Below are 72,089 nucleotides of genomic sequence, written 5' to 3' on the forward strand. Positions count from 1 at the left end.
CTTCAGGAGTTTCATTAAGACAGGCCTGGTGGTGACCAAATCTCTCAGCATTTGCTTGTCTGTAAAGGATTTTATTTCTCCTTCACTTATGAAGCTTAGTTTGGCTACATATGAAATTCTGGGTTGGAAATTCTTTTTATTAAGAATTTTAAATATTGGCCCCCTCTCTTTTCTGGCTTGCAGGGTTTCTTCAGAGAGATCCACTGTTAGTGTGATGAGCTTTCCTCTTTGAGTAAAAGGTTAGACAGTTGTCTAACCTTTTTTTCAAGGTTCTGAACTTCCTTGCATTGGGTAGTTCCAGGTGCTACAAGAGTATGAAAAAAAAAATCTGCAGCTAGTTTGATGTCTGCACAAATAGCAGCCCAGTTTTGTGTTTGAAACCCAGGGGCCTGGTGGCATCAGCACCAGAGGGAATCTCCTGGTCAGCCAGTTGTGAAGACCATGGGAAAAGCACAGTATCTCAGCCGAAATGCACCATCCCTCACAGTACAGTCTCTCATGGCTACCCTTGGCTAGGGGATGAAATCCTCTACCCCTTGTGCTTCCCGGATGAGGAATCACCCTACCCTGCTTCAGCTCACCCTCTGTGGGCTAAACCCAGTGTCCAACCAGTCCCAAAGAGAGGAACTGGGTACCTCAGCTGGAAATGCAGAAATCACCTTCTGCATCAGTCTTGCTGGGAGTTGTAGACCAGAGAATCCTCAGGTATTTTTTTTTAAGCAATGCAAGAACAGGCTAAAGCACCTGGATTATTCCACTGCACAATCATTTATAGATCATCTGCCTATGGATTTCCCATGTTGTAGAATCTCCACAGGAAAATTAAAACATTAGCCCAAATTGGATTCTCTCCATCTTTCAGAAGTTACTGCACTCCTTGCACTCAATCCAAATAGTTATACTTTGATGAAACAAGTTTATTATAATATTAGGCTGAGGGAAACACAATTAGAAAGCTAAATATGCAAGAATTAAATCATGGTGTCCACCAAAGTAGAGAAAAATTTTAAATTGAAATTTTTACTTCTCCTAGTTCTAGGGTATCTATATTTACCTTCCCAGATCAGCAACTCCCATTTGTTCAGACAATACAGGGTCACTATTACTCTGATGTGAGCCTTGCAGCATTGCTCCTCAGCAATTTTTTTAAGAATAGGCTGGCCTCTCTAAAGAATGATTCTCTATAAAAAGCCAGAAGTTTGTCATGAGTGTTAGGGTCGTTTCTTCCAACAGCCCCATTATATATCCTGAGTGAGTTTCTCACTTTACAGACAATTTTCATCTCCATAATTCAGCTAGGTGAATGGCAGCCTCCCAGGAAGGTATTAATATGCTGTTAGTCTGTTGCACGGTGCACAGCTTGAAACACAACTGATAAATTTTCTGTAAATTGTTCTCATCCCCTTTAAGCCTTAACTTTCTCAGGATGTGTGTGGTGCTGCTGAGCTGTCAAAGAAGCTGTCCCTGGAAAGCGTCTCATTTTTCTTTTGGTGTAAGTTCTTAAAAAGTCACAAAGCAAAACAAATTACCTCTATAAAAATTATAATGGCCAACAGGAAAATTCATGACAGCCCTCCTCCAGGACCACAACTGCCACAATTCATGCTCACCCACATCCTTTAACCACCCATCTCCCCTGCACCTAGTGAGGTGCAGGCCTGGGAGAGTGGGCTGGGACCTTGAGGAGCAGCATGCCCACTCTGCCTACTCCAGACCACTTCTGACTTCACCATGCCACCGAAACTGCTCTCACCAGGGTCATCAATGATCACCCAGAGGTTGTATAATTCAATGGGAAACTTTCTACCATTTTTTTTTCTGACCTCTCAGGAGAATTTAGTACTCTTAATGACTCCCTTCTATGAGAAAAAGACTCCTGTTTTTGGGTTCTATAATGTCTCCCCCTGTATCTGGTTTTTATTTGTTTCCTCCTTTACTATTTCTACTCCCCTAGTCTTTTAAAATGTTGGCCCTTCTTTTCCTTAAGCCCTTTACTCTCCTTATTTAATACTTCCTCTAGGAAGACTCACCCTACCTCATAGATTCAATTGCTATCCATATATCAACAACTCCCAAGTATTTTTCTTCACCCAGATACCTCTGTTTAAAACCTATATATCCAGTGGCCTCATGGACATTCTATTTGCAAGTCCTTTTGGCAGGTCAAACCTTAAATGTCCAAGATTGAATTCCTAATCATCTCTCTAAACCATCTCTTCTTTCCCATCCCAGTAAATGACCCCAGAGGTACTCAGTTGCTCTGAGGCTGGAGCCAGGGATGGACCTCTTTTTCCCCATACTCCTTTTTCCAAGCAATCATTAAATACAGTCTAGTTCATATCACACCTCAACCCATTCAATCTTTCCCTCTTCCCTGCTATGACCCAGGCCTCCAGCACACTTCTTCTGGGCTAATACAACAATCTCTTGCTTACTGGGTCCCCTTTAATCAATTTGCTATGCTGTAGTAAAGCAAAGAAAACTTTCTATACATATCTAAACACATCATACCCACGTCGCATGTATGTGAAATATTTTACATGTGCAAGTCATAGGGTTAGAGCTAAGGACATAGGTAGAATAGTAAACAAGACAGCATGGTTCCAAGGCCTTATGGAGCTCTATTCCAGTATCTGTAAAGTAATGTGATGTACTAATTAATGAAAGTAATATGCTGAACAAGTTATTTGCATATAGTCCCATAAATGGTAGCATCTCGGTTACATGAAAAGTATATGAAGAAATAAATGAGTGGAAGAAAATCCAACAAAAATTAATAACAAACTGTAGGATTATGAGGGATTCCTATGTACTTTATTGTATTTAAATGATATTTATCAAAAACGTGTACTAATTTTTTTAGCTATAAACCAATTACATGATTCCATGAATCTGCCTTTTTAAGGGGGAGCCTAGACAGGAATTCTAAATTCTCTATTTGGAATAAGCTTTCCCTCCTGTTTTGTCTTCCTTAGTTTTCATAATCAGTAGGAGGCAAATCAGAGAGGAATGATCTCAGCTTCCTGCTGTGTCTCTACCTCCCTCCCTTGCCTAGAGTGCAAAGAAAAAGATGTCAGACAACCAGGTCAAAGACCGTTATTTTCTCCTCTCTTTTCTGACCCAGGCCTGTCTTTGCTGTCTCCCTTGCCTGCATACGTAACGTCTTCCTCTCTAGCCCATCATCCTACCCAGCCCTCTCCCATTCTTAACTCCCCTGGGCCCTGTGGGCTACCTCCAACTCCTACCCTCTCTCCATTTCACTCACCAGCAAACATTTTTTAGAATGGTCTGGACACTTCCTTCCGCATTCTCACATCTCATTCACTCTTCAACATCATTAAATTTCCTTCCACCCACCACACTCCACTGAAACTGCTGCTGCAAATATCACCAGGAATTTGCATATTGTCACATACAATGGACATTTTGCATCCTTATTTTTAAAAGCTTCTTTGCTAACTTTTTCCCATGTGAATCCTTTTGCCTGGAATGCTCTTCCTCAGCCCATTTGCCTCACTAACTCCTCTTCTCTGTTTTGCTGCACAAACTTCTCTCTTTTGGGTCTCAATTTACAGGATGATAGGCCAAAAAAGTCTTCCATAATTCTTCTCTCTGTACCCACATAAAGATAATCTCCCCTTCAGGGTTCTCATAGACGGGTGGTGGAAACAAGTAGTTTCTTATAAGCATATATTTAATATATGACTCACCAATCTCACTCCTAGGTATTCATCCAACAGAAATGAAAGCATATGCCACACAAAGACCTAGATATAAATGTTTATAGCAGCTTTATTTACAATTCCTCAGAACTGGAAACAACCCAAATGGCCTCCAACTAATGAATGAAAAAACTAACTGTGGTAGATGCATTTAATGAAATACTATTCAGCAATAAAAAGGATACATGCAATAACCTGGATGAATCTCAAAAGCATTACGCTGAATAAAAGAGGCTCAATGCAAAAGCATTTAGTGATTCCCTTTATAGGACACTCTGGGAAAGGCAAAAATACAGGGATATCAGAATGTATGGGGAAAGGATACAAGAATATTTAAAATAAACAAAAAAAACCTAAAAAATTAAAAATCTGGCCAGGCACGGTGGCTTACGCCTATAATCCTAACATTTTGGGAAGCCAAGGCAGGTAGATCACTTGTTAGGAGTTTGAGACCAGCCTAGCCATCATAGTGAAACTTCATCTCTACTAAAAATACAAAAATTAGCTGGGTGTGGTGGCTCATGCCTGTAATCCCAGCTACTTGGGAGGCTGAGGCAAGACAATTGCTTGAACCCAAAAGGTGGAGTTTGCCATGCACCGAGATCATACCACTGCACTCCAGCCTGGGTGAGAAAGCATGACTCTGTCTAAAAAAAAAAAAAAAGAAGAAGAAGAAAGAAAGAAAGAAAGAAAAAGAGAAAAGAAAGAAAAAAGAAAAAAATTAAAAAGAAAAAATATTATAGGAATACAAATCAGATCAGGGGTTCCCAGGGACTGAGTGTGAAGGAAAGTAATTGACTACAAAGGGGCTCAAGAAAACATTTTAGGGTAATGGAAATATTCTATATCTTGATGGTGGTTATATAACTCTATACATTTGTTAAAATTTATAAAATTGTACATCTAAAAGGAATAAATCTTACTATATGTAAATTCTACCTCAATAAACCTGGCTTTAAAAAAAAAAAAAAGACAAAAACTCAGGTCAGGCTCATCTCTACAACAAACCTTCCATCACTTCATCCAACTCCAGACTGGATTTAGTAATCTCCTTAGTTCCCATAGCACCTGGTACCTATGTGATTCTCTCTTCATGTATTATATTACATTAAAATTATCTACTTTAAACAAAATTTTTAATATTTTTTAAATGTCTAGCTCCCCTACCAGATGGTGAGCTCATTAGAGTAAGAAACCACATCATATTTGTCTCCGTATGCATATACCTCACTCTCACACCCTCAACCTTCCACTCAATCCACCATTATCAGCATATTGATCAACCAGTGATCAAAGACCTTTCTCCTCTGATCTGCTTAGCAGGAGATTCAATGAAATCTCCTAAGTCAGAACCTGTCCTCATGAGTTGGCCTCATAAAAATTCTCTGTTTGTATTTCCCTCCAAGCCAATATGACAAAACAATTCTTAATAAAGTATTAACAAATAATGGTAGGTTACATTTATATAAGACACATAAAATTTTAGCATAGGTTTTCAATATTCTATTTTAAAGATAAGATCCCAATGATAGAGATATTTGGGGTGAATGAACAACCCTGTAGAGAAGATATTTTTGGCAGAAGCAAATCAATGTCTCTTGAATCTATGCAAGATTGCTAACAATTACATGGGAACACATTAATTTTTTAAAGTAAGGAGTGATGATGTATTTGAAATTCTTTTTTATTCCTAATCACTTATGTCCACAAAGCCATTATTCTTCCACAGGGAGGAGTTGAAGAATTTGGAAAGGGTGGGCATAACACAGTAGCAACTATGTGTTCTATGGCTCCTCTGGTATCATTAGGATCCCTTGTGCACTTCAATTATAAACCTAAAACCTACCCTTTACCTTTGCTTCTTTCTACTGAGCATCCTTCATATAAAAGTAGTGGGGAAATAGTTCAAGGAAGATGTTGTGAAAGAATGACATACTGCCATTATTTGTATTCAGTTCATTAAGACCTCCTTCCACATATACATATCCTTCTTAAAGAGCTACCAAATTATTCCAGACTGCATGATTTGTTATAGTGGTACCCACCTGGCAGTCAGGCCTTTCACAAGGAAGCAGGGGTTTCACAATTACTACTGAGAATTCATTTGTCTTCCATTTTACTCTTCTCCTGTAAGGGTGATATGCTGGATCCAACCACACCCTGTCTGCTCTAGATTGTCCACCCCTTGGTCTGCTTGTTGTATATCACACTCATGGCAGCCAGGCAGAAATGAGACCAGATGGGATTCTGCCAAGGAGGCCACTTGCCTAGCTTGCCCAATCAGAGCATCAGAATTTTGGATGTAACAAGGAAGTTTGAAATAACCTATCCAGGTATTTTCCTGAGAAAAGGGCCAGCAGTTACTATCCAATTCTCAAAGAAATTCATATAATTTGAAAGTGATGTTTTTAGAACTTTATAGATAATATTAGTAAAGTGAATATGAATAAGAAAAATTATACATATTAGAAGGCAGCCTATGATTGTAACTACAGAGTAGTCAATAAGCACCTTTTGGGATTTGCTAGGGGAAGAGCCCTTCCTTGAATCAATAAAGTGTATGCCTCTCATCCCTGCCTAATAATTTTGATCATCTAGTGATCAAAGACCTTTCTCTTCTGGTCCACTTAGCAAGAGAGCCAATGAAATCTCCTGGTAAGTTCAGAACCATCTTTCCTTATAGTTTACAAAATACTTTTACCTATGTGATCTCATTTGATTTTCATTCCCATTGTGAGACATAGGAATTTTTATTACTATTTCACACATAAACAATTGAGGCTGAAAGAAGAAAAGAAGTTGGACCCCACAACTACTTTCCGCTTCCCTTCCATGGAAATTAACTCATTCTTTCTATAATTCAACCTTAAAATGACCTCGTCTTTTCCTTCTCAAGCTTCTCTTTCCGTTCTTTCAGACAACACTTGTAGAGATCTCTCAACGTTGATTTGTTTGTAGCTTCGTTTCTTGCTTTCTAATCAGAAATCTAACTGCCTTGTACTTCACAGGGACCATGCGAGGGTCATTCCAGCCTCTACCACAGGAATTTTTGGCTCATAAATTCTTAGTGGTCAGTACCTGGTTCTTTTTATGTGTTTACACCTGAATCCAAGTTCCTTGTTTTTCTTTAGTACCTTGCCAGCCATCCGACAACTCCCTACTGTCTGTACTTTTTTCCTACTCTGACATGGAGAGTCACCTGACCTCTTTAACCTCAGCCTCAGAACATACAATGATCACAGAAGTCCCAGGGTAGCCCTGAAAAGAAGTGGAATGATTTGTAGAGAGACACATTAGGCTATGGAACCTCATTCTTCAAATCCCAACTCTTTACACACAATAGCCTCTTACCATGCAATACCACCAGTACACTCTTTCACTTCAGTCTTTGGAGTAAATTTGTTCAACTCAAAATTAGTTATTACCTGCTATAAATACAGATTAATTACTGGACCACCAGTGACCCCTTCTATTCCTTTATCACTTACAAAACTGATATTCTACAGTATAAGACAAGATGACTTCTGAATTATCTTCCATTAGCACCCAGTTTAAATTCACTTAATACTGTGAAAGCTAGAAAAGGGAAAGAAAGCTGGCTAAGAATAAGACTTGCCTAGAATTAATGTTTGCAGATTTGATGCTATCTTTGTCACAGAATTAGCATGTATTCTGCCTCACCCAAATTGCTTTCTCTTTCTCCTCTCTGTCCTCTTCCAAAACTCCCAGCATTGGCTGGAATGTAGGACAGAATTTCCCACAACATGCAGACATCACCCATCTGTCTCTAATTTCACAAAATGACAAGCTGAAATGGCTCTGAGAGCCAAAAATTCTATTTTATTCTTCTCTCTGATATTCCAGTAAGGCCGGTTAATTTTCTTTTATTTCAGTATAAATTGGGAATTTAAGGAAGAATTGAGAAAGGAGAGAGTAGGCCCTGAGAATCTCATTGCTATGCTACTGATGAGAATTCGCAAGGAGCTGAACCACTCACAACCATCAAATTGCAATCAGCCCAGGAATTAGTTCAGCATATTTTCAACATCATAGAAACTACTGCATTTCCCCTGGAAAATATAAACCAAAAGACTCTTTTGAAAGCTAGAACATCTCTCTGAACTGGGGCAGGGTGGGATAAATGTTTTACCCTATTGCTGAGTCTTATTCTGCAACTGCAGTCAATGACTTTGAGTCTCAGACATGGACTTGGTTATGCAAGCCAGCATTTCTGAAAGAAGATGACTTCTGAATTCTTATTCAGAGGTTCCTAAAATATACTGAGGTGTGCCTGTATGTGTGTGCATAGATAACTCCAAAACATGATGAATAGGACCAAATAGTATTTTCAAATGCTTCACATTTGACTGGATTATTTCTTTGCAGAAACTAATTCTAACAAAATATTTACACCAAAGCTCAGGGAATGGGGCCAAGTGTTGTGGCATGTACCTGTAGCCGCAGCCACTTGGGAGGCTGAGGTAGGAGGATCGCTTGAGCCCAGGATTTGAGTTCAGCCCAGGCAACAGAGCAAAATCCCCATCTCCAAAACAAACAAACAAACAAACAAAAAACCCTCAGGGAATTGGCACACAGTATTAGTCAATTCCCTTGAGAAGAAATAGACATGCCCCAAAATAGAACAGTCTAGAAGGTATTTAATTTGAAATCAGAAATCCTGAACTTTCATCCTGTCTTAGTTTGAGGTGGGTTGAGCCTTAGCTTCACCTACCTGCAAAAATGGAGTGATCAGCAGAGCATTCTTTAGAGCAGGTGGCATCACAAGTACTTGAGGAACACTGTTAAGATACAGCACTTGACAAAAGGAGGATCAAAATAACAGTTACAGAAAGTTGTACTTGACCTTAGGTGGCCAACTGTCTAAGTTTGAGCTTTCCCAAGGCACAGCAAGTTGGACTTGGGTACAGGTGGCTTATAGGGAGTTGATCCCAGGAAACAGGAATGAGGGACTGGGAGAGTCATAAAGGAGGGAACGTCAATGCCAAGGGTCATCATCGAGGATACTGTGGTGCACACTGGGGCTCAATTCCACTGCAGTTCCTGAGAAGGATATAGAATGCCTCCCAAAATAGGGCCCCTGAAAGACAGTGGAGCATCTATCCACCTGTTCCAATCCCCACGGTCTAAAGTTTGGCCCTGGGGCGCTAACTCTCTTGCCTTGGGCTCAGTAAGCGCCTGGTGCAGCTGAAGAAGGATCTCAGGTAGAATAAGTAAAAACACAAGTTGAGACCTTGAGGTGGGATTCCGGTAGCCTACAGTGAATATGAGTTCACGTAGAGTTGCCTCCCAGGGCTGAGGCTAAAATCACTGGTGGTCTGGGGCTTTGATGTAGGCACCACAGCATTTCCTACACCGAGCTAAGGTTCTCTCACAGTGTTCCCATATTTATTCCATCCCCAGAAATAATCAATAGGACCTGGCTATCACTTTCCTTATCAACTATTCTGCCTTGGATGATTTCTCCTCAAAAAGTCATATCCCTTTGCTTTCAAGCCTTTGCACACACTGCTGCTAACTTTCAGAACACTTTCCCTGCCCACTCTTCCCCATTCTATCTATACTTTACTATCTGGTCTCAGCTTATAAATTATTTGCTTCAGGAAGCTTTCCCTGATCCCAAGGTAGGGTATTTACCCAAGCTATGTATGCCCAATGAACATGGCGCAGCTTGTTTGTGCTGTTTATTTCATTTTATATTGCCATTTTTTATAATATCTGTTCCTCTAAGCATGTAGGCATACAACCATTCAGTGTATCACTTCAGTGAGGTCAAGAAACTTGCTCTTATGTCGGGCGCGGTGGCTCAAGCCTGTAATCCCAGCACTTTGGGAGACCGAGGCGGGTGGATCACGAGGTCAAGAGATCGAGACCATCCTGGTCAACAAGGTGAAACCCCGTCTCTACTAAAAATACAAAAAGTTAGCTGGGCATGGTGGTGCGTGCCTGTAATCCCAGCTACTCAGGAGGCTGAGACAGGAGAATTGCCTGAACCCAGGAGGCGGAGGTTGCGGTGAGCCGAGATCACGCCATTGCACTCCAGCCTGGGTAACAAGAGCGAAACTCCGTCTCAAAAAAAAAAAAAAAAAGAAAGAAACTTGCTCTTTTGTTAACAGAAATACTCGCAAAACCTACTGTAGTGCCTGGCACAAAAGTGAACCTATATCTTTTTGAGTGGATGGGTGAGTGAAGAAATGAATTTACAAGAAAGGCAAAAACATCAATTGTCACTCAAATCTGTCTGCAGGTCTGCTTTGCTCAGGAGGTCCTAGTCCCTTCTTACTGCTGTATTGTCTTCAGAGTGATTATTCTGGAGCTTTCTTTCCAGGACCTCTTACCCAATTCGGCCTTTCTGGGAAGGAAAAAGTGCAAGTCAATTGCTGTGGAGTTGTGCTTGGGATTTCTCTGTCTCCGCATCTCTGCACTATGCTCAGCTAACTGTGCCCCAGAGGTCATCTTGTTGGTTTGTTTTGTGGGTAGCACACACAGGAATAAGCTATACTGTTAGTTTTAGTCCTGGCCTTTCAAACCCAGTGTCCTTTCTTAAGCAGAGATAATCTCTGTCCCTGTCAAACTGCCCTTGTCCTCCTTGCCTCTCACTTTTCTTGACTTGGTCCCTCTCAAAGGATGCAAGCCCTGTACAAGAGCAGAGAAGGGAGGATGGCAATGGAAACCCTCCTCCAACAAGCTGCATTCTTCCCACCACAAAGAGCCAAGGAAAATGTTCCTCTGGGGTGCAATCAGGGCCAGGGCTCCTCTGACTCAACCCCTAGATGACCTAATAAATAGCAAGAAAGAGGACAGAACATTCCTGGAGTCAGAAAGTCTCCCCATAAGTCCAGGAGGAAGTGCAGGACGGTATCACAAGAGACCACGAGGGATCACAGAGCCACTCAAATTGGCATACAGCCACAGTGCCCTGATAAATGATCAGAATATTACAGTGGGAGATCTCAGAGCAGGCTCAGAAGGCCGGCAAGTCTGTATGAGGGAGACTGGCACAGGAAAGAAGTCCCAAGTTCAGGTGCATTGCTGCTGCCTGGGATGAGCAATCTCAGTCCAAATCCTGGAGTGACAGAGATGTAACCAGGGTCCAGTTGCTGCCTAGAGTTCTTCACTCAGGCCATGCTACTTCTTGCCTCCTCAGTTCCTGCTGTCTGTTTTGCCTGAAGGCACTCTTCCCCACTCCCCATCCTACTACTCCGGTAGTGCTACCTGTATTTGGCTAAGTTTGCTTACCCTTGCCTCTCTTTTAGGAAGCTTCCCCTCAAGCCCACAGGGGAGGTGCACCTTCCCTAATCTCCCTGTCCCTACATTGTCCTGTAATGTCTGCCTCCCCTATTACCCCTGTGAGGACCCAGAGGAGGGAGCCATCTTATTCATCTGTGTATCTACAGGGCTTTGGATGATGCCTTGCCTAGAGTGGGTCCCTCAACCAAACTGAATGAATAAATGAATGAATGAATGAATGAATGAAGAATTTGCAAATTATTTGAAACGAGATGTTCAAGAGAAGGTAGAAGCTATTTATCAGAACAAGCACAAAATCAGAGCTAGCCACTAATGAATATAATACAAGACAGAGTCTCAAAATCCCAGGCAATTTCTCCTTAAAACTCCTCTACCAGAAGTCAAGATTAGTGTACATTTTTTAGATGAAACTGAGTTTATAGATAAAAGTTTCACAGCCTCAACTCTGCTTGGCAGACACTAAAGTCAGGCAGACTGACAGTACTTGCAGTGGACTGATTCTTTCATTCCCCTGACTTGCCAAGAGTTAGGACAATTTGGAAGTGACAGATGGGTAGGAGGAAATAAAGTGGTATTTGTTTTAAAGGGTAAAACCAGTACAAATATAATTGACCTGCTGAAATCTTTCCAACCTTTTTCCTCAAACCTCAGTGTGCTCCAGCCCCCACAGTCTTCTCTCAGTTTGTTGAATATACCAAGCTCTTCCCTGCCTCAGGGCCCTTGGACATGCTATTTTCTCTGTCCCAAATTTACTTCTACCTACATTTTAAAGTAAAAATTTCTTCTCTTCTGCAAGTTTTAGCTTAAGTGATAATCTTCAGGGAAGCTCTTCACAGGTACTCTATTAAAAGCATGTGTCACACATTACAGCCAATTAAATCTCAACCTCTTCTCTTTTTTTGCATTTATCATGTTTATACAATCTTTAATTATCTCATTTATTTATCTACTTATTAGTGGTCATGAAGGGGATAGTCCCCCATACTGGGACATAATTTCATAATGACAGTGATCTAGCCTAGCTTGTTCATTATTTTATCTTCAGCACTTAAAATATCACTAGGCACCCAGTAAGAGGTCATCGTTATCAGTCCTATTGTTGTTGCAGTCACTATTATTTTCAAAAGAATTTCTGCAGCATATAAACTGAACTGATTTATCAAATCATGTACTCAGGCTTGAGTTTCTTCATTTTCCACATATTTTGTGTATCTTGTATCAGAAGCATTTGTAAATGCTTGCAGGACCATCTCAGCATTCAGCAATACGTATTAAAGAATGCATGTAGGTCTGAGTCCACCTTGTGACTAATTCTCTTCTAATAAAAGAAAATGAGATTTCATGATTAAGGGGTTTAGAAATAATCAAGAGAGGGTTAAAAATAAAACTAGCGGAGGCTGAGTAGACCAAAGAATAGCTACTGGCATGCCTTCCAAAATAATGTCCCAGATTATGATTTCACATGAAAAAAATAAAATAATTGCTTGCCAAGCCATATAAAAAGCACAAATTCTGGGAGAACTTAAACAGAAACTAAACCTTGATAGGCCTATTGAGTCTAGAACTTTCCCAGAACTGACTTTTCCTGGCCATTCTGAATGTTCCCTAGTGTAGCTTTTCATCATCCTGGTGGCGTGGTACCATCCATAGACTGGTTCTAATTACCCAAAGCTGGCCTGCTGTGTTAATTTTTTAATTGCCCTAAGGAAAGTTTTTAAATGAACTCTACCAGTTTGCAAATACTGGAAGAAGTCCCTGCTCAGGCCCTGGGTATTTTAAACATTAGCCTTTTTTTCCCCATGTTTGTCTCATCACAACAGTCAAGCCATGTCCCATCGCCTTTAAACTACATTTCAAAACTAATGAGTTATAAACAAAATGTTCCTTCATACATGGAATACTAGTAGCTTTGTCTTCAAAAGGCTTAACAATAAACATTAGACAGGAGACACTGGCAAGATGGATGAATAAGAACAGCTCTGGTCTGTAGCTCCCAGCAAGACCAATGCAGGAGGCAGGTGATTTCTGCATTTTCAACTGAGATACCCGGTTCATCTCACTGGGACTGGTTAGACAGTGGGTGCAGCCCACAAAGGGCCAGCAGAAGCAGGGCGGAGTGTTACCTCACCTGGGAAGCTCAAGGGATCAGGGAACTCCTTCCACGTGCCAGGGGAAGCTGTGAGGGACTATGCCATGAAGGACGGTGCTATCTGGCCCAGATACTACACTTTCCCATAGTCTTTGCAACTGGCAAACCAGGAGATTCCCTCAGGTGCCTACACCAGCAGGGCTCTGGGTTTCAAGCACAAAATTGAGCACTCATTTGGGCAGACATCGAGCAAGCTGTAGGAGTATTTTCTCAAACCACAGTGGTGTCTGGAAGGCCAGAGAAACAGAACTGTTCACTTTCCTGGAAAGGAGGCTGAAGCCAGGGCACCGAGTGGTCTTGCTCAGCAGATCCCACCCCCATGGTGCCCAGCAAACTAAGATCCACTAGCTGGAAATCTCGCTGCCAGCACAAAGTCGATCCAGAATGCTCAAGCTTGGTGGGGGGAGGGGTGTCCACCATTACAGAGGCTTGAGTAGGCAGTTTTCCCCTCACAGTGTAAACAAAGCCACTGGGCAGTTTCAACTGGGTATGGAACACACCCCAGTGCAGCAAAGCCACAGTAGCCACACTGCCTCTCTAGATTCCTCCTCTCTGGGCAGGGCATCTCTGAAAGAAAGGCAGCAGCCCCAGGCAGAGACTTATAGATAAAACTCCCATCTCCCTGGCATAGAGCACCTGGGAGAAGGGGTGGCTGTGAGCTCAGCTTCAGCAAACTTAAACATTCCTGCCTGCTGGCTCTGAGGAGAGCAGTGGATCTCCCAGCACAGCACTTGAGCTCTGCTAAGGGACAAAATGCCTCCTCAAATGGGTCCCAGACACCCATGTCTCCTGACTGGGAGATACCTCCAAGCAGGGGTTGACAGACACCTCAAATAGGAGAGCTTCAGTTGGCATCTTGCAGATGCCCCTCTGGAACAAAGCTTCTAGAGGAAGAAACAGGCAGCAATCTTTGTGGTTCTGCAGCTTCCACTGGTGATACCCAGGCAAACAGGGTTTGGAGTAGACCCCCACCAAACTCAAGCAGACCTGTAAAAGACCAGCAACACTAAGAAGAAACTGCATCAACTAATGGGCAAAACAGGGCCTCTTAGAAGGAAAACTAACAAACAGAAAGGAATAGTATCAACATCAACAAAAAGGATGTTCCCTCAGAGACCCCATCCGAAGGTCACCAACATCAAAGACCAAAGATTAATAAATCCATGAAGATGAGGAAAAACCAGTGCAAAAAGGTTGAAAATTCCAAAAACTAGAATGCCTCTTCTCCTCCAAAGGATTACAACTTGTCACCAGCAAGAAAACTAAACTGGATGGAGAATGAGTTTGACAAGTGACAGAAGCAGGCTTCACAAGGTGGGCAAAAACAAATTCCTCTGAACTAAAGGAGCATGTTCTAACCCAATGCAAGGAAGCTAAGAACCTTCAAAAAAAGGTTAGACAAATTGTTAACTAGAATAACCAGTTTAGAGAAGAACATAAATGACCTGATGAAGGTAAAAACACAGCACGAGAACTTCGTGAAGCATACACAATTATCAATAGCCAAAACAACAAGAGGGAAAAAGATATCAGAGATTGAAGATCAACTTAATGAAATAAAGCATGAAGACAAGACTAGAGAAAAAAGAGTGAAAAGGAATAAGCCCATCAAACTAACCACAGGTATCTGCAGAAACTCTACAAGCCAGGAAGGAGTGGGGCCAATATTCAATATTCTTTAAAAAAAAAAAAATGTCAATGAGAATTTCAGATCCACCAAACTAAGCTTCATAAGTGAAGGAGAAATAAAATCCTTTACATACAATCAAATGCTGAGAGATTTTGTCACCACCAGGTCTGCATTACAAGAGTTCCTGAAGAAAGCACTAAATATGGAAAGGAACAACTGGTATCAGCCACTGAAAAAGCATACCAAATTATAAAGACCATCAACATTCTGAAGGAACTGCATCAACTAATGGGCAAAATAACTAGCTGGCATTATAATGACAGGATCAAGTACACACATAACAATATCAACCTTAAATGTAAATGGCTTAAATGCCCCCATTGAAAGATACAGACTGGCAAATTAGATAAAGAGTCAAGACCCATCGGTGGGCTGTATTCAGGAGACCCATCTCATATGCAAAGACACACATAGGCTCAAAATGAAAGGATGGAGAAATATTTATTAAGAAAATGGAAAGCAAAAAAAACAAAAGCAGGGTTGCAATCTTAGTCTCTGATAAAACAGGCTTTAAACCAACAAAGATCAAAAGAGACAAAGTAGGGAATGGTAAAGGATAAATGCAACAAAAAGAGCTAACTATCCTAAATATATATGCCCCCAATACGGGAGCACCCATATTCATAAAGTAAGTTCTTAGAGACCTACAAAGAGAATTAGATTCCCATGCAATAATAGTGGGAAATTTTAACACCCCACTGTCAATATTAGACAGATCAATGAGACAGAAAATTAATAAGGATATTCAGGACTTAAACTCAGCTCTGAACCAAATGGACCTAATAGACATCTTCAGAACTCTCCACCCCAAATCAACAGAATTTAAACTCTTCTCAGCAACACGTAGCACTTATTCTAAAATTGACCACATAATTGGAAGTAAAACACTCCTCAGCAAATGCAAAAGGATGGAAATCATAACAAACTGAATTTAAGACTACACTGCAATCAATCAGAACTCAAGATTAAGAAACTCACTCAAAACCACACAACTACATGGAAACTGAACAACCTGCTCCTGAATGACTACTGGGTAACTAACAAAATTAAGACCGAAATAAGTACGTTTTTTTGAAACCAATTAGAACAAAGACACAATGTACCAGAATCTCTGGGACACAGCTAAGAGGAAAATTTTAGCACTAAATGCCCACATGAGAAAGCGGAAAGCTCTAAAATTTACACCTTAACATCACAATTAAAAGAACTAGAGAAGTAAGAGCAAACAAACTCAAAAAAGCTAGCAGAAGACAAGAAATAACTAAGATCAGAGAAGAACTGAAGAAGATAGAGACACAAAAAAACCCTTTGAAAAATCAATGAATCCAGAAGCTGGTTTTTTGAAAACACTAACAAATAGACCACTAGGCGGACTAACAAAGAAAAAAATAAAAGAATCAAATAGACACAATAAGAAATGATAAAGAGGATATCACCACTGATCTCACCGAAATACAAACTAACATCATAGGATACTATAAACACCTCTATGAAAACTAGAAAATCTAGAAGAAATGCATAAATTCCTGGACACATACACCCTTTCCAGACTCAACCAGGAAGTTGAATCCCTGAATTGACCAACAACAAGTTCTGAAATTGAGGCAGTAATTAATAACCTACCAACCAAAAAAGGTCCAGGACCAGATGGATTCACAGTCCAATTCTACCAGAGGTACAATGAATAGCTGGTACCATTCCTTCTGAAACTATTCCAAACAATAGAAAAAGGACTCCTTTCTAGCTCATTTTATGAGGTCAGCATCATCCTGATACCAAAACCTGACAGAGACATAACAAAAAAAAATAAAAATTTCAGGCCAATATCCCTGAGGAAGATTGATGCAAAAATCCTCAATAAAATACTAACAAGCTGAATCCAGCAGCACATCAAAAAGCTTATCCACAAGTATCAACTAGGCTTCATCCCTGGGATGCAAGGCTGATTCAACATACATAAATCAGTCAATGAAATCCATCACATAAACAGATTCAAAGACAAAAACCACATGAATATCTCAATAGATGCAGAAAGGGCATTCGATAAAATTCAACAGCCTTCATGCTAAAAACTCTCAATAAACTAGGTACTGATGAAATGTATCTCAAAATGAAAAGAGCTATTTATGACAAACCCACAACCAATATCATACTGAATGGGCAAAAGCTGGAAGCATTCCCTTTGAAAACTGGCACAAGACAAGGATGCCCATTTTCACCACTCCTATTAAACACAGTATTGAAATTTCTGGCCAGGGAAATCATGCAAGAGAAAAAAATAAAGGGCATTTAAATAGGAAGACGGGAAGTCAAATTGTCTCTGTTTGCAGGTGACATGATTGTATATTTAGAAAACTCCATTGTCTCAGCCCAAAATCTCCTTAAGCTGATAAGCAACTTAAGCAAAGTCTCAGGATACAAATCAATGTGCAAAAATCACAAGCATTCCTACATACCTATAACAGAAAAACAGAGAGCAAAATCATGAGTGAATTCTCATTCACAATTGCTACAAAGAGAATAAAATACCTATGAATACAACTTACAAGGGATGTGAAGGACCACTTAAAGGAGAACTACACACCACTGCTCAAATAAAGAAGAGAGAGCACAAACAAATGGAAAAACACTTCATGCTCATGGATTGGAAGAATCAATATTGTGAAAATGACCATACTGCCCATAGTAATTTATGGATTCAGTTTTATACCCATTAAGCTACCACTGAACTTCCTTCACAGAATCTGAAAAAAACTACTTTAAATTTCATATGGAACCAAAAAAGTACCTGTATATCCAAGCCAATCCTAAGCAAAAAGAATGAAGCTGGAGACATCACGCTACCTGACTTTAAACTATACTATAAGGCTACAGTAACCAAAACAGCATGCTAATGGCACTAAAAAAAGAGATACAGACCAATGGAACAGAACTGAGGCCTCGGAAATAACACCACATATCTACAACCATCCAATCTTTGACAAATCTGACAAAATAAGCAATGGAGAAAGGATTCCATATTTAATAAATAGTGTTGGGAAAACTGGCTAGCCATTGTGCAGAAAGCTGACTGGACCCCTTCCTTACAACTTAATAGAAAAATTAACTCAAAATGGATTAAAGACTTAAACATAAGACCTAAAACCATAAAAAGCCTAGAAGAAAACCTAGGCAATACCATTCAGGACATAGACATGGGCAAAGATTTCATAACTAAAACACCGAGAGCAATAGCAACAAAAACCAAAATTGACAAATGGAAACTAATTAAACTAAAGAGCTTCTGCACAGCAAAAGAAACTATCATCAGAGTGAACAGGCAACCTACAGAATGAGGGGAAAATTTTCCCAACCTATCCATCTGACAAAGGGCTAATATCCAAATTCTACAAATAACTTAAATTTACAAAAAAAAAAAAAGTAATCCCAAAGTGAACAAATGATATGAACAGACACTTCTCAAAAGAAGACATTTATGTAGGCAACAAACATATGAAAAAAAATCTCATCATCACTGGTCATTAGAGAAATGCAAATCAAAACGACAATGAGATACCATCTCACACCAGTTAGAATGGTGATCATTAAAAAGTCAGGAAACAACACATTCTGGAGAGGATGTGGAGAAATAGGAACACTTTTACACTGTTAGTGGGAGTGTAAATTAGTTCAACCATTATGGAAGACAGTGTGGCGATTCCTCAAGGATCTAGAACCAGAAATATTATTTTACCCAGCATGTTCATTGCTGGGTATATACCCAAAATTTTATAAATCATTCTACTATAAGGACACATGCACATGTATGTTTATTGTAGCACTATTCACAATCACAAAGACTTGGAACCAACCCAAATGCCATCAATGATAGACTGGATAAAGAAAACATGGCACATATAAACCATGGAATACTATGCAGCCATAAAAAATGAGTTCATGTCTTTTGAGGGACATGAACTCATGAGGGACATGGATGAAGCTGGAAACCATCATTCTCAGCAAACTAACACAGGAACAGAAAATCAAACACCACATGTTCTCACTCATAAGTGGAAGTTAAACAATGAGAATATATGGACACAAGGAGGGGAACATCACACACTGAGGCTGTTGGGTGGTGGGGGTTAGGGGTGGGATAGCATTAGGAGAAATACCTAAGGTAGATGATGGGTTGATGGGTGCAGCAAACCACCATGGCGTGTGTATACCTATGTAACAAACCTGCACATTCTGCACATGTATCCCAGAACTTAAAGTATAATTCTAAAGAAAGGAATACAGAAAAATAAATGAACATAACTTTCAAAGTCAGAGCACAAAACTTTGCTAGTCATCCCCGCTATTCAATTCTCTCCCGCCCAACCTTTAAGGTTCAGTTCAAGCTCTGCAACCTTATACAAATCTGCTATTCCTCCAGACCACAATGGCCAACCTGAGCACTCTGAGATTGAGCCTACACTTCAAGATTTTATTGTTCTCTAGTCACATAGGATAAAGGAGGAACAAAGTAAGATGTGTTGGAAGAAGCAGGAGAAAAAAAAATACTACATTTTGCCAAGAACTAAGTTTTGCATATTACATAGGCAACCTCATTTAATTCTCACCATAATCCTATAAATAAGAATTATTCTTCACCATTTCCCAGATGAGGATACTGAGGTCCATGCTATACTAAGAAACTTGCCTGCAGTCCAGAGCTAGTAAACAATAAAGTCAGAATTTGAAACCCAGTCTTTACCACAAAACATTCTCTGTCCTCTATCTTGCAGAATTCGTTTTATCTTCTCTCCAACTTCACTCCCAGGAACAGACATTACAAGGAAACAGACAAGAAAGATGAAGGATATGAAAACCATAGCATGTTTCAAGAGTAAATATTTATATCAGGCATCTATTAGGTGCAAAGCAGAATCCTCGGAGCTTTGGAGAAGGGAAATGGAAGTTTACATCATGGAGGGAAAGAGAGCTGTTTAAACAGCATTAGGCACTGTGGCAGAGATGCTCTTGACAAAGTGAATACAACACACAGGTGGTTATACCTCATCTGCAGTGTTTGGTGCAGTTTTAGTCACTAGGGCACATGTGCTGTGGAATTCACAAGAAGGCATGAGGGTATTCATGTCACAGGATCACGGTTAAATCTTCAAACAGCTAAAAAGTTGTCTTTTATAAACAAGATACTTGGAAATTTTCTGTACAACTCTAAAAAACAAAACTGGAACTAAAGAAGAAATGCCACAGGGAGGTCCATTGCTGCCGCCTGTAGGACAGAACTCTGACAGTCCAATAGAATGAATCACCTCTATACATTGGCAACTGCCATTGTTGACATGATTATACAGCTTGGAAAGCCATTTATCAAGTATATGGTAAAGAAGATTCATGTCTGGAGAATTAAGATTGGCCTGAAGCCCTCTAAGATCCCACTCAGCTCTAATTCCATGACTCAACTTGCATTTAACAGAGCTTTATCTCACTGCAGAGAAATATGTATTAATTTCCTATTGCCACCATAACAAATCACCACAAACTTAGTAGCTTAAAATGACAGAAATGTACTATCTTACAATTTTATAGTTTTTAAGTCTGCTCACAGTTCTGCAGGTTAGGTCTCACTGGACTGAAATCAAAGTGTTGGCAGGACTGCATTCATTTCTCAGGCTCTAGAAGAGAATCCAACCCTTGCCTCTTCCAGCTTCCTGACTCATGTCCCTCTTCCTCAATCTTCAAAGCCAGCAATGGTGGGTCGAGTCCTTCTCACCTTACATTATTCTGCTCTACTCTCCTCTTTTCTTCCAGTTTTACAGACCCCTGTGATTACAGTGAACCCACTCAGACTATCCAGTACAGTCTCTCTAAGTTAAAGTCAGATATTTTGCAATCAGAATTCCATCTGGAACCTTAATTCCCCTTTGCTATGCAATACAACATACTCACAATTCTCAGGAATCTGGACATGGATACCTCTAGAAGGGAACTTTATTCTGCCTACCACAGTGAGATTCTGAATAGGGCCACCAGTAGCTTCTCGCACTTCAGGATGGCATGTGAATTAATAACACAGGCTGTGACACTCTTGCCTTTCCTAAAGGTCACAGGGGATAGGATAAGGAATTGGCAAGAGCACACCAGGCCTCCACGGATTATGTGGGACTCACCTTCTACCTAACACAAATCAGCTAAATAAAATGGTAGAAAATATTTTTCTGTTGGGTAAGTTTTACCTCTTAATATAAGATGCCAAATAACCTAACTGAACATTGACTCCTAAACATATCTTGAGACTGAAATCTTTAGGTAGTTAAGCAAATGAATCAACTAAAATTATCTAACAAATTATCTAACCAAGGATCCTTGTTAGATCTTTGATAAGGTACGAGACTAGTAAGAAAGGAAAAATTAAAAATATTAAAAAGCAGCTCTTCTCTCTTTTCTTTCACAACCAGAGATGACCACCATATATTGGAAACTAGTTGCAACTTCAATGCACCCTCTCACCCCCAGCAGACACTCCTAATCCTTCGCTCTTTCCCCTAGCCTGTGACAGCCTTCAGGAGTCTTCTTCAGTCTTGTGCCTAAGGCAGGCACTAGCAGTTATCAGAGTGGGCACATGAGAAAAAAAGCCTATTTGCCATCTCCTCAGGAAAGACTCTGTGTTCAGTGGATTGGGATTTTAAGACTGTTGTTTTGGCCGGGCGCGGTGGCTCACGCCTATAATCCCAGCACTTTGGGAGGCCGAGACGGGTAGATCACGAGGTCAAGATATCGAGACCATCCTGGTCAACATGGTGAAAGCCTGTCTCTACTAAAAATACAAAAAATTAGCTGGCCATGGTGGCGCGTGCCTGTAGTCCCAGCTACTCGGGAGGCTGAGGCACGAGAATTGCTTGAACCCAGGAGATGGAGGTTGTGGTGAGCCGAGATCGTGCCATTGCACTCCAGCCTGGGTAACAAGAGTGAAACTCCGTCTCAAAAAAAAAAAAAAAAAAAAAATGTTGTTTTACCAATTACTGTGTACAAGACAATGAACTCGAAATGTGCCTTCAGAAACAAAACATACAATTATAATTTCAGCTGCCAAAGGATTACAATCTAATAGCTCTTATTGCTATTTTGCTTCTTGTTAATAGAATTCCCTATCTCACACCATACTTTGTATTTATCTAAAGTTTTACCTTTACACTACCCTGAGATCTCTGTTATTTGAATCACAATGGAATTCCAAGTTGAAGCGGAAAAAGAAATTAATTTGCTATCATCCTCAAAGATCCAGGCATAGATTTGGCTTTGGCCTTTTCCAGGGCCTCAGATGATGCTATTGGGCCCAGTACTGCCCTCAGCCCCACTGTCCCCCTCTGCCTTCCTCTGGTGGCTTCATTCTCCTATAGGTTCTTGCCCATGGAGATGAGATGGCTCCCAGAAGCTCCAGGCTTACCTCTCATCTTCTCAGAAAACCAAGTAGGAAAGAAAATGCTTTTTCTCAGGATTTAATTTTAGTGGCTTTTCATTGTCCTAGCTGGGATCACATGGTTATCTGCAAACCAATGACTATGACAAGAGAAATGCAAGCCTCTGATTAGCCAGCCCTCAGTGAATTGCCCACTCCTGGAGCAGGGATTACATTCAGTGCCACTTGAACCATATCAAACAAAAGAAATAAAGAAATGGATTTCCCAGGGAAAATTGGTATACTGTTACCGAAAGGAAAATGCATACTGGGTAGGCAGAAACATTAAACAATTACTATACTTAAGTGACAATTTGAGTCAGATTATTAGCTGCTCTCTGGTCCAGTATTAGCTAACAGCAAGACAGAGAAGAGAGCATCATAATTTGAACAAGAATAGGGATTGGGGCGACTGTTCAAAGCCTGGGGTACAGCCCAAGGAAGTGGGACATAAATGGGACACCACAGCACAGGGGCCATGGGAAATTAGCATGATATCTTGGGAAGAAAGTCCAGAAGATATTTAACAGCCACTGAAATGGAAGGACTCACCACATTTACGACCCTCATTTATTTTGCCTCACCCTGAAATAACTTCTAAGAAAATAAATAAGAGAAGGAGACAAAAGGACTTGGGATCAAGCAACTCGACTTTTAGCCCCACCACTTACCAGTGAGTGGTGTTGTCTAGGGCATGTCACTTATCTCAAAGCCACAGTTTGTTCTTCTATGAAATGAAACTAAATGATTATTCCTAACTCACAGAGAATTCAATGCTGTCATATGTATAAGAATCATTTCTAAACATGCTGCAACAAACCCTCCTATTCATATGCCTATTACAATGAGCCTTGGTGGCTCCTCTCATCTACTTACCCTCCTTTGGAATCTGATTCTGAGTTGTCTCTGTGAGTTGCTTTGTCCAAAACAATGAGGCCAGTCTGGGCACAATGGCTCATGCCTATAATCTCAGCACTTGGGAGGCTGAAGCAGGAGGATTATGAGGTCAGGATATGGAGACCATCCTGGTTAACACGGTGAAATCTCATCTCTACTAACAATACAAAAAAAGTAGCCAGGTGTGCTGGCACACACCTGCAGTCCCAGCTACTCAGGAAGCTGAAGCAGAATTGCTTGAATCCTGGAGGCGGAGGTTGCTCTGAGCCGAGATGGCGCCACTGCACTCCCGCCTGCGTAACAGAGAGAGACTTCGTCTCAAAAAAAAAAAAAAAAAAAAAGGCAGAAGTGAGGAGTGTTTTCTAAGGTTAGGTTATAAGAGGCCGTGCAGCTTCCATTTTTGTATTTTTTGAAAACTCCCTCTTAGATGCCCATCACCACTCCACGAAGAAGCTAACGCTAAAATACAGCGTAAGAAGAAGGCATACACAGAGAGACTCTGGAGAACGAGAAGACATCTTGAATATACCAATCCTAGTTAAGCTCTCAGCTGAATGTAGCTGCACAAGTGTTCTCAGCTGCATCACATTGTGGAGAAAAGACCAGCCCAGCTGATCCTGGTTAATCCACAGAAACATGAGAAATAATAAAGCATTGTTTTAATACACTAAATTTTAGGATGGTTTATAACACAGAAGTGGTATCTGAGACAATGTGTATACACAGAATTTCTATGGTTCTTAACATATTTTTCTGCAGTTTTTTCAAAAGGAATGTTATTGCACTTTGGGAAGAACAATACCTCATTTGTGGGAAAGCCTCATGTTTCGCAGTACACTCAGCATCACTGGCCTTGCCTGCTATATTCCAGTAGTGCTCTTTGGTCAGTGAAATAATCAAAGACTTCACCCCGCAGGCCTAAGTACCCCCTGTTGTTAGCAAAACCCAAACAGAGCAATTACTTCTAGGAAGGTGAGTGCTTCCGAGGTTAGACTCAGTAATTATAAGCCAGCAATTACATTCTTCCTTTATGTCCTGATTATTGTGAGTTGAAATACCTTCTTCCCTGGAACTTTATGCTGCTTTCAAAGAAGTAGGCTTCGTTAAGTCATACCTAAAGTGAGTTTACAGGTCCATAAAATTATGTCATGCAATTTGATAATAAAGAATGCAACCAGATGTGATAAATATGGATAGATTTGGCCTCGAAAGGTCTCCAAAGAAAACCATCATCTACCACTAAGTTCAGTTTGTGTCGAAAACATTAACATTCATTCTCTAATTTGTCCCATTTATTTAGTGCTTTTGGAATCAGGAGAAAATAAATAAATGAACATTATTCTTGGCTGCATGACCATATTTGTTCTTTCTTTTGGTGAATCCTTATAATGGAAGCTCCTATATTTAACAGATCGTAAACAAAAGACAGGGTATTGTGAAATGAAACTTCTCTAAGATAAATATTACTTTCCAGGAAGCAGGGGACTTGAGAAGTGACCTGCTGAAAGAGAGTTGTCATTAATTATAAACGTCTCTGTTCTTTGTAAACACCAGGAAGGACCACAAACTTATCTATTAATTTCATCACAGTGAGATTCCAGAGCTTATGTTTTTGTTCTTGTTTTTGTTTTTGTTTTTGTTTTCCTGGAGAGTTTCACATTTCCAAGGTCAACTTCAAGGGTAAGCTTTTATTCAGTCACTCTGAAGTATCAATACTCCTGTCTTCATAAGATATGAAATATTCTTGCTATCCCATTCTTTTACCCACACCCATTCCCTTTCTTAATTCCACCAGTTTACAAACTCAAGTTCCTGCTGAAGTGTTAGTTGAAACAGGAAAGGGAATTTATTTGAGCATGTCTCTTGTCAATTTGGCTCTGAGCAAAAGGTGCTTGTTTTCTGGACTGGCATACAGTATCCAAAGATGACACTCGATGCTAAACCAGAATTTTGAACAAAGCTTCCAAAAGTAACAAAATTATAATTTAAGTCTGTACATTTTTCTTACTTTGGATCATAAAGATTCCCTGGTGATCTTAGGGAAGTTGAAGAACGAAGTAATTAGATTATTTTAAAAAATATAAAGGATTATACAAGAATATAATGGCATCTGTGTTTCTTACAGAGCTACTTGTAAATGGTACTACATGTACACATTGTACAAGTGAAAGAAGCAAAATGTAGGAGTCCTCAGTTTTGAAAACTAAATGTTATTTTAAAGAAAAAGAGAGAAAGAGGAGAAAAACTAAATACCCAATCAGCTAAAATTTAATCTTAAAATACATTCTTAGAAAAGTACATATGTTAGAATTCAAGTAGGTGACAATATGCTACTTTTTATCTTGGTCTATTTTAGAAAAACCCTCTCCTTGGTAAATAAATAGTATGTTTATATTGCTAGCATATTTTAATAGTTAACATTTGAACTGCACATAACATTTATTTTAAGAAAATTTGATACTTTAGAAACAAGAAAAGAAAAACGTTCTTCACTATACAAAAGGATTCAGTTTTCATATTTTAAGACCCCTTTGGAAAATTTTAATGCAATTGTACTTATTAAAAGTTAATGCACATACAAATTTTCATAAATTAATTTTTGTATAAATTAAGATACACCTCTCTGGCAAAGGCTATATTCGTTTTAAATTTCTGAAATGTTAATCTCTCAAAATCCCCTCCTCCTTCCCACCACATTTCTGTTATTAATTTTCAGTGACCTCTCCCAGCAGTCTCTTACACCAAAACCATAACTCTTTCTCTTAGTGGCAGCCAAAAATATACCAAAGAATAGGCTATTGTGATGCTGTCAGCCAATCCAGCAGACTAGGCAATTCAGACTTCAAAATAACTCAAAGGACCTGAAACATGTGATAGCCTATACTTCAAATAAAGTATCTATGATGCTATTTCCTTTTAAAAAAAAAAATGAACTTTTCTGTCCACTGTGTAATCTAAGGAACATTACAGCAAATGTGTAGCTTAAAGTGATAAAATATAGGTTTTTTTAACCTGCCAAAAGGAGGGAAAGAGGTCCATTTATATTAACAAATCACAAATCTTACATTTTCCCATGTCTCCATAGCTGTCAAGTGATGCACAGAGACTAAAGTCTAAGTCTGTCTTAATCTGAAGCTCAAGCTCTCTCCACACTATCACACTGTCTCTTCGTTTTTCTTTATGAGTTTTCATGTGAATCATTATTTATGTCCTGCATAAATAATTGTGCTTATCTGGGCTGAATCCCCATGAGATTGTGGTTTTATTTTTAGGAATAATAATTAGACAAAGCTAATGTCTTTAGTGTCAACCAAGCTCATTTCTGTTTATCTTGGTCATAAAATATGCCTCAATTTGTAATAAAACACCAAGAGAAGGGAAAAGAAAAGACAACCAGAGAAACTGAGAGAAATTTGAAGCAAACAGGAAAAAAAGAAGCAAAGAGTAAGTGAAGCTTGATGCAAAAGAGATGTTTAAAAAGAAAGAAAAAGAAGAGATAAACTGAGAAGATCTTGAAAATAAAAAATGCAAAGAAGATCTGGGGACTTCATCCCAGTGGTTGCAGAATGGATAATTTTGCCAACTCTCTTGAGGAAGGAAATTAAAATATCTGGGCAAACTATAAAAATCACTTTCTTTAAAGTATCATAAAGCTAAAAAGAGAGTGTGGAATTACTGGGCCAAGATCTAAAAAAAAACAAATACAAATCTAAAAATGTCACTCTGGCAGTTTACCACAAGCATGTAGACCTATCTTGAAAAGGCAGTCAATAGACTGAGCAGTGCTTCTAATATCTTCCTAGGGCCAGGGAGACAAAATATGCAGTATCTCTGATAGGGAAACTTAAAAAATTTCATTAGAAGACATTAGAAGAGACCTAAATAAATGGAGAGGAATACTATGTTCATGGATTAGAAAACTCATTTTTGTACTGATGCCCCAAGAAACAAATAAGTCAATGGGACAGAATAGAAAGACTAGATGCAGGTTTATTGATAAATGGGCACTTGGTATATTTTAGATATGATACTCATAAAAATAAGGAGCAGATGGTTTTAATAACTGGATATTCATGTGAGAAAAAAAAAAAAAACTTGACTTCCAACCTCACACTTTATCACTGCCTGCACTGCTTCCCCATACTACCCCCATATGCACACTAGAAAAACTCTTTTATTTATACATTTGGATGTATGACATAAAAATGTTCATATGCTGTGTGTAATAATGCAGTTTTAAAACTGAAACAGCACATGTTCATAATGAGTAGAATGAGTAAGTAAACTGTGGAATGTTTATACAATAAAATACTATAGTGCAGTAAAATTGAATGCTATAACATATTTAAATCTGAGAAACATAACATTGAAAAATTCAGTTACAGTAAAACAAAAGTATGATTCTCTTATACAAAATTGAAAGCTAAAAATACATTGTTCAGCAATTTAAACACATATAGGTCATATGACTGTAAAGAATATAAAAGAATTGATGAAGGTATAGAGAGTAGATATCAATTGTCTCTGTCTGCAGCTGATATAATTGTGTATTTAGAAAACTCCATTGTCTCAGCCCAAAATCTCTGTAAGCTGATAAGCAACCTGAGCAAAGTCTCAGGATAAAAAATCAATATGCAAAAATTACAAGCATTCCTGTACATCAATTACAGACAGAGGGCCAAATCATGAGTGAACTCCCATTCACAATTCCTACAAAGAGAATAAGATACCTAAGAATACAACTGACAAGGGATGTGAAGGATCACTTAAAGGAGAACTACAAACCACTGCTCAAAAAAAAAGAGAGGGCACAAACAAATGGAAAAACATTCCATGCTCATGAATAGGAAGAATCAATATCATGAAAATGGCCATACTGCCCAAAGTAATTTATAAATTCAATGCCTTCCCTATCAAGCTGTCATTGACTTTCTTTACAGAATTGGGGAAAAAAACTACTTTAAATTTCATATGGAACCAATAAAGAGCCCACATAGCCAAGACAATCCTAAGCAAAAAAAGAACAAAACTGGAGAAATCACACTACCTGGCTTCAAACTATACTACAAGGCTACAGTAACAAAAACAGCATGGTACTGGTACAAAAAACAGATATATAGACCCAATGGAACAGAACAGAGGCCTCAGAAATAACACCACACATCTACAACTATCTGATCTTTGACAAATCTGACAAAAACAAGCAATGAGGAAAGGATTCCCTATTTAGTAAATGGTGTTGGGAAAACTGACTAGTCATAAACAGAAAACTGAAACTGGACTACTTCCTTACACCTTATACAACTTAAGGTGGATTAAAGACTTAAATACAAGACCTAAAACCATAAAAAGTCTAGAAGAAAACCTAAGCAATACCATTCAGGACATAGGCATGGACAAAGACTTCATGACTAAAACACCAAAAGCAATGGCAGCAAAAACCAAAATCAACAAACAGAACCTAATTAAACTAAAGAGTTCTGCACAGCAAAGAAACATCAGAGTGAACAGGCAACCTACAAAATGGGAGAAATTTTTCACAATCTATGCATCTGACAAAGGGCTAATGTCCAGAATATACAAAGAACTTAAACAAATTTACAAGAAAAAAGCAAACAACCCTATCAAAAAGTGGGCAAAGGATATGAACAGACACTTTTCAAAAGAAGACATTTATGCAACAAACATATGAAAAGAAGCTCATCATCACTCATCATTAGAGAAATGCAAATTAAAACCACAGTGGGATACCATCTCATGCCAGTTAGAATGGCGATCATTAAAAAGTCAGTAGTCAACAGATGCTGGAAAGGATGTGGAAAAATAGGAATGATTTTACGCAGTTGGTGGGAGTGTAAATTAGTTCAACCATTGTAGAAGACAGTGTGGTGATTCCTCAAGGATCTAGAACCAGAATTACCGTTTGATCCAGCAATCCCATTACTGGGTATATACCCAAAGGATTATAAATCATTGTACTATAAAGACACATGCTCATGTATGTTTATTGCAGCACTGTTCACAATAGCACCAATCCAAATGCCCATCAATGTTAGACAAAATAAAGAAAATGTGGCACATATACACCATGGAATACTAAGCAGCCATGAAAAAGGATGAGTTCTGAGCTTCATAGACCTAAAAAAAAAAAAAAAAAAAAAAAAAAAGGATGAGTTCATGTCCTTTGCAGGGACATGGATGAACCTGGAAACCATCATTCTCAGCAAATTGACACAAGAACAGAAAAACAAACACCGCATTTTCTTACTCATAAGGGGAAGTTGAACAATGAGGACACATGGACACAGGGAGGGAACATCACATACCAGGGCCTGTAGTGGGGAGGCAGCCTAGAGGAAGGATATTATGTATTAGAAAAAATACTTACTGTAGGTGACGGGTCGATGAGTGCAGCAAACCACCACGGCATATGTATACCTATGTAACAAACCTGCATGTTCTGCATATGTATTTCAGAACTTAAAATATAGTAATAATAATTAATTAATTAATGAAGAGTGGATATCTCTAGGGAAAAAGGATGGAATGAGGGAGGGCAAGCAAGAAAGGGACTTAATAATGGTGTGTTGCTCTTTTTCTTAAATTGGATGGTATGTGATTGATGTTTCTTGTATTTTGATTACTTATACCTTACATATATTTTATGATCATTCTTTTGCATTTACTCAAAAGTTAATAGAAATGTAGCATTGGCCCATTGCTAAAGGGCCAAGCTTGAATTCAATCTTCATGAGGAGGTCAAAAACAATGCTGAAGGTCACCATCACAGAACAAACATTTTGAGACAAGGAAAAATCTGAAATTTTTTCCACAAAATAAATTGAATCATTACTTCAACCCAATTACATAAAATATTGCGTCTTAAATGCTTAAAGTTGACATCATAGTACAGAAATAGGAATTTCTCAGCTCTGTTGATTATCAGATTGCCCCTATGGTTAGAGTACTACATATTTTAAAAACCAAGTAGACCCTCAGTTTCAACGGAAGTTAGAAAAAGAGGAATATATTTTTTTGCCAACTCTAGTCAGAATAGGCTATTGCTGGTAGTGATGTTGCCCCTTCTGCTCCAGTAACAACTGGATTAAAGTCTTGTCTCATTTCCACCTTCTGGAGTTAAAGCTTTGTTCAACAGTGATTATGCAATTTCACTGAAGCAACTTCACAAACAGAATCTCTGTGCATTGCTTGAAGATTATGCTTTTTTAACATTTTCAGATGAAGCAAATTTTTTTGCTATCACTTATATTTTTATTTTTAATATTATTCATGAACCTACTGCTTTAATTTACCCTTAAACCTTTGATCTAGAATGTGGCAATAGAACATCATAATTTAATTGCAGATAACAAAATAGTCTCTGAATTTCCATTTGCACCTTAGCTTTCATTGGATGCACAGCAATTTCAGCATCTTTCCTCAAGCAGAATAAGAAATAAATTTTTATAGCACGTATCATGCAATAAATATTTGCACTTTCAAGCACATCAGTTAGGTTACTTCAGCAGATTCCAGCAAATGAGCTATTTTATCTGCAAAACAACAACAACAACAACAAAAAAAAAAAAAAAAAAAAAAAAAAACACGGTGATTTTAAGTCCCACTTTTTGGTATTGTTATGCATTCAGGTAGACTTTTAGACATATAGTAGCTACTTTTCCATCCTATTTGAACATCTGTCTTGTATAGATATTTGACAAAGAGTTCTAAAACCTCTTGGATGTCATGTTTGTCATTGACTGAAGAATAATAATGAGTGGTCCATTACCTTATAGCTACAAATCTTACGATGATGCTCCAGCTGTAATTCTTTTCTGAACTCATGAAGTGAAGGGTGTGAACATAGCATCATATCTTCTAAATCTTCAAATCATTCATACCCTTCACCATGTTTTTTTCATAGTCATAGTATTTTACTCATTTTCCCTTTAAGAATATTTCTTCAATCAGATTTGCTATGTCGTTGGCTGTTTGAGATCCAAGCATCTCTCAGCAAGCTAGTAAACCAGAAATAGTCAGTTCAAGGATTCCAGAAGTGATACTGAAGTAGACATGTGGTGACTTTGTCTTCCAAAATATGAAACCAAAGCCATAGTTTGAATGGCACATTTTAGCTGAATGTTGAGGCCAAAGCTAACTTATAAATCTCAACAATTTTTATATAATAATTATAAAAATAAATGGCTTAAAGTTAAAGGGATTTATGTATTTATTCAATAATATTTTTATTGAGTATTTGCTGTATGTCAGACGTTATAGCAGATGGTAAGGATACAGTAATGAACAAAATAGATAAAAGTCCCTCTCCTCATGCAGCTTACATTCTAATTTACAGGAGCAGGGAGGAACAAACAATAACAACAAATCTACAAACTAATGCCAGAGGCTGCCAAATGCCATGTAGTAACAGATCAAGGAGGAGAATCAGAAGTGGGTAGGGTGGAGGATGGGATTGTTATTTTCTAAAGGATGCATAGGGAAGACCTCATTGATAAGGTGATATTTAAGGAGAGAATTTAAAGCATATGTTTAAGTTTTCAAAAGCAGTATTTAGGGGGAAAAAAATCCAAAGACTCAAAAATAAGGAATAGGGTTTCACAAAATTTCACAAATTTCACAGACAAAAACAGAACTCAAGATGTAAAAATTAAAAAATGTTAACTTGAACACTTATTGGAAAGGGAATTTGTTAAATTATGATAAATCTATACAATTAAGTAATGTGTAGCTATTAAAAGATGACACAGGTATTCACATTATGTTACTGAATTTTAAAAGTAGATTACAAAATCTAATATAAAAAATTATTTATATATGGGTTTTTTTTTTAAGTCTGGAAGATTATACAACAATCTTTAGTAACAGTACATCAGGGAAATGGAGTTTATAAGAGTAAAATAAAAAGATATTGTCTTCCACTCATGCAAGTATACATTATTTTAAAATTTTACAACAGACACTTATTATACTGCTGCCTAAGTATTTTTCAATAATTTAAGGACAAATTGAGTGATTTTATATTGATAAAGTATGCAACTAAAATTAAGGACATTATTTTCATGAACCTTCTATGGATGAAGGAAAAATGTTCAATAAAGCAAGGGTAAATTACTTAAGTATAATAGTAGTAGAATAATTTTACTGACCATTCTTAATCTTCAACAGATCAACTGACCAAAAGTAATCACAAAAGGGATCTGAATTCTGTCATTAGTAAGCCTGGTTTAAATGCTAGTAACTAACTTTCAACTCTATATAGAGAATGGAGCTTATTTTTCAACAGCTTTGAAAATACAAAAATTTGTCACACACTACACAAACAAAGCCTTTATAAATTCTAAAAAAAAAATCACATAGGCATCTTTTTATAATGCAAAAAAAAACTGATAGTTTTGAAATTGAAAGAAATAAAATTCAACCACTTAAAAATTAAAGTCCATTCTCCTTGGTAACTCTCAGATCAGAGAGGAAAATAAACTATTTTATAATAGTTGATACTAAAATATAATCACACCAATACATCCTAAAATGTCTGAATGCCATCAAAACTGTTATCTGAAGAAAATGTATACCACCAAAGTTTTGCATTGTTAAAAAAAGTAGCTTGCAATAAATTAAGTATTGAGCTGAAGAAGCAAAGAAAAAAAATTAATATTAAAAATAATAAAAAGAAATGCACACAATAAACAGAAAATAATGATTACTAAAATAGTAGAACAAAACAATAATTGCAAGACCTACTTCTTTCAAAAGACAACATAGAAAATGAAACTATTTTTCAGTACTGCCTTCGAAGATGCTGCTACATTAAACTGCTACATTAGAAAATGCTTTATGATTTCCAGAGAGCTTTAGTATGAGCCTTGGCCCTGACTCCCCTCACTCAAACCCACGATTGACTTAGATACTGATATGGTTTGGCTGTGTCCCCACCCAAATCTCATCTTGAATTGTAACTCCCATAATTCCCACACATTGTGGGAGGGACTTGGTGGGAGATAATTGAATTATGGGGACAGTTTCCCCCATAATATTCTCATGGTAATAAATAAGCCTCATGAGACCTGACAGTTTTATAAGAGATTTCTCTTTGCACTTGACTCTCATTCTCTCTTTGCCTGCTGCCATGTAAGATGTGCCTTTCACCTTCTGCCATGATTATGAGGCCTCCCCAGTCACATGGAACTGTGAGTCCATTAAGCCTCTTTTTCTTTATAAATTACCTACTCTCAGATATGTCTTTTTCAGTAGCATGATAAAAGACTAATACAGATACAAACAAAAGTAGTAAACTGTACAATTTAAGCTACCCATGGAAAGTTCTAGTCACTGCTTTTAACCCTATGAGGTAGGATCCCCCTTTCTGGTGCCTAACAACATCTTGGTCAGATGCTGTTTGTTTAAAAATATTTTCATTTGTTAAAACTTAGTCCAGTGCAATTAAAAGATTCAACTTCATATATAATTCAAGGTTTTCCCTTTTAAAGCATGCTGGACTTGAGGCTCCTGGAGCTTGTAACAGAGAAGGGATAAGCAAGCATCCCAATGCTAACCAAGGCTCATCGCTGGCATGGCTCCCTGATGAGTGACATCCAGTTCTACCTAAAAATCTTTCCCAGCCCCACTTCTAACCTTCCACCACTAGTGACCCACCCCACAGCCACAGCCACTTCCATGATTCTGAAAGGTCCAGCTGGCAACCTCTGGAGTGAGTAAAGTACGAGTAAATGGCTCAAGCACCCTAAGCAAGGTCCAGATGAGCCACAGGTAACTCATCAGCCCTATCATACCGACCCCTGCAAGGCAACCTGTGTGTCATTCAGCCCTGCAATTTCTTTCCAATCCTCTTTTCCTCCATTCAGGTAGAAATATGAGCAGATCATCATCTCCAGTGTCTGGGGTAATGTGCAAATCGGGAATAAAGAGCTAGTCCCCCACTCACTGGTAAATCCTGATCTTTAAGAAGTAGGATCTTGGGAATGCTGGGAAGATGGCCGCCTAAGAACAGTTCAGGACTTCAGCTCCCAGTGAAAGTGCAGAGGGTGAGTGGACGCCGCATTTCCAGATGAACTCTTACTGCCCACAGACCAGGAGATACCCAGGCAGAGGGGTCGCCAGCATCGCAGTCCCAGCCGGTGTGGCTGTTTTGGCCCCCTCGGGGCTGATTCCGCCTGCGGCTGCTGTGACCACGCCCTGTTGCTGCGGTTCTCCGTACAAAAGCCACTGGTCTGGGAGCCCTCTTAGCGGGCGAGCAGAGCCCTGAGACGGCAGAGTTGCCCATTCATCTGAAATAGCGAGTCAGGCCAGGAGATTCCTAGGCAAAAAATCCGCCAGGAGCCGGCGCCGCGGTTCGAGCCGACTCCGTGAGTCGCAGCACGGGAGATCCCGGCGCCTTTTCAACAAGCGACCGGAACGCGGGGTCGTTCAACTTAAAAGAAAAGACTCTGAGTCAGGGAGCCAGGTGATCAGGCTCGGTTGGTCCCACCCCTCCACCCCCAACAACAACGAAAACAAAAACAGTAATTGCAAACCCTCTGGGTTGAGCCCCCCAAACCAAGCACAGCTGAACCGGGAAGGTCCGGCTCCGTGGGGGAGGGGCTTCCGCCATTACTGAGACTCTCCACCACTACAGAAGCAGGCTGCCATTGCCGAGGCAACCTGCCACAACAGAGAGAATCCGCCATAACAGAGGCGGGGCCACCGTTGCCGAGACAGTTCTAACTATGCCCATATAAAAAGGACTACAGGGAAGAGCTCAGGGCAGCTGGGCGGAGCCCACAGCAGCTCAGCAAAGCCCCTGCGGGCAGGCAGTGGCTAGGCGTGCTGCTAGCTGGGCGGGTCAGACCTGAAAGAAAAATCAAAAAAGGCAGTAGTGCAACGGAAACTCATAAAGCTCCAACTCCCTGGGACAGAGACAGACAACAGGTGGATAAACCCACAAAAATGGGAAGAAACCAGCGCAAAAAGGATGAAAACTCCCGAAACCAGAACACCTCTCCTCCTAAAAGGGATCACAACTCCTCACCAGCAAGGGAACCAGACCGGATGGAGAAGGAGGGTGATGAAATGACAGAATCAGACTTCAGAACGTGGGTAGTAAGAAACTACAATGAGCTAAAAGAACATGTTCTAACCCAAAGCAAAGAAAATAGGAACCTTGAAAAAAGATTGGATGAACTGCTGACGAGAATGGACAGCATAGAGAGGAGTATAAGTGAATTGATGGAGCTGAAAAACGCAACACGAGAACTTCGTGAAGCATGCACAAGCTTCAACAGCTGAATTGACCAAGCAGAAGAAAGGATATCAGAGGTCGAAGACCAACTCAATGAAATAAAAAGAGAAGGCAAGAACAGAGAAAAAAGCACAAAAAGGAATGAACAAAATCTTCAAGAAATGTGGGACTATGTGAAAAGACCTAATCTACGTCTGATAGGTGTACCTGAATGTGATGAAGAGAATGAATCCAAGCTGGAAAATACTCTTCAGGATATTATCCAGGAAAACTTCCCCAACCTAGCAAGGCAGACCAATATTCAAATCCAGGAAATACAGAGAACACCACAAAGATATTCCTCAAGAAGAGCAACCCCAAGGCACATAATCGTCAGATTCACCAGGGTTGAAATGAAAGAGAAAATGCTAAGGGCAGCCAGAGAGAAAGGTCGGGTTACCCACAAAGGGAAGCCCATTAGACTCACAGCAGATCTCTCAGCAGAAACCCTACAAGCCAGAAGAGATTGGGGGCCAATATTCAACATCCTTAAAGAAAAGAACTTTCAACCCAGAATCTCCTATCCAGCCAAACTAAGCTTCATAAGTGAAGGAAAAATAAAATCCTTTGTGAACAAGCAAGCACTCAGAGATTTCATCACCACCAAACCTGCTCTACAAGAACTCCTGAAAGAGGCTCTACACATATAAAGGAACAACCAGTACCAGCCACTCCAAAAACACACCAAATGGTAAAAGAGCATCAACACAATCAAGAATCTGCATCAACTAACCAACAAAACAGCCAGGTAGCATCAAAATGACAATATCAAATTCACACATAACAATACTATCCCTAAATGTCAATGGACTAAATGCCCCAATCAAAAGACACAGACTGGCAAATTGGATAAAAAGCCAAAACCCATCAGTGTGCTGTATCCAGGAAACCCATCTTACATGCAAGGATACACAAAGGCTCAAAATAAAGGGATGGAGGAAGATCTACCAAGCAAATGGAGAGCAAAAAAAGGCAGGAGTTGCAATTCTCATCTCTGATAAAATAGACTTTAAAGCAACAAAGATCAAAAGAGACAAAGAAGGACATTACATAATGGTAAAAGGATCACTGCAACAAGAAGAGCTAACGAACCTAAATATATATGCACCCAATACAGGAGCACTCAGATACATAAGGCAAGTTCTTAATGACTTACAAAGAGACTTAGACTCCCACACAATAATAGTGGGAGACTTTAACACCCCATTTTCAATATTAGACAGATCAACCAGACAGAAAATCAACAAGGATATCCAGGACCTGAACTCAGACCTGGAACAGGCAAACCTAATAGACATTTACAGAAATCTCCACCCCATATCCAAAGAATATACATTCTTCTCAGCACCACATCACACCTACTCTAAAATTGACCACATAATTGGCAATAAATCACTCCTCAGCAAATGCAAAAGAACGGAAATCATAACAAACAGTTTCTCAGACCACAGTGCAATCGAGTTAGAACTCAGAATGCAGAAACTAACTCAGAACCGCACAGCTTCATGGAAACTGAACAACTTGCTCTTGAATGTTGACTGGATAAACAATGAAATGAAGGCAGAAATAAAGATGTTCTTCAAAACCAATGAGAATGAAGACATAACATACCAGAATCTCTGGGACACATTTAAAGCAGTCTCTAGAGGAAAATATATAGCAATGAGTGCCCACATGAGAAGAAAGGAGAGATCTAAAATTGACACCCTATCATCAAAATTGAAAGAGCTAGAGGAGCGAGATTAAAAAAAACTCAAAACCTAGTAGAAGACAGGAAATAACTAAGATCAGAGCAGAACTGAAGGAAATAGAGACACAAAAAACTCTTCAAAAAATCAATAAATCCAGGAGCTGGTTTTTTGAAAAGATCAACAAAATAGACAGACCACTAGCCAGATTAATAAAAAAGAAAAGAGAGAATAACCAAATTGATGCAATAAAAAACAATAAAGGGGATATCACCACAGATTCCACAGAAATCCAAACCATCATCAGAGATTATTACAAACAACTCTATGCACATAAACTAGTAAACCTGGAAGAAATGGATAAATTCCTGGACACCTGCATCCTCCCAAGCCTAAACCTGGAAGAAGCCGAAACCCTGAATAGACCAATAACATGGTCTGAAGTCGAGGCAGCAATAAAGAGCCTACCACCCAAAAAAAGCCCAGGTCCAGATGGGTTCACAGCTGAATTCTACCAGACATAAAAAGAGGAGCTGATACCATTCCTTCTGAAACTATTCCAGACAATCCAAAAAGAGGGAATCCTTCCCAAATCATTTTACGAGACAAACATCATCCTGATACCAAAACCCGGCAGAGACTCAACAAGAAAAGAAAATTTCAGGCCAATATCCATGATGAACATAGATGCAAAAATCTTCAATAAAATACTGGCAAACCGATTGCAACAGCATATCAGAAAGCTCATCCACCATGATCAAGTGGGATTCATCCCGGGGATGCAAGGCTGGTTCAACATACGCAAGTCCATAAACGTAATTCACCACATAAACAGAACCAAAGACAAAAACCACATGATTATCTCAATTGAGGCAGAGAAGGCTTTTGACAAAATTCAACAACGCTTTATGCTAAAAAACCTCAATAAACTAGGTATTGACGGAACGTATCTCAAAACAATAAAAGCTATTTACCACAAACCAACAGCCAATATCATACTGAATGGGCAAAAACTGGAAGCATTCCCTTTTGAAATCTGGCACTAGACAAGGGTGCCCTCTCTCACCACTCCTATTCAATATAGTACTGGAAGTTCTAGCCAGAGCAATCAGGCAAGAAAAAGAAATAAATGGTACCCAAATTGGAAAGGAGGAAATCAAATTGTCTCTATTTGCAGATGACATGATTGCATATCTGGAAGACCCCATCATCTCAGCCCAAAATCTCCTGAAACTGATAAACAACTTCAGCAAAGTCTCAGGATACAAAATCAACGTGCAAAAATCACAAGCATTCCTATACACCAGTAATAGACTTCAAGAGAGCCAAATCAAGAACGAACTGCCATTCACAATTGCTACAAAGAGAATAAAGTACCTAGGAATACAACTAACAAGGAACGTAAAGGACCTCTTCAAGGAGAACTACAAGCCATTGCTCAACGAAATAAGAGAGGATACAAACAGATGGAGAAACATTCCATGTTCATGGTTAGGAAGAATCAACATCGTGAAAATGGCCATACTGCCCAAAGTAATTTACAGATTCAACGCTATTCCCATCAAGCTACCAATGACCTTCTTCACAGAACTGGAAAAAAACACCTTAAACTTCATATGGAACCAAAAGAGAGCCCGCATAGCCAAGTCAATTCTAAGCAAAAAGAACAAAGCAGGAGGCATCACACTACCGGACTTCAAACTATACTACAAGGCTACAGTAATCAAAACAGCATGGTACTGGTACCAAAACAGAGATACAGACCAATGGAACAGAACAGAGGCCTCACAGGAAATACAACATACCCACAACCATCTGATCTTCGACAAACCTGACAAAAACAAGCAATGGGGAAAGGATCCTTGTTTAATAAATGGTGTTGGGAAAACTGGCTAGCCATGTGCAGAAAGCAGAAACTGGACCCCTTCCTGACACCTTACACCAAAATTAACTCCAGATGGATTAAAGACTTAAACATCAGACCTAATACCATAAAAACCTTAGAAGAAAATCTAGGCAAAACCATTCAGGACATAGGTGTAGGCAAGGACTTCATGACCAAAACGCCAAAAGCAATGGCAACAAAAGCCAAAATAGACAAATGGGACCTAATCAAACTCCACAGCTTCTGCACGGCAAAAGAAGCAGTCAGTAGAGTGAATCGGCAACCAACAGAATGGGAAAAAATTTTTGCAGCCTACCCATCTGACAAGGGGCTGATATCCAGAATTTACAAAGAACTAAAGCAGATCTACAAGAAAAAAACAAACGAGCCTATTCAAAAATGGGCGAAGGATATGAACAGATACTTTACAAAAGAAGACATACAGGAGGCCAACAAACATGAAAAAATGCTCATCATCACTGGTCATCAGAGAAATGCAAATCAAAACCACATTGAGATACCATCTTACACCAATTAGAATGGCGATCATTAAAAAATCAGGAAACAACAGATGCTGGAGAGGATGCGGAGAAATAGGAACACTTTTACACTCTTGGTGGGAATGTAAATTAATTCAACCATTGTGGAAGACAGTGTGGCGATTCCTCAAGGACCTAAAAATAGAAATCCCATTTGACCCAGCAATCCCATTACTGGGTATATATCCAAAGGATTATACATCATTCTACTACAAGGACACGTGCACATGAATGTTCATTGCAGCACTGTTTACAATAGCAAAGACCTGGAACTAACCCAAATGCCCAACGATGATAGACTGGATAGGGAAATGTGGTACATATACACCATGGAATATTACGCAGCCATCAAAAAGATGAGTTCACGTCCTTTGTAGGGACATGGATGAACCTGGAAACCATCATTCTCAGCAAACTGACACAAGAACAGAAAATCAAATACCGTATATTCTCACTCATAGGTGGGTGTTGAACAATGAGAACACATGGACACAGGGAGGGGAGCACTACACACTGGGGTCTGTTGGGGGGAAATGGGGGAGGGGTCAGGGGTGGGGAGGTGGGAAGAGATAGCATGGGGAGAAATGACAGATACAGGTGAGGGGACAGAAGGCAGCAAACCACACTGCCAAGTGTGTACCTATGCAACAATCTTGCATGTTCATCACATGTACCCCAAAACCTAAAATGCAATTAAAAAAAAATGTTCTCTGCTTTGAGGTTTGGCCAAAATCTTTACTCAGAGGTAAAGTGCCATATAACATTTTGTTCCAAGTATATAATAATTTCTCCATGTTTCTTTTTTTTTTTTTTTTTTTACTTTAAGTTCTGGGATACATGTGCAGAACATGCAGGTTTGTTACATAGGTATACACATGCCATGGTGGTTTGCTGCACCTATAAACCTGTCATCTAGCTTCCTTTCCCTCATCTCCTACCCAACAGGCCCTGATGTGTGTTGATCCCCTCCCTGTGTCCATGTATTCTTATTTTTCAACTCCCACTTATGAGTGAGAACATGTGGTGTTTGCTTTTCTGTTCCTGTATTAGTTTGCTGAGGATGATGGTTTCCAACTTCATCCATATCACTGCAAAGGATATAATCTCATTCCTTTTTATGGTTGCATAGTATTTCATAGTATGTATGTAACACATTTTCTTTATTCATTCTATCATTGATTGGCATTTGAGTTGGTTCCATGTCTTTGCTATTGTCAGTAGTGCTGCAATAAACATACACATGCATGTGTCTTCATAGTAGTATGATTTATGTTCCTTTGGGTGTATACCCAGTAATGGGATTGCTGGGTAAAATGGTATTTCTGGTTCTAGTTCCTTGAGGAATCACCACACTGTCTTCCACAATGGTTGAACTAATTTACATCCCCACCAACAGTGTAAGAGCATTCGTTTCTTCACAACCTCACCAGCAACAACTGTTTCCTGTCTTTTTAATAATTGCCACTCTGACTGGTGTGAGATGGTCTCTCATGGTGGTTTTGATTTGCATTTCTCTAATGATCGGTTATGTTGAGCTTTTTTTCATACGTTTGTTGGCTGCATAAATGTATTCTTTTGAAAAGTGTCTGTTCATATCTTTTGCCTACTTTTTGATGGGGTTGTTTTTTTCTTGTAAATTTGTTCAAGTTCCTTGTAGATTCTGAATATTAGACCTTTATCAGATGGGTAGATTGCAAAAATTTTCTCCCATTTTATGGGTTGCCTGTTCACTCTGATGATAGTTTCTTTTGCTGTGCAGGAGCTCTTTAGATTAATTCGATCCTATTTGTCAACTTTTGTGTTTGTTGCAATTGCTTTTCAAATTTTTGTCATAAAGTCTTTGCCCATGCCTATGTCCTGAATGGCATTGCCTAGGTTTTCTTCTAGGTTTTTTTATGGTTTTGGTTACATAGATATAAGTGTGTCATGGTGATTTGCTGCACATATTAACCCGTCATCTAGGTTCCTTCCCCTCACCTCCTACCCCCTCAGCAGGCCCTTGTGTGTTCACTAAGTTAATTTTTGTGTAGGATGTAAGGAAGGGGTTCAGTTTCAGTTTTCTGCATATTCTCCATGTGTCTTGAGTCATTTTCTTAATAAATGGAGTTGACCCTTTGGCCATCTCCCCTACTTCAAGGCTCAGAGAACCCTAAACAATGAAATGGATTGAAGACCCAGTTTCCCTGTTTATCCAGGGTGTTAGGTCTTATTAAGCCTTACCTAATGTCAGCCTTCACAGTCCTTGCACACCTCACCTCTGCCCAGTAGTGTTCCAGAGAGGAGAAAGTGAGCACCATAAACTCTTGCTAAAGTAGGTTCTTAAATCAGAAATGACCCATCTTCAGTTCCTTTACCACCTTTGGAGTGGTGGCTATTAGAAGGCACTAATACTGTTAGGCCAAATGCAAGATGCTGACCAGTGTTCTGACCACCTCAAACCCAGTTTCCCTGTTCCCCAAGACACCTTGCATATCCCTGAGAAAATGATCGTATTGGCACTACCTATGAACACTAGATGACTGACAAATCTGCCTCAGAAAAGTCCAGTGACACCTATTTCCATCTACCTGCAAGTTGTCCCCAGGGGGGAAATAAAAGCATCCCATAGGCAGTATTTGAGGAGAGCAAAGAATCTAGGCTATTCGAAAGAAATTTTCACAGCAAGATGCTGACTGCCTCTTGTAAAAGACAGAAATGACCCCCAAGCTAGGTTAAACCAGAACCCCAGAGAGCCTGCTGCTAAAAGAATCAGCTGATGAGGAAGAATAGCAGCTGGGCATGAATGTGAAAAGTGTTACTTGTAATTGAGTCACCTGTATTACAACGGGCCGACTTGGGTTCACTATTGTTCAGTTCTTCCTATAGCTTTCTCTCTAGCCTCACAAGAGGAAATTATGTATGATTGCTGAGTGAATGCTGGTACAAGAGTTAGAGTCCACGTAAGGAAAAGAACAACTTGTTTCATTGCTATGATCTAGTCTTCTCAGAACATGAGGGTACCACAAATAGTGACAGTTCAAGATTTCTGGTAAGTGAATTTTTTTTGTTTTGCTTTTTTATAAGCTACCTCTACTGATAAAGTAACAAAGTGAGAGTATTTGGAGAGAGTTTTAAAGAATGCATGGAAGCTGGTTATTCATTCTGTGATACATAATGTTAATGTTTACCTATTCCAGAAGACACTTTACACTGTCGTTTATAACATAAGAGTATTTCTAACCTTACTTGCCAAATGTTCAACTTATTTGCCTAGGGGTAGCCCCTTGTATAGGTTCTATTACAGTCCCCAAAATGACATATTCACATCCTGATATCAGACCATGTGAATGTGACATTAGTTTGAAAAGAGTCTTTGCAGATAGCTTTGTCCAGGTAGACCCTAAATCCAGTGTCAAGTGGCCTTATAAAAGGAGAGGAGAAGAGGAGAAGACAAAGAATGAAAGGCAATGTGAAGACAGAGGCAGAGACTGCTGTGATGTAGCTACAACCAAAGAACTCCTGGAGCCACCAGAAGCTGTGAGAGGAAAGGAGGGATTCCTCTAGAAATCCCCTAGACTTTTCAGAGCGAACACAACTTGAATTTCAGGCTCCAACCTTCAAAACTGTGAAAAAATAAATTTCTACTATTTCAAGCCACCATGTTTGTGGACATTTGTTACAGTAGCCAAATGAAATGAATACACCCTTTATGACATTAACATTATATTTAACCTCTTACTGTCCGATGTACAGTAGAGAATTATAATGAAGGATTGGATCAAGAGGGTAACTGGGCTGAGTACATATGCAGCTCTGCCCCAAATACCTAGATGTGACAGAAAATCTTTAGTTTTTGTTTTATCTACAATAGAGATACTCTAAGGGGACTAGAAATTAAGAGAAATATCTGTATATAGAAGACAAATGAGAGTGAATTTAAAATCAAAGCAATGTTCCAAATCTACATATCAGAGAACTTCTGCAAAAGATGGCAACTGTTGCACAGATGCCCCAAGTTCTGTGGTAGTAAATAAACAGGAACCTAAGGGACCCTAGAGATGAACTCTTGGGAAGATTTGTCCAAGCAGCAATAAATGACCATCCAAGAGGTCACTCCTTCTCCCCCATGGGCAGGTAGTAGACTAGTGGAGTAATTAGCCCCCAGGTTGGGACAGTAAACATGGGCTCTTGGGCAGAACCCAGACTGGAGGGTGAGTTCTCCACACCCAGCCAGGCCACTTTGCCTTACAGAGCGTCTTTCCACCCTGAAATCACTGGAGATAGTCTGTGGTAAGCAGATACAACATTCATAGACATGTCAACAGGAACCTCACATTCTGAAATCAGCAGGCCACTAAAAGAGGAGGAGTTGTGTAACTGAGAATCACCAATAAGTTGGTTAGTGGGTACGAAAATACCATTAGATAGAAAAAGTAAGTTCCAATATTTAATTGTACAGCAGAGAAATTATAGTTAATAATAATTTATTCTATATTTCAAAATAGCTAGAAGAGAAGAACTGTAATGTTCCAAACACAAAGAAAAGGTAAGTGTTTGAGGTGATGGATATTTCAATCACCCTGATTTGGTCGTTTCACGTTGTATACATGTATCAACATATCACATGTACCCCGAAAATACATACAACTATGGTCTATCAATTAAAAATACCCAAAAATTTTAAAAGAAAAATAAATACCATAAAAGGGACATCTCCCCACAAACTGAGGAACTTGTATACAAGTGTGGCAGACTTGGCTAGATACCTACCTAATATTCATTCTCTCTTTCCTCCTTACTACCAGAACCTTCACTGATTGATTGGTTGACCAGAACTCTACTGCTCAAGCATATAGGATATAGATCTGGCCAGTCTGCTGAGTATTTATGGGCATTTTCTTGCCTAGTTATAGCAAAACCTGCTAGTTCTCTCCTCACATTCATTTTTCTTTTCTCTATTCATTTTAGAACGCTTGATTTTAGCTAGACCTATGGCCACCTAAGTGAGAAAAAATATAGACTACATTTCCCCATGAAGCCTCCTAGTGGCTAAGTGTGACCACATGACTAATTCTGGGCAGTGGGGTATAATTAAATGTGTGGTGGATGACTTCCAAGATGAAACTATAAAGGATCAGTTTATCCCCTCCTCATCTTCCAATTTTTGCTTGCTCAGATAAAGAAATGATGGTTGGATCTTGAGCAACCAAGTTGACTTGTATTGGAAGAACTACATGTTTTGAATGGCAGAACAAAAAGATAAAAGAAGCATAGCTTCCTGGTGTCATGTAGTAGAATTTCAGCTCTTCAGATTTCATTAATATAAGAGCTAGATAAGCTTTATGTCACTGTAATTTTGAATTTTTGTCACATGCACCAGTTATACTAATATAGATATCAGTATTTCTTTTTATTTTGTAACCTTTCCTCTGGCCTGAAATGCATACCCTATGCTAGGAGGTGTAGTAACTATCTTGCATACATGAGGATGAGGTGCAGATGCTCAGAATGGTGGCATGAAAAGATGGATGGAACCTGGTCCCTGAATGACGGGCCTGGATGCTCTTTGCTAGACTTTTAACTCATGACAAAAATGAACCTACTACATGTTTAAGTTGCAGTTTGTGGTAATTCCTGTTACTTGCAGCTAAACATAATCCTGTCTAACACGTCTCAAAGGAAAAAAGGCTGATATAGGGAAAAAATTATTTGTTGTATCCATTAAATAAAAACAAGCTGATACAAAAATGAACCAATTATAAGTATTGAAAATGAAATATAAGCATATTTTCATTTTCAATATGGCTTAGAACAAACTAATGAGCTAAAAGAGTAATTTCTTCTGGGTCACAGGGAAACAGAAAATTAAATGAAGAATATAAACACCATTTTATTAGCTTCCTAGCACTGTGATAACTGGGTGGCTTAAACAATAGAAATTTATTGTATCAGTTCTGGGTGCTAAAAGTCCAAGATCAAAGCATTGGCAGAGTTGCTTCCATCTGAGGGCTGTAAGGGAAAATCTGCTCCATACCTTTCTCCTGGCTTCTGGTAGTTTGCTGGAAACCTCTGGCATTCCTTGATTTGTAAATGCACCTCTCTGACCTCTGCCTCCATGTTCACATGGTGTTTTCCTTGTGTGTGTGTCTGTGTCCAAATTTCTTCTTTGTACAAGAACACTAGTCATAATGGATTAAGGTCCAGCATGACCTTATCCTAACTACATTTGCAACAATCTTGTTTGCAAATAAGGTCATGTTCTGACCTTGAGTACACTGGAGGTTAGGACTTCAACATAAGAACTTTGAAGAGATCCAATTCAACCCATAACATCGGTTCAAGACGAGGAGAAAAGATAAGAGGAGACCTAATATTCATGACATAGAAATTCAAAGGTAAGAAAGACAGAATTGAAGAATGGAAATTTTTAAAAATAAATAATGGTAGAAATTTTTCCTGAGTTAATGAATGACAGAAGTTCACATGTAGAGAGAATCCACTGCACATCGAGCAAGATAAATGTAAAAAGACCCACTCCTAGTCAAATCATAATAAAATTTGACAATAGGAATAAACACAAAATGTTTTAAACATACAAAGTCTTTAAAACTTATACTTCAAGATAACAAAAATTAATTAACAGTAGACTTCACAAGAACACTACTGGGGGCAAGAAGATAGTGGAGCAATACACTCAGAGCTTTAACAGAAAAATTATTTTTAATTATCATTCAAATGAGAGGAAAAATCAAAAATTGTGTCAGTTAGCAGTTAAGTAACTATTGTTCCAACTGTAATTCCATAAGTGGAAACTGATTAGTCCCAGTCAGTCAGAGCATTCCAGTCCTCTTGCTAAGACTTGGCTCGGAAATGATTATGTGACACATTCCAGCTGAGGCACCAGGAGAAATTTGCTGAGTCTCTAGAACAGTGTCTTCCTTATTCTCCTAGGACTGGATCTCCTTCTCTCATTGGAAATGGACAGGAAAACTGATCATCCATTGCTCAGCAGTCACTCCACAGTCACAAAAGGTACCATATTTAAGATGAAACTGGCATCCATTCCTTTGTCAAATGAAGTTGACTTGTGTGACTGTTTCATCAATTCTCTCAAGTATAACAGACTTAGATACCATGCTGATGCATAGGAGATAGGTTAATTTATTACATTCAATGGGTGTCTCATGTCATTAGTGCTTCATTCCTACAGTGGGGTGAGAAAAGCAAAGCTACAGGCTAAATCCAGCCCACCACCTGTTTTGTTGAAACCCTGGGCTCATTTGCTTACATACTATGTTTGATTACTTTCACACTGCAAAGGCAAAGTTGAATAGCTGTGATATAGGTTGTACAGCCTCCAAAACCTAAAATACTTGCTATCTGGTTGATTACAGGACAAGTTTGCCAGCCTGATTCTAGAGAAATCTCAGCTGAGAAAGTCAGCAAAGAAATTTGGCTGTGTCTACCTTGATCTTTACCTCCTTATCAGTGGGCAGGGGCTACGTTCTTCAACTGCACCCCCATCACTGGGTCATTATCAGGATTAAATGAGTCAATAACTGCAAAACACTTAGAATAGAGCCACATAATAAGCACTCAGAAAATGTTAGCTCTTCTTCCAAACCTGATACCAACTTCCACTTACCTATTCTGCAGGTTGGCAATTTGGCCTGGGCTCAACTGGATGGTTCTTCTGACATTGGCTAGACTTGCTTTTACAGCTGCAAGTCAGATTTAGGCAACTCTGCATCTCTGGGTAGCCCCAGTCAGAGTGATCCCAATCACATGTCTGGCAGATAGCTAGCTACCCATCATTAGGGCAGCTGGGCCATGTGGTATTTAATGAGCCTCTGATTCCCTTCCTACTTCAGTCCCTTTTGGAACCTCCCAGCCACCATGAAAAGCCATGTTTTTACATTGTGAAGCCATGTTTTACATTGTGCTTCATCAAGTTAATATATCCACATCTGCATCAAGTTTCTATATCTTAACCTAACTGAAATATCAAACAAACATTTTAAGTACTTACTATATGTCAATACTCTATGAAATGGTTTTGCTTTTTCCTTCCTTTTGAAATTCAAAACTTCATTTAAACAGAAGCCAACTGGCTTTTCATGGTGGCTAGGGAGTTTCAAAAGGAACTGAAGTAAGGAAGGCTTCCTATGGTCTTGGCTTGAAATTGGAGTGGTATTACTTCCACTGTATTTCATTAGTCAAACAAATTGCAAGACCAGCTGTATTTGAAGAGTGGGGAGATAGATTCCACTTCCTGATGAAAGGAGCTACAGAGCCCCTTTGCAAAGGGACATGTATATAAGAAAGAATAATTGCAATTATTTATGTGCATGATCTATGTCAAGTTAATATATCTTAACCTAGTTGAAATATCAAACAAACATTTAAATACTTACTAAATGTCAATACTCTCATGAAAAAGCTTTGCTTTTTCCTTCCTTTGAAATTCAAAACTTTATTTGAACAGAGGCCTTTTAAAAATAAATAAGTTATTTTTCTCTTAGTACACGTGTGTCTATGGGAGGACATCTGAACGAAATAAATAAGTTATTTTGCTCCTAGTACACGTGTGTCTATGGGAGGACATCTGAATGTATGTAATAATGAACCCTCTTCAGCACCATGGGCTCATGAAATTTAGCTGATTGATCCTCAGTCCTCTTTCCATCTATAGCAAAATGCTGAGCTTCTTATTGAATTTTAATTCCTCTTTAAATAAAATTGCAAAATGAAACTCAATTTTGTTTTAAGTGCATAAAGTGAAAGGAAATTTTATCTCCTGGTTTTTTTACCTTGTTATGAACATCTTCATAATGTAAAAATACTGCAATATACCAGCCACATTATCTTCAAAAATAACTTTTTCTTTCACTTAAAAATGGAAATAATAAATAATGATTAAAAAATTGGAGAAGAATCTAACAGTATTCTTAGACCTCCAAGCCTTCCTTTCTCCAAATGTGTAAATCATTAAGTATTCAAACGATTAATGCAGTCATGATCAAGCTGATCAGAATAAATCATTTATATGTCCACCCTTGGCTATCCAGCTTCATTAGCGCTCTTAGGAAAAGTAAGATGTCTTCACATTCCAGGCCTAACAAAGTATTCTAGTTTCTCCTATTACTTATGAGCTTGCCAGTGCTTTTTCTATTAATTAGATTTGTTTTCTCCCCTCCACCTCCAATTTTGGGCATGCTTTACATCCTCTTACTTTCTGAAGCCTGGCTTCAAACCATGTGAGATAGCAAAACAGTATCATTTTTGAAATGCAACTGGGAAAAGAGAAAACATATTGACTTTTAGCATGACAATAATAAGAAGAAATAATAGTAAACACCTATAAAGCACTTAGGGTATGTTAGGCACTCTTCTAAGTAGTTTATACACATTAAGTTATTAATCTTCACAAAATCCCACAATATAATATAGATGTTATAGAACAACATCTATGAAAATATATAAAATATTTTCCTCATTTATAGATAAGAACTGAGAAACAAAGAGGTTAGAGGCTTGCCCCAGGTCACACAGCTAAGCAGTAGAACTGGGATTTGGACCCAGGCAATCTGGTTTCAGCCCTCATTAATTTAACCATTATACTATGCTGCCTCTCCATAAAAACACCCAGGAACCATGTTGAGATTATGAAAGATCTCATTGTAATGCAGATACTTGATCCTGAGGCTGGCCAATGAGCAGTATTTCAGTTTACCTGTTCTTATTCCAGATTCATCCTAGGGAAAAAGAAATGCAGTTCAATGACTGATACCAAGGGCCAAAAAGAAAGAGTGGGCATTGGGGATTAGGGTTGGGGTCATGGAAAGAAGGCGGCTCTGCGGGAGGCAAGGTAAATCAAGGTGAAGAGAGTGTATCTGGGAGGGAGATGCTCTAGAACTGGATGAGAAGGGGGTGGCAGCATGGGGGATCACACAGCATCTAATAAAGAAATGCCATGCACACTCACAATGAGGCAGAATGAGCTGAACAAAGTAAATGAACCACTCACAGTTCCCTGCCCAAACAGGATCTTAACATGCGTGACCACTGACTTCATCTGCCTGCACATCATCTGTGTCTGCTAAACTAATATTTTTCCTCTAATGCATTTTCTCACCCCAGCCTTCTCAGATTAAGAGCATTATAAGGGGTGCTATTACATCTTGATAAACTGAAAAATGGCTCTTCCTCTTCCTCTCTTTCTCAGTCCTCATTCCCCTTTTCTGTTTGTATTGGAATGCAAACATGTTGTTCCCTCCAAAGAAATGTATATGTTAATTTATTTGATAGGCTTGACAAAATGGCTCTAAAATAAAATGCCAGTGCTCTCTAGATGGTCACAAATAAAGGGCCCTGGACCTTTACAATAATTTATAGTGATATCATACGCAATGATGACATTATGTTCAGAAGAGCAAGCCAGTTATAAACACAATTAGGATAATCCAAAAAGGGATGAGGGGTGGCAGTGTTGTATCCCTAGGCACTGCAGTACAGAGCCCTACAGTTCTGGACTAAGACCATGACCTCTGTCAGGGAACTATTCTCAGTTTGAAGAACAGCTCTTGACATGCTACGAGCTGGAGACTGGGCACTCACATGGAACACCAAGTGACAAAACAACCTGAGGTACACATGATGAGCTGAGTGAATCACTAAGTCACAATATCATGGTACTTGGGGACTAAGTTTAAGCAGTTCCAGAAGATGTGAGATGCTCAAATACATAGGATACCCAGGCTCATACTGCTGTTGGTGCATTCTCCTTCATCCATACCTACGGCTTCATGAAGAGTTTTCTATAAACAAACATCAGAAGAAGAAAAGACCTAGACCCAGTTCACAGTTATATTGGTGCTAGCTAGAAATGTACCACCACCATATTACAGCCCCACTCAGAGATGCCCCAGAAAACACTGATGAGGAGAGATTCCCCCAGTGGGGAGATTTCCAAGCAGTAGACTTGGTTAGAGAGTTAGTCTGACTTATGGATTAAACAGGCACTTAGACATCAACAAATGGCTTGGCTGAATTTTCAGAATGCTGAAGGCATCAAGTCTGAAAAATCAGTTACTATGAACTGTGTTGAGGTCTACAGATGGATTTATGGGAGTGAGCACAAAATGTGAATGTTTGTGTCTCGTGTGAATGCTTACCAGACTGCAGAGGAGAAACCCAAACATCAGATCAATGGAATCGTGCATTTTATGGAAGTCAGCCATCCTCTGAAGGATACTTCAAGAGGCCCTTGAACCAAATGGCTATGGCAGCAGGGATGGGAGCTCAACACAGGCCCAACAACATAGGTTACCTTCCACCAAGTCTAAGCCAGCAACCACTACTGCTGAGTGCTCAACTCCTCAATGCAGAGACCAACACAGAGCCCTCAATATAGTACCATTCATCATTGGATATCTCCATCTTAAGGGGATAGAAGCTCATCTTTATCAGAATCCATACCTACTTTATATCATCTTCCCTGCCTTCATTGACTCTGCCAGCTCTTGCAACTGGGGGTTTATAGAATACCTAATCTCAACATGGTGCTCCGCATTATATTTCTTCAAACCTTTCATCTTAAGAAGGTACAACAATGGACCTACGACCATCGAATTCACTGGTCCTAATATCTACTCCATTACCAGGAACAGCCAGCCTGACAGAAAAATGGAGGAGCCTACTGAAAACTCAGCTGAAGATTCTGCTTGGGAATAACATCTTATAGGTTTGGGGAACTGCTCTCCAAGATACAATATAGTTGATCCTTGAACAATGTAGGGGTTCATGGCACCAACCCCCACACAGATGAAAATTTGTGTATATTTTTTGACTTTCCAAAAATGTAATTATTGATAACCTACTCTTGACTAGAAATCTTACCAATAACGCAAGCAGTCAATTAACACGTTTTGTATGTTATATGTATTATATACTGTATTGGTACAATAAAATAAGCTAGGGAAAAGAAAATGTTACTATGAAAATCATAAAGAAGAGGAAATGCATTTACTATTCATTAAGTGAGAATGGATCATTATAAAGATCTTCATCTTTATCTTCATCATCTTAACATTGAGTAGGCTGAAGAGGAGGAAGATGAGGAGGGATTCAGCTTGCTATCTCAGGGGTGGAAGAAAATCCACATATAAGGGAACCCAAGCCATTCAAACCCATGTTGAGGGTCAACTGCATATGCTCTGAATCAAAGGCCTATATATGGTACTGTGTCTCCAATAGCTAAACTACACGTCTAGGAACCAATGGCTGAAAGTGGATGTAGCTCCTCCCACCCTTACTCTTCCTGGCAGAATTTATCTTTCTTGTCCTGAAAAGTTAAGCTCTGCCAAGGCAGAGTCCCTAGTTCTTATTTAAAGTGGGGGATGGGGAAAGGTGAAGAGCACTTCAACCAGATGACACAATAAGGATTCTACTGAACTGAAAACAATGACCATTACCACCTGGCCAGGCTGGACTCATGCCCATGAACTAGCAGGCAAAGAAAAAGTTACTTCTTGCTGAGGTAATCAGTACTGATTATCATGAGAAATTGCAATGTCTACTCCACAATAGAATAGAAAGGGTTATTTCTCAAACCCAGAGGATTCTCAGGGTATCCCTCAATACTTATATTGTTTTGTAATAACTTAATAAAAAGTTACAATAACGATTATAGACCACAGACAAAGCCACTAAGGACTTGAACCACTTAGGGATGAAGAAACTAGAATTCCTACCGGGCTAGCAATCAAGACTAGCAAATGTGCTTTCCTGGGGAGAAAGAAATCTAAAATGAGAATATCAATTATATTCTTGGGATCAGCTACAAGCAGTAGGAACTGTGGCTTAGTTCATTAACCCTCTTTAAGTGTCGTTAGGAGATTGCAATTTACGTGAATTCTATAACAAATGATTTGTACCTCCCATGTCAGAGAAAAAAAATAGGGGCATCTTGGTCTTACAAAACTGAAGGTCCACTACTACAGCATGAGAGCCAGGTGTCAGAGGACAGTCTGTGCAGTGTATCAGACACAGCTCATGCATCTTGCAGATCATTTTAGCTTTGTCAGCCTTCTAGACCTGCAGCCACTTCACCTTTCACTCTTGGTAGACTTGACCTGGGTGAAGGCCAGATTCTGGCAGGAGCAACAGCATATCAGGTATCCATCTCAACCCACCCAGGTCCACAGAAGCTCTAGCTTCTCCAGAAGTGGTCCACAGAGGCCAAATAACAAAACTAGAACTGCAAGGGAGCCAGTGCCCTATGGGGTAAATGGTAAAAGACAGAAAACGGGAAAGAGCTGTCAGAAAAATTCTTTTTTCTTCCTTTCTCTGAGGTGCTGTAGGTTTTTTATGGTTTGGCTAGAGGCACACCACATCACTGAGCACCTGGTTGTTTTCTCATGAAGGTGTGGTCAAATCAATAATACACTACCTACCTTATATCTACTTAGCTTCCCTCCATGCCCCATGCCCCTTCTTTCCTTACTCTTGTTATCCTAGAATTGCACCTCCCAAGAAAGCGTTAGCACATAAGCTTTGCCTAAGTTTCCACTTTCTAGAGAATATAAATGGAAAATGATGTCTATCAGACCCAGGGTGCTGTTTCAAATGATAAATACACCATGATACTCCATTAATAAATTGTATTCTTCTAGTTTATAGGGATGAGAAAAGGTGTAGCACCATGACATTGGACTTAGAAAGAGTGGACCTAAGTTTGATCCTAATTCTGCTACTTACTGTATGACACTGAGTAATTTGCTGAACCTTTCTGAACCTCATTACCCCTACTGGTCAATAAAGGCTCAGCATGATAACATGTATTCTCAGGGAAGACTGCTTGGGGTGCCTGTGAATCAGTAGGAAATTTACAGGCATCTCCAAGCCTCAGTTTTCTCATGTGTAAAATGGAGATAGTAATACAATCTACCTAACAGGTTTGTTTTGAGGATTCAATGAGATCATCATTCATGTAAAGTGCCTTGTCTAGTATCATCTCTGAAAAGGAGTAAAAAGCTGCCACTTTGAAAGGTTGTGAAGATTAGCTGCCTTCTCCAGGCAGCTTTTGGAGCCCTTTGAGTTAGGTCTGTCACCTGAGCTATTGTAAAGCATAACATAACTATAAAATAATGTTTTTTCTAGGGGAAAAAAATTAATGTTATATAATTTGTGTCTGGTCATTCTTCCCTTCCCCGCTGATAGAATCCTGAACCCATTTACATGATCTTCTCAATCCAGTGAGTTGACTCTATACCAACACAGACTTCAGCCCAGATCCCACCCTACCCCCAACAAAGTTTATCATTTCCTGCCTTGGCTGCACCTCCCTCAGAAGGCAGATGTGGCAAGTAACAACAACAATATTGATAATGTTTCAAATTTTTATTCAAGTCCTAATCTGAAATAAATACTCCAAAAACCCAAATGTTGATGGGTTCTTACCATGACTTGGGAGGACAGATTCATATCAAGTGATCTTGCTCTACTTGACATATGAGTTAAAGATCCCCCCATGCAAAATAATTTAGAAATAAAGAAAATGGACTTAGCAAAAATTACATGTCAGGACACACTATATAAGATTTTATAGATTTATGTATAAAATCTGAATCTATTAGGCTGGCCAAGGATCCTATTAGCCTAGTAATCTGGGAAGCAAGAATTCATCTATCCCTTCAACAAATAATTATGTGAGATGGAACACAAGCACCAGGTTTTGCAGCAGACTCAAGTTCCTGGGCAACATTATTAGAACAGCTATTCTTCCTTTGTACTTGACTCAAAGTCCTGTTATCAATTCTCAGAATACCTGACCGACAACAACCACAACAAAAAGCCATGGGACCACTGAGATCCAGTGCCATCATGATTCAGCACAGATACTGTTTAATGGTGACTGAAGCAAACACTAGAGTCCACACTGACCCCAGCCACTTCTCATTACCACGTTGGCCTCTCCCTGATATGATAGCCTCCATAGATATTCACCTCCCAAGAGATTCCTCTTTGATGACTTATAATTACCACAAAACACTGTAATTCATACAATTAACGCTTTATTCTAAACATCTAGCTAATACTGATTTCAACTGCTTGGCTGATTAAAGGCTGCCTGTTACCAAGAAACTTTGCAGCAATCTCTCCAGTTAATTAATGTTTTCAGGCACTTGTGTGGGAGACAACAACAGAAGTTGCTATCTAATTGCCATTGTTTACCACAAATTGCAAGTGGCCATGGTTACTTCATACTTTGCTATCATCATCATCATCCATATTTGTTGACTACCCACTTAAATGTATTCTATTACACTAAGTGCTTTAATGTGTCCTATAAGATAGCTTGCCCAAAAAAGGCTAATCATGACAATAGCACACCAGAGTCTACTGTTCTAATATTTTTTAATAAAAATTATTTTTACTTGCTTTTGGAACCTAAAATATAGCAATATAAAACATTAGCAAAATATGCCTTTATTTCGTAATCTATACCTTTTTTCATTTTGATTTTTTTAATGAATATTTAGTAAGTCCAGTGAAAACAAAGTTTAAACCAAAAAGTGTACCAAAATATGAAACAACTTAATTTGTGGCATGATTGTGAGAAATTGAAGGAGTATAGGAATAGAGAGCCTATTTAACCCTAAGTTTGCAATTTCTTTCTTTGGGTGGAAGAGATTGAGAAGATTTTATTACATTTTCTTTTCAGAGTTAGCCACCCTAATTTCTTCAATAGTGAATAATATTTCTGTAATCATAACATGGCAAAGGACATTTATTGATTTTCGGTTTCAGAGTTAGTCTATAGACAAAAAAGGAGAGAACTATATGCAGTATGGAGAGTAAATGTGAATATCAACAATGTAGAGTTGATGCTACAGCTGACAGAAGGCCAGAGGTGAAGTCGGTGAAGAAGGGTTGAAGGAAGTATGGAGAATGAATTTCTTCCTCCAACCTAGTGTGGAATTAAGAGAAAATTTCACCAATTAAAGTTGGTGAAATAAGAAATAAAGGGTTTGGTATGTTATTGAAGTATGTCTTGGTAACTAATAGAATTTAAATGATGTAATTAGTAAAGCAAGATATGAGGAAAGCAGGGAGAGGTCTGATCTAAATATTAATCTTTCCTATAAAGAAACTGAAAGGATTCTAAGCTGATTAAAGAAGAAATATAGGTTTATATATAATATACAGCATTCTGGGTTTGTGTTTTTTTGCTCTAAAAGTTTTATTGAGAATATATATTCCATTTAAATTTTCAAAATCAGTTGGAAAAAATCAAGCTTATACTAAAATAAAAGACTTATAAGCATCACTTTCAAATACTAAACATTTTCATTTTATTTCATTTATGTTTTATTATACTTTAAGTTCTGAGGTACATGTGCAGAAAGTACAGATTTGCTACATAGGTATAAACGTGCCATGGTGGTTTGCTACACCCATCACCCTATGATCTACATTAGATATTTCTCCTAATGCTATCCCTCCCTTACCTCACCACCCACCAACATGCCCCGGTATGTGATTTCCTCTCCCTATGTCCATGTGTTCTCATTGTTCAATGTCCACTTATGAGTAAGAACATGTGGTATTTGATTTTATGTTCTTGCATTAGTTTGCTGAAAATGATGGTTTCCACATACAACCATGTCCCTGCAAAGAACATGAACTCATCCTTTTTGTGGCTGCATAGTACTCCATGGTGTATATGTGCCACATTTTCTTTATCCAACCTATAATTTATGGGAATTTGTGTTGGTTCCAAGTCTTTGCTATTGTGAACAGTGCCACAATAAGCATATGTGTGCATGTGTCTTTATAACAGAATGATTTATAATCCTTTGGGTATATACCCAGCAATGGGATTGCTGCATCAAATGGTATTTCTGGTTCTAGATCCTTGAGAAATTGCCACACTGTCTTCCACAATGTTTGAACTAATCTACACTCCCACCAACAGTGGAAAAGTGTTCCTATTTCTCCATATCCTCTCCAGCATCTGTTGTCAACTGATTTTTTGATGATCACTATTCTAAATAGTGTGAGATGGTATCTCATTGTGGTTTTGATATGCATTTCTTTGTCGACCAGTGATGATGAGCTTTCTTTTTCATATTCTGGTGGCTGCATAAATGACTCCTTTTGAGAAGTGTCTGTTCATATCCTTTGCCCACTTTTTGATGGGGTTGTTTGTTTTTTTCTTGTAAATTTGTTTAGGTTCTTTGTAGATTCTGGATATTAGCCCTTTGTCAGGTGGATAGATAGCAAAAGTTTTCTCCCATTCTGTAGGTTGCCTGTTCACTCTAATGATAGTTTCTTTTGCTGTGCAAAAGCTCTTTAGTTTAATTAGATCCCATTTGTCAATTTTGGCTTTTGTTGCCATTGCTTTTGGTGTTTTAGTTATGAAGCCTTTGCCCATGCCTATGTTCTGAATGGTTGCCTAGGTTTCCTTCTAGGGTTTTTATGGTTTTAGGTCTTACGTTTAAGTCTTTAATCCATCTAGAGTTAATTTTTGTATAAGGTGTAAGGAAGGAGTCCAGTTTCAGCTTTCTGCATATGGCTAGCCAGTTTTCCAAATACCATTTATTAACTAGGAAATCTTTTCCCCATTGCTTGTTTCTGTTAGGTTTGTCAAGGATCAGATGACTGTAGATGTGGCGTTATTTCTGAGGCCTCCGTTCTGTTATATTCTATGTATCGGTTTTGGTGCCAGTATCATGCTGTTTTGTTACTGCAGCCTTTTAGTATAGTTTAAATTCAGTAGTATGATGCCTCCAGCTTTGTTCTTTTTGCTTAGGATTGTCTTGGCTATGTGGGCTCCTTTTTGGTTCCATCTGAAATTTAAAGTAGTTTTTTTCCAATTCTGTGAAGAAAGTCAATGGTAGCTTGATGGAAAAAGCATTGAATCTATAAATTATTTTGGGCAGTATGACCATTTTCATGATATTGATTCTTCCTTTCCATGTGCATGGAATGTTTTTCCATTTGTTTGTGTCCTCTCTTATTTCCTTAAGCAGTGGTTTGTAGTTCTCCTTGAAGCGGTCCTTCACCTCCCTTGTAAGTTGTATTTCTAGGTATTTTATTCACTTTGTAGCAATTGTCAATGAGAGTTCACTCATGATTTGCCACATTCCATGAATACCTAATGTATCGAGAGTTTTTAGCATGAAGGGCTGTTGAATTTTGTTGAAGGCCTTTTCTGCATCTATTGAAATAATCATGTGGTTTTTGTCATTGGTTCTATTTATGTGATGGATTACGTTTATTGCTTTGCTTACGTTGAACCAGCCTTGCATCCCAGGGATGAAGCTGACTTGATTGTGGTGGATAAGCTTTTTGATAAGCTGCTGGACTCAGTTTGCCAGTATTTCATTGAAGATTTTCACATCAATGTTCATCAGGGATATTGGCCTGAAATTTTCCTTTTGGTTGTGTCTCTGCCAGGTTTTGGTGTCAGGATGATGCTGGCCTCATAAAATGAGTTAGAGGGGAGTCCCTCTTTTTCTGTTGTTTGGAATAGTTTCAGAAGAAATAGTACCAGCTCCTCTTTGTACCTCTGGTAGAATTTGGCTGTGAATCCATCTGGTCCTGGAATTTTTTTGGTTGGTAGGCCATTGATTACTGTCTCAATTTCAGAACTTGTTAATGGTCTTGTTAGTATACTTTAAGCTCTGGGGTACATGTGCAGAACGAATCAGGGATTCGACTTCTTCCTGGTTTAGTCTTGGGAGGGTGTAAAGTTCCAGGAATTTATCCATTTCTTCTAGATTTTCTGGTTTATTTGCATAGAGGTGTTTATAGTATTCTCTGATGGTAGTTTGTATTTCTGTGAGATCAGTGTAATATCGCTTTAACACTTTTTATTGCATCTATTTGATTCTTCTCTCTTTTCTTCTTTATTAGTCTGGCTAGTAGTCTATCTATTTTGTTGATCCTTTCAAAAATCCAGCTCCTGGAATCACTGATTTTTTTTTTAAGGATTTCTGTGTCTCTAGTCTCTATCTCCTTCAGTTCTGCTATAATCCTAGTTATTTCCTGTCTTCTGATAGCTTTTGAATTTGTTTGCTCTTGCTTCTCTGGTTCTTTTAATTGTGAGTTAGAGTATCAATTTTAGATCTTTACTGCTTTCTCCTGTGGGCATTTATAGTTATAAATTTCCCTCTACACACTGATTTAAATGTGTCCCATAGATTCTGGTATGTTGTACCTTTGTTCTCATTGGTTTCAAAGAACATCTTTATTCCTGCCTTAATTTTGTTATTTACCCGGTAGTCATTCAGGAGCAGGTTGTTCAGTTTCCATGTAATTGTGCGGTTTTGAGTTTCTTAATCCTGAGTTCTAATTTGATTGCACTATGTTCTGAGAGACTGTTATGATTTCTGTTCTTTTGTATTTGCTGAGGAGTAGTTTACTTCCAATCATGTTGTCAATTTTAGAATAAGTGCGATGTGGTGCTGAGAAGAATGGGGCTGAGAAGAATTCTGTTGATTCTTTATGACATGAATTTTTGTTTGTCGAACATTTTTTATTTAGGAATTCATCTTCTTTCATTCCATAATAATCCTGCTCAATCTATGTTGCTCAAGTAGTATTCATTGCACTCCAGAATAGATAAATAACAAAATTGAGCAGAGCTCTTGATTATTTCAACAGTTTTGTGAGGTAGATAGGATAGGAATAGCTCTACTTCCCATTGTATGTGTAAGGAAAAAGAACTGATTAGAGTAATTGGCATGGATAAAATCACACATATAGGAGGCAAGAGAGTTGCTATACAAACCTGATTTTTTGGGATTTTTTTTCACTTTCAATTGGGTATTTGCTTCATTTCACCACAAAATACTAAACTCCTTGTATGCTGGCCATGTACATGGAAAGACAGAAGCTACTTAAGATTCTGAGAATAAGATTAATGCAATCAACCAATTTAAGAGAAGAGGAACAGACATTACCAGAAGCCATTATAAAGATGCAGAGTGCCAGGATAAAAGTAGCAAGAGCAATAATGATTGTAGCCTAATCAATAATATTGACTTAAGGGGCAGAAATGTCGTGAAAGAGGAATTTCAACATGGAAAAATTTATAACAAGGGTCCAAAAAGAAAAACATAACAACACTCATCTGACAATGTCTATGTAAAAGAAATATAGAATATGGGGAAGAAAAGATTTTTAGTCAGTAGAAAGACATTCTCTGACAAAGAGACAGGGAATTTATTTAGAACTTACCAACGCCTAAATAAAATATGTTATCCTCTTCACTTTACTTAATAGCCATATGCTAATCTATGGCATTAAATATCTGGTCAGTCTAATTTAATTTAGTTCAACAAACATGTTTTGAGTGTCTTCTGAGTACCAGGAATTATAGTGGGGATTGGAAATAAAAGGATGAGCAAGAAATGCTTCTATATTTAAGGGGGTAGGATGGATCAGAGGAAGAGATTGAAAAAGATGATCAAGATTCTAACTTGGGAAACTGAGTGAACACTATTAACTTAGGAAACATAAGGGAGGAAGAAGTTTGGCATTGGACATAAAATCAGTCAGGAATGCTTTCTGGCTACAAGAAACAACTCAACCAGCAAAGTTTAAGCAACAGATATTTAATTACCATAATATAAATCTGGAAAATGCAGTCCAGGCCAGTACAGTGGTTCAACAATATCAACAAGGATCTAGGTTCAATCCATCCTTTATTCCACCATCCTTGGCTTATTGGCTTACTGTCCTTGTGCTTGTTACCCCATACTTACAAGATGGCTGCTACAGCTCCAAACCTCACACTGGATTCAGAAAATAGGTAGACAAGTTAATATCAGCCTCATTTTCCCCTTTTATTAGGAAAGTTGTTTTTCCAGAAGACCTCAGCCAGCTTTCCTTTCATCTTATTGACTACAACTGAGTTATATGACTATTTCTACCTATAAAGGAGGCTGGGAAACCCTGTGAATTTCCAAACACTATAGTCAAAGGTTAAAAAAAAGTAAGAGGACTAGGAGGTGTTGGCCACAGACATGTTCAGTTGAGAATATACACAATCTCTTGGTAGTTTCGTTTGCATGAAGCAATCTTCAAAAGACATAATCACTGACAAATAAAGTTCCTGAACCCACAAAAACCAAGGTCTAGCCAAACCCCACTTGGATGGTTTCACAAGTGTAATCTCAGTCTTTGAATATCTTCTAAACCAACGAACTACCTGGACTATAAGATTTCAGTATGTCACAATTGAAAGACGAACAAACCCTAGAGTTCCTAGCATACCTTCAAGACATGGAAGAGAATCAATAAACATTTCTTTTTTTTTTTTTTTTTTTTTTTTTTTGAGACGGAGTTTCACTCTTGTTACCCAGGCTGGAGTGCAATGGCGCGATCTCGGCTCACCGCAACCTCCGCCTCCTGGGTTCAGGCAATTCTCCTGCCTCAGCCTCCTGAGTAGCTGGGATTACAGGCACGAGCCACCATGCCCAGCTAATTTTTTGTATTTTTAGTAGAGACGGGGTTTCACCATGTTGACCAGGATGGTCTCGATCTCTCGACCTCGTGATCCACCCGCCTCGGCCTCCCAAAGTGCTGGGATTACAGGCTTGAGCCACCGCGCCGCCAACATTTCTTGATTTACTGATTAGTAGAAGGGCACAGAGGAACACTTAACCTGGAATAAAAGTTTTTTTTGCTTTGACAAACAGTATCTAACTGCAGAAGAATTTCTAAAAAAGAAGACAAGAACAGTTGTTGCAAATCCCAAAGTATCTGTAAGCCATTTGACTAAAATATTATCCCTCTTCAAATACTCTGACTTTCATGAGCTCCAACATATCAAAAATCAGCTTCTTACATGAAATGCATTTATCCAAGAAGGAAAATAAGTACAAAAAAGACACTAGCTTATTCTCCGTTCTCCACTCAGCTATTATACAGGTGGTTAGAAAAATCAAAATGTAGTCTAGACTGTTACCTAGATGTAAATCGCATCCTAGTTCCAGAAAATCAAGTGAACTGCCATTAAACATGTAACAATCTAAAAAATAATTTGTAAACTGGCATTTTCTTTAGAAATTGTGTGTGGTCTAGAAGAGAGTAGCAGAATGGCATTATCTTCAGATTATTTCCACTGTATCTTTCACATTAGTTAGAGCCATGGTGCACCTGTTAAATGTAAATTGCTTTATGAACAGCTATTCCATGCCCAAAGTAAACATGCTTCTAGTCTGGGGTTTACTGCTATCATAGCATCTTGATTTTCGCAGATGGAAGACAGCATACATAAATTTATTTACATATACCAAATGTAAGAGAGTTCGGTTTTTTTCCCTGAGGTTAGCCCTTAACCACTTCCCCAGTGCCTGTAAATTCAGGAAAGAGATTTGAATATTTATTATTAATGATTCATTATAGTCAATCACTTAAGTAAATTGCTATATTAATGGGCATAAATATTCATTGGAATGTGTAAACAAGGTGAGAAACCTAACTTCAGTCATTCCAGGAAGTTGTTCTCTTTAGCAAAGTTACAGATTTCCAGAGTAGAACTTTTGTTTGGAATAGAGGGGCAAGAGGCAGTACAATAAAATACATCCTCCATAGACCAGATTATTTAGTCCTCTAGAGAGGATTCCATACTCTAAAGACCAACCTGGAAAAAACAGTAATTGAAAATCCTTGATTTCTTCCCACTCGATTTTGGTACCTGCTTACCCAAAGTGCAGGCAAGCAAACACATATATACATGCATATGAGCACGCATGTCCACACGCACATACACACACCCCATGCCCTGGTTCAACCTTCTTTGGACAATTATCTGTTCCTGAAAAATCAACCCTACTTGCATTTAACACTCCCTGAAAAATCAACCCTTCTTTCATTTAACACTCCCTCCAAAATTCTTAGTTCCTCAAAATCTAATCTATTCAGAAGGCAAAGGGAAAGTTAATTGAACTATTTTACAACATTAGGAGGAGGGCTGATGGGACTTTTCCAAATAGTAGTTGCATTTTAAAAGTATGATTTATTTCAGACAGATGGAAATCTGGTAGTAGACCTTTAGGCAAAACATGCTGTATCAGGGGGCCATTTCTGTCCTCCTCTAATCATTGTTTTCTCTATTTATGAAACAAGTTCTTCAAATGTTTTCACTGTTCTCCAAGGCATTTGACCAAAACAAAAAAAAAATTACAATAAACCCAGAAAATATTATAAACTAAAAACAAAATAATTTTTTTAACTGCTGAGCAAGGTCAGTTCATGCCTGCACGAAATTTGACAGCTACTTCGGGTATGTAAACTTTAAAGTACTGTGCTATCAAAGAGTCACAGAACTATAAAGAACTCTGAAATACTCCTAGCAGATTCTCAAAAAGTAAGTGCTGGCATGTTTGCTTTTTGGAAGCAGGATGTGCAAAGAGGCTAATTTGGGAAACTCTTGATTATCCAATCCAATGGAACAGAGCATTAGAGTAGATACATTGCATCTGTGAAACTAGATAACCAATTGATTTAGAAATTATGTTCCTTATGCAGATCTGGGCAAAGGTTTCTAAGCAGAGAGGACAGCAATGCAAATACCCTGAGCAGGGAATGAGTTTGGCTAGTCATAAAACAAAAAGAAGATTAATGCACCAGAAAAGAAGAGAGCATGATGAAAAGCTGTAGGTGACAAAATCAGTGAGCTAGAGAAGGACCAGAAAATGCAGGACTTTTTAAGCTGATCACTTAAAATCTGGGTATTCCTAGAACCCAAAAGACAAACTATATATCATATCAGTCAAGATACTTGTAAGAAACAGAAACCACTCAGGATCTTAAAAAAAAAAAAAATAGAGGAAACTGAATTTCGGGATTTCATTAAACAGTTAATAGAAGATCCTAGAAAGCAAAGAAGTAATTGTAAGGGTAGAGCAAGAATCCACTACCATCCTGGGGCAGAAAGTATTGCACAAGGAAGTGGAATCATCAGAGCCCAGAAGGAGGTGGTAGGGCCTGGGCAAGGATGCCATGTGGAAGCTGGACATCATGAAAGGAAGCTGTCTCATGCGGGATGAGCCTCACCCAGGCTGACTTCTCCCTGCCTCCTCCCCTAGTCTTCTGCCAGTGCTTCTAACTGGCCAAATCTATCTGGACTTCAATTGGCAAACCTATCTAGAAACGTTTAAGTCTCCATAATACGGAGCAGAGCAGGTGAAGGATGGGAAATGGATGTGAGAGAAAACGAACCAATAGCAGACACATAGATCAACTAGGGGAGGAATAGGTGATTCTTTCCCTTTGCCCCCCTACCTCGCCATCCCCCTGACTAATCATGCAGCTCCCAACAAGTCTTTCTTCTCCGTCTTTTTGATTCCACTTCTCTGGCCACACAATCCGAGGACACAGATAGAGGGAGGATCCCTATCTCTAATCAGTGTGATGGCAGCCAACAAGCCTCTTCACAGAATCAAACAGCTGCCCTTTTTTATTGGTAAATGTGAGGATGACTACATATGTTGAAGGAGGTCATGCTGAAAGCCAAGTCTGCCCAACATGTAAGCAAAAGTTGAAATCTGTTTTCTTTTGCAACAGGACACAATTGGAGAAACTGGTTATTTTAACAAAGCTTTGACTGGAATGGCATGCTCTCATTTAAGAAATCAAACTTGACTTGTAAAGGCAATAAAAGTCTTTTGGGGAACTGACCCCATACCTTGTTTCCACAGTCCCTGTACAGGTTTTCTGACCTGTGGTAAGTAAAGAAAGTCACTTTCTAACATGTCCAGGAATCCCAATTTATCTTGGGACCCCAAGAGGAGAGGAATTTACTCAACACATAGGTATTTGAGGGTTAAAACCTATAGTAGGACTCAGCTTTAATAAGGTCTTATTTGAGATTCCTTATAGAACAGAGTTCCATCAAAGCCAACAGAAAGCTGTATGGCAAATAATTATTCTCACTGCACTTTAAACAAATAATCAGGCCAGGTATAATAGAGCAAATCAGTTTTATCATGATTTGTCTGTAGTAAAAATGGGAAACTGGATAGAAAAAAATTATGTTTCAAAAACTATGGTACACTTATTAAATTCTACTCTCATCAGTTGTTTTTAAGTTTGTTTCTGCAATTTAGGCTAACACAGCTTATTGCTGTGAACCAACAAGTGATCTCTGACTGCTGCTCAGAAGAAACAAGGGTAATGTAAAAATCTAAATCAGCATTCTAATTCACGGAATGTACTGGAATATTCTAGCAATCCCATATCAGCTTGGTTCCAAAAGTTGCCTAGTTCACGGAAAGCCTTCTAATTTAGTTTACTTGGAATACTTTACTTATTTTTCATTACTGTGGTGGAAATATTACTGTTATATTTTTTGTGTAAGAATAAGGATAAGCTTACCAAATGTTTTCTTAAATTGAATGCTTATTAATGTCTTCCAGATAGCACCTTTTGTCAAGGAATTATGACTAGCCCTTACCATACCAATGCTTTCTGACTATGCTCCTCTTCATGACAAATATGAGAGATCCTAATAGTTACGCAAGAATATCATCACCCGAAAACAGACTGAAGAAGTTACAGAAGATGGATCTTCACCCTTCTGCAACCCTTAGGATTAAGGGTTCTCTTATAAAAGGGAGGGTGGAAATGTCAGAGGCATGTGAAGCAGAGCAACTCCATCTTAAATCGGAGCTGGGTAAAATGAGACTGTGACCTACTGGGCTGCATTCCCAGATGGTTATGGCATTCTACGTCATGGAATGAGATAGGTCAACAAAAAATACAGGTCATAAAGGTCTTTGCCAATGAAACAGTTTGCAGTAAAGAAGCCAGCTAAAACCCACCAAAACCAAAATGGCCACAAGAGTGACCTCTGGTCACCCTCACTGCTACACTCCTACCAGCTCCATGACAGTTTGCAAATGCCATGGCAGCATCAGTAAGTTACCCTAAATGGTCTAAAAAGGGGAGGCATGAATAATACATTCCTTGTTTAGTATAACATCAAGAAATAACCATAAAAATTGGTAACCAGCAGCCTTCAGGGCTTCTCTGTCTATGGAGTAGCCACTCTTTTATTCCTCTACTTTTTTAATAAACTTGCTTTCACTTTGCTCTGTGGACTCACCCTGAATTCTTTCTTGTGCAATCCAAGAAACCTCTCTAGGGGTGGGGTGAGGTGGGGTCTAGATCAGGACCCCTTTGCTGTAATACAACCATGCTGAGCTAATTGTTTTATTTTTGTAAAGATGATGTTTTGCTATGTTGCCCAGGCTTATCTCAAGCTCTCGGACTCAAACAATACTCCTGCCTTGGCCTCCCAATGTTTTGGATTACAGGCGTGAGCCTCTATGCCCAGCCAATATTATCAAATAAAGAACAGACCCTTCTATTCTCTCTATTAGGTTGTTTGCCTCCATCAGTAATTTAGACAACAGAAAGTTATGCATTTTAAGTTAAGTCTATATATTAAGTTTCTGCACATGTTTTGAGAAGGCTTTTAAAGAGTATAGTTACACACACCCAAAAAATACCTTTTAAGCCAACTGACCTATTTCCCAGGTTGCCATAAGAAAATGCCATAGACTGGATGGTTTTAACAATAGAAATCTATTTTCTGACAGTTCTGGAGAATGGAAGTCTCCAGACTTTCAGAGTGCCTGCATGGTTGAGTTCTGGCGAGAACCCTCTTCCTGGCTTGCAGACACCACTCTATCCCTGTCTTCACACATGACATAATAAAAGCTCTCTCTCCCTTTCTCTCCCTTTTCTCACAATGGCACTAATCCCACCATGGGAGCATGAACTCATGTAATCCTAATTACTACCCAAAGGCCCATCTCCAAATACTATCACATTGAGGGTTAGGGGACACAAATTAGTTTATTGCATGACCATTAGAATAAAATATAAATGCCTCACCATGGAACACAGAGTCATAATGAGCTGGCCCCAGCCCATCTTTTCAGCCACATTCCTTCTCAAGTCTAAATCCCCTGGATTCCAGTCATACCATGGAGAGTTTTCTTTTTGCCTTGTGCAGTCAGAGAGGGAGAAGATACAAGCAACTTTCTGCAATTGATGTCATTCCTGGGAACCCATCTACGTTTCCTTCTTCATAGCCCAGTAGCCATGGCAACCTCCAGAGAGCTCAGAAAGTTTTGAGACTGCATGCATGCCATTTGTTTTGTTCCACTGGCCCCTACCCACAAGATTTGGGATCTCCATCTGGCTGAGCCTTAGACAAGAATACAAGCTTTCTTTCCTAAGGCCTATCTTTCCCCAAGATGGCTGTCCTGGCTCTGGGACTACCATGTTCGCTGCAGACTTGTCTTTGAACCATATTTGTCATGGCCACTGGCTTCTGCTTCCTTTCTGGCTCCTGACAATGGCTACAGCTTATGCCTCACTGTCCTCTGAGTTCCCTATGCCCTTACTGAGATTGCTTTTTCTTGGATTCTGAGTCTGCCATGACAATCAGTCCTGGCTTTACCTTGTCTCTGCAGACCTACTGCTACCCAGGTTTTCATCCACATCCTTCTCCCCTCCACTTCACTTCACTTCCTTCCAACTCTCAACCATCCCATGTCTCAGCCACTCACCCATCCTGATCATAGATGGGTGAGAGGGAATTTAACACGGCTTTGTGGATAGAAAATAAGTATCCCTATTGAGACATTTCCACTTGTTGAGATTCTAACTCATCAACTCTTCTATCAAGAGCACAGACTCATATGCAAATAAATGTATGCTTGGTTCTAGACTTGATTCCTGACTCCAGGATATGACCCATGGCAAATGGTAATGGAATGAGGGCTAGAAAGATCCTTGATCTCATAAGTCCCTGGGTGAAGCTTTCTCCATTTTATCCATGGAGGATTATTCAAAGCTTAAGACTTAAGATGGCAAAACTGAGTGTCACTCTTTTTTGTCTTTCCAAAAATGACATAGTTCAAGCACATGATGAGCATCAAATGTTTGAAGGTTGAAGAAAGGGAGAAAGGAAGAAGGGAAAAGAGAGAGAAAGGATAAAGAGAGGAAGAGAGGGAGACAGAGAAAGGCTGTTTCTTACAAGGGCTTATAATAGAGTTAGGTGAAGGTAGAGGTAGCAAAGCTCTACAAGGATGAAAAAAATCACTGGACTCGGAGTCAGCCAAGAGCCAGAAGCTCTAAATCTGACTGTGCCACCAACTTGCCACATGATCTTGAAATATATTGCCCCAAGTCTCTGTAGCCTCAAGGTCTAAGAAATGGAATCCAGATGTTAGCAAAGTAAGCTGGACCCACCTGTCTCTTCCGAGTTTCCTGAAGCTTAACTAACTTTAAATCATGCTTGCTTTTCTCTGGACAGATTTAGGTCATCACCTCCAGATATTTCTTGAGATTTGGGGCCTCTACCTGAGCTTTCCTAAAGCATCTGTGTCTTACGAATGTAACCCCAATTTATTAAAAGCCAATCAAACCTCTTAGCCAGGTCCATGTCCAAGGAGCCTAGCTTCTCATTCAGACGCCTCTTTCCCACTCCCAACCCCCAGAATCCCAGAGGAATCTGGAAACAGGGCTCCAGAAGCCTCAAATCCACTACAGATTACCCCAGAACTGAAAAACAGGAAATACTAGGCCCTAGGCTCTCAGGCCCTATTCTCTAAACTGTCAAAAGATTAGGGCCAGAATGGATTGACCCACGTGCCTGTACAGCCAGGGCCCTCTCAAGTCCCTCTGGAGCCCATACTGCTTCCTCCCTACCCACAGGCAAGATCACATGACCCAGTAAAGACTCTTCTTCCGTCCCAAAACCCAGCTTCTGCCTCCTGAGCCCTAGCCCAGTCTTACCTAATCTCCGTGGCAGATCCTTTGCTTAAAATTCTATTTTTAGTGTTTTATAGCCTTACATTAAGACGACATGCCATTCTAAGAATTTTTTCCATAGCTTTATGTAAACCACAGGCAGCAGGAAGGATAAAGAACTCCTCAGGAGAGGCATGAGTTCATTGTAATAGTGTGAGGTTCGTGTGAGCAATGAATGCTTTCACCTGCTCCAGAGCCTTTCATGTTGGTTCTCAGTGGAGGACTCTGCCTTTATGACACCTCTGAAAGGAAACAATTTCTAAACCTTAGGTGGAAAAAAAGTGAGAATTCTTAAGCTTTTTTTCCACTCACCATCCATTTGTCCCCTCTCTGGTGGACCTAGGGGGTGACCACCTAGGCACAGAGCAGAGAGGACAGTACCAACTTTCACACTTCCAGCAGGTAGCCCCTGCCCTCCACTCAGCCTTCCTTGGGTGTGCATGACTTTAGGCCGTGAGATGGGTGGCTGCTCCATAGCCCATGACCATACCCAACCCTTAGAATAATATGGAAAGGAAACTTGCCAAAAGAGTAAAGTCTCAGTGATACGAGGTATATACAAATGGCAATGGGGAAATCAGTTTGAATCCTTGTCAAAGGTAAGTTCTGAAGCCCATCTTTGATAGGATCACCATCATAAGTGAGTGAGGGGAAGAGGGAGGCTGAGATTTACCAATGATACAAGCATCCTTGACCCCTGGCTAATGCATTCCAGATTCCCAAACAGGGACTGTCAAATAAGGGGGCTCAACTCACATCCCCCCACAGCCAGAGCTCTCTCCAGCTTCCCTGGGGCCCTTTCAGTTCCCTCTCTACCCACAGGCAAGACCACAGGGTCCAATAAAGACTTTCTTCTTCCAATCCAAAACCCAGTTTCTGCCTTCTGCTCCTACTCCCAGATCCCTAGCCCAGCCATACCTAATCTCCTTGGCAGATCCTTTGCTTCAGGCTTTGTCCTTGCTTCATTACCAACCCCCTGTGGGCTTCAGAATTTGGACAGTTCCTGTCCAAAGGAACTGGACTGTGGAGCCTCGACTGTCCCTCACATAAGATGCTGTCTCCATTCCCCTTTGCTCCACAGCTACCAAAATAGACCAGTGCCACCCTACCTCAAGTCCAGAATCCCAATGTGCCAGACCCCAGGACACCCACAGCCTGGGCAAGAAGGTGAATACTTTCTGTGCCCAAACACTAAATGGCTCATGTCATCCCATCAGCCCCTCAAGACCTAAGGCTATTGGCTAAAACCTATGGGCTCAGGTTTCAAGGAAAACCTGTTCTTTTTCTTCACTGAGATTGAGTTTCACTCTTGTTGCCCAGACCGGAGTGCAATGGCACGATCTCGGGTCTCCCCTACCTCCGCCTCCTGGGTTCAAGCGATTCTCCTGCCTCAGCCTCCTGAGCAGCTGGGATTACAGGCACAAGCCATCACACCCAGCTAATTTTTTGTGTTTTTAGTAAAGACAGGGTTTCACCCTGTTGGCCAGGCTGGTCTCAAACTCCTGACCTCAGGCGGTCCACACTCCTCAGCCTCCCAAAGTGCTGGGATTACAGGCATGAGCCACCACTCGAAGCCCAAACCTGCCCTTTAACCCACTGTGTTCAAACTGGAATCCTCAAAATCCAGAGGTCCACAGAGATACATCGATGGTCACTCCAGAGGGAGTCACGGACCAGATGGGTGCTAGGCACCAGTCTCCCTTACCCAGAGCAGCTCTTCTTTGACACCTTGCATGTTTGCCTTTTCCATATGATTTTGTTCGAAGGAACAACTCCACATTTTTTAAATGTCCAATCTACTACTTAAACTTCTGCATGTAAATAATTATAACCAATTTGAATTATGACATGTTTCTTCACTTTTTTAATGTTATGACTACTTTTCATTTTTAATAGCCCAAAACTACTACTAAGCAGACATTTTGTGGACAGAATCTTCTCCTACCCACCTCAGGTGCAAAGCCCGTTGTTCGGAATCACTGCTGAGTGTGATAAATCACCTCTGTTTCTTTCTTTTGAACAAAAAAAAGCTCATTTTTCCTCAGCAGGATCTCTTTAGGGTGTCCATATTTATAACAACATAATTATAATCCATAAGTGATAAATTAAAATGTTAATGACTATTTTGCATGAGAAACATAAAGTCATTTAATGTTTATGAGTAAAATGTTATGAATACGATCTCAAGAGAGGATACATTTAAATTTGGCATTGACCTTTGCAGCAGTCCGCCCCAGCTTCCTCTCAGCTAAGAACAGTAATGCATGGATAGCCACCTTTCAAAGGCAAACCTGTTAACCCCCTCTTAATGTGCTACCCCTGGGCTGCCAATAAAATTCTCATAAAAGATGCCACCTCCTCCTCCTCACTGGTTAACACATCTTTACAGAAGTAAGAGAAATGAATGTTCTTTTTTCTCCCATACAAACATGAGACACATGTTTTTCTGAAGGAAGCTCAGTAGGAAAGCACAAGCCCTAGATTCCCAAAGTTGGCAGCTGGCAAGAGGCAAGAGAAATGCTTTAAGCTTCCAGGTTGCCTTGCACAGTTCTGTGTTTCACAGACCACATACCTCACCAAGGACCATTGTGAGGTGAGCAATTTCTTCAACTCTACACACTTGTGTGTTGTTTCCTAAGTTCAGGGTTCATAATGCAAGATTACCCACTTGCAAGAAAACGTGACACTTCCTCACCATGCACAAGGCCATGAAAATGAGGTCAAGTCATTCACTGCAGCCAGAAACGAAGCCATTCTCAGCCTGGAAAAAATGGTCTCTCCGCTGTCCATCCAGCTTCCTAGCTGGTCTCCTCCAAATTCCTTTCCAAATCCACCACCTCTACTGACTATTTTTCATGAGAAACTGAAAGTCATTCAATGTGTATGAATAAAATGCAAACTCAGAAAAAAAAATGCTTCTCCAAGCCCACAAGGGATTTTAGAACCTCTTTAGTGGCTAATAAGACCAAACAACAAAATATTACCATTGTAGAGTGCTTATCCCCAGCAAAGCATAGGCTATTTATAAGGTAATCATTGACTTCTAGCCCATGTCCTCCCTCTTCTGGAATTCTTCAAAAGACAGAGTCATAATGGCTCCTCATTTTCCAACAATCACAGAAAAATAAAACCTAATGTTTTTCCTAGACATCATACTTAATGGTTCTATAATATTGGACCACAAAATTATGACTTACTTAGGTGTTCAAACTGCATTTATCAGAGTCCCAGGATTCTGCAGAACTGGGGAGTCTGGAAGATTGGTGGTGTCTCCCACTCCCTCACCAAAGCAGCCCTTATGTTCAACTGTGTAATGCAAGACTATGCATTGTGTAATCCCAAGACTGTGTGCCTGTGCCCTTACCTATTGGAAGGGCATAAAAGTACCACCATATTCAGAAACAGAGCCCATACAATTAGGTAATCACACCTACACAGAGACTACAAGCTGAGCAAAACAGGTATTTAGTTTCCCCTGTATCCTAAGTCTGGCAGAGGTGGTGTCAAAGAAAACAGACTCTGAGCTCCCTCCCTCATCCTCTCCCCCGCCCCAACCCTGGCCCCACTCATAGTCCCTTCCATCTTTTCAACACACTTCCCTCCCACTAGGATTCTACTTCTTCTCTCTCTCACCTCTGGTGAAGGAGGAGGGTGAGCTTGGGAGGGGTCGCTGCACATAGAGTCTTT

Source organism: Saimiri boliviensis, chromosome 3 (assembly GCF_048565385.1).
Source record: "Saimiri boliviensis isolate mSaiBol1 chromosome 3, mSaiBol1.pri, whole genome shotgun sequence".
Lineage (NCBI taxonomy): Eukaryota > Metazoa > Chordata > Mammalia > Primates > Cebidae > Saimiri > Saimiri boliviensis.